Genomic DNA, 69807 nt, shown 5'->3' with positions numbered 1-69807 from the left:
CAGCGCCATCTTTAAACCTTCCCTTTCCCTCCGCTCTTCTCCACCTGCCTCTCTCTGCTTCACCTCTGTGGATGGCGGCTGCTCCTCTCATTCAGCCTGTGTTGTTGGAGGACGCTGCTTATATATAAACATGTTATGAGCTGATCTGAATGAAGTTGTTTGGCTCAAACTGTGATCGTGTTTTTTCCCAGAGGTCAGTGTGTTTGATAAAAAGTCCGAATCAAAGTCCTTGAAGGCAAAATAAAGCACAGACGAAGGTGTGACGGCTGCAGCGTGCTTTGCTTTGTAGCACGCTCGTCTTTACGTGCGACGGAGAACAAACACGCTCCTAAAGCCCTTTATTTCCCTGGTTTGCTGACGCCGGCGGATCACGTCCTATAAAGTGCCGTGACCTTTGACATCCTGTCACACACAGCTCAGGAGAGTCCAGACTGGGAGCTGGACCTGAAGATGCTACACGTGTGTTAAGTTTTCTAACTGCACACAGGTGTGCACGCCGAACCGTCAGCGTCACCACTCCTGTGACTGAATGACCACAGCTTCAGGAAAGCATGAGCTAAAACGAAGGTGCCTCTGGTGTGAGCGAATCAGGGCGCTGAGGTCCTCTCCAAGAAGTGTACAACAACACGAGGCTGCACCCTGTGGAGGAAACCCGAGTCTGAGAGTGGATTACTGCTTTCACCCAGACTGAGGCGCATCTGCAGCCAAACACGCCTGCCGTGATTTCAGTGTGGGCGAAGCATGAAGGTCGACATGCTCACACACTGAAGACAGGAAAGCGCTGCTGGCGTCACTGATCCACGCCGTACCGCTGCGAGGCTCATCGTGCTGCCCCGAGACGCCCGGCAGGAATCCAACCGCCAACCTCTCAGTCAGCATGCGACCTGCAGCGTTATGTAACGGCTAACAAAGAGCAAGAATCCAGCGAACTGCAGGGAAGCTCTCAGAGCTCAATCATGGTCCAGCCAATCAGCACAGGCTCTGCAGAGCGTGCTCCACCTCTGAGGTGGGGGTTTGGAAGAAGGTGCATTTCCTGCTCAAACCTGAGCAGGCGGACGTCCCAGCAGGGGACAGCGAGCTGATGGAGTACCGGTTTCTGTGTCAGGTGGAGACCTGCTCCACAGTCACCAGGGTGGATGAGCTTAGAGGGTGGAGGAGTATTTACCTCCACACATCTAAATAGTGAGCTGTGAGGCTGCCGGAGGCCGGGTGGATTGCTTGCTTTTGTGCATTTTAGACTCTTCTTACATTTTCAACAAGAGAAGAAACATCACAGTGGCGTCCTTTAAAGCCCTTGGCTGCTTCCAGAGAGGTGGAGGAGGAGGAGTCCTCCACTTCCTCCTCTCCGCTCTGTCCTCAGAGAGCTGCAGATTGAATCCTCTCCTCCTCCTGTGCAGTGAAACACTCCCACCAGGCCCTAAAAATGACCTCTTTTAATTAATTTCTCTGCCAATCCATTAATAGCAGCTATAATTAGAGGACCGTGGGAGATCGCTGGGAGATTAAACAGACCACCTGACTGAACTTAAATCTGCACTTGTTACCTTTTTATTCACAGGCGAGCGTATCCAGCTCTTTCACTTCAAAATAAAAGCCCCTGAGCCATACTGTAACGCTGTAATTCCCTCCCTTTATTTGGCGTCTCGCTGTGTGACTGCGAGTCCTGTCCGACTTCATCTCCGTGAAAACGGAGACGAGGCTGACTAACACGCACGCTCCACGTTACTCAGAGCTCAGCCCATCGAAGAGGAAGTCTGACGGCTGGAAACATCCACGTGATGCGTGTCCTCGATGTGTCGCGGGAGGCACAGCGACACGGGGTCGCTGACGAGCCTGATTCACTGTTATTAAAAATACAGCAGCAAGCACTTCCTGTTAAAACCGTCCGACACCTAAATCACATTCAAACATAGCAAAGACAAAAAATCTGTGCAAACCACTTCACTCGCTCTCTGATTGGTTTACATATATATATAAGCCCCTCGGCAGGCTTCCTAAAGCTGGCCAATGAGACGCAAGTGGGCTCAAAGAAGGCGGAGCTACTCCAACGGAGCATAAGAACAAAAGTACAGAAATGAACCCGTGCCTGTCGGTACGCTTCGTCCTCCTATAAAATGTTTTAAATATAACATTACAGAACTGATCTGGGATCAGAATCACTCGGCTGCTGATGCCGAGGCGTCAGAGTCCAACGTCAAACATCAGTCGCTGATCAGAATAAGCCTTCTTTGTATGACCCTCAGTTCATCCTCTGTCTGAAACCAGCTGCTCTGGATCCTCCCACTTTAAAGGCTACTTGACTTAGATGACCATATTAGGGGTCTCTCTGTGACATCACAGACATCGGAGAGTAGTGTGTGTACAGGAAATGGACAACGCCCACTTTAAGCATGTGACAACAGTATTTCCTGTCTAATAAGGCTCACAGGTGTCAGCTGCCGCACACACAAATGACACGAGCTTCCTGCGCCGCTCCTCCTCGCTTCACCTGCTCTCAGACTGTGGAGGAGACTCTGAGAGCAGAACAGGTTCACCGAGCAAAAACACATTCAAGGATGGAAACCTTCAAACCTTTACCCGAACCTGTAACAGCATGTGAAGCAGAAAAGTACAAAGAGACGCTGGTTTTGACTCGTCAGCCCTCATCGAGATTAAATGAACATTTTGATCCAACCTGCTGAAACTCTGCTGGAGAATTTTTCTACCAATCACGTTTATTTAAAACTGACAGAAGAAAACGATGAAACTGCATCGGCTGAGTTTCGCTATCGTTTCTGAGCTCGGCGCTGCTGCTTTACATGTTGAAAACCACAAGAAACAGTCAAATTGTGAAGGAACTCTGGCAGCAGAGTCTTTACTTCGAGCCGCCGCGTGACGCCTCACTTCCTGTGCAGAGGCGTGAACAGCAGCAGGTTAGAAGCTCTTAATGAATCGACACTCATTTCTCTAATCTGTGAATCATCACGCCGTCTGAAAGCCCGCAGCCACATCTGGACGAGCGCCACGGTCCGCCACCGCTGCCATGGCGAAAACCACAAAAACAGAGAAAATACGAAGGGACTCTGGAGTGGGACTGCAGACGATTCGCACTATTTTCCACCGAGAATCTGAGTTACATGCTATGTTTATAAATCCATATTTACAGCCTGCAGCTGTTACTGATCTGCTTTTATTTTAACACCTCCCCCTCCAGCATCATCACATTTCCATCAAACGTGACCACAAACGGCCCGAAACCCCAAAACTTTGGACTCTGGCTGATTTGGTTCAGCCCACAGAGAGCACGCCGTTCACACCAGAAACCATTAAAACCCGTAAATCCAGACATTTAAGACTGTTTTTCATTTAGTCTGGTAATAAGGCCAGCGTCAGGAGCTGGCTTTTATTTTGAAAGGACTCTTCTTGGTCATTTGAACCCACTTTGTCACATCAGGTGAGCGTCACGGCCATCGCCGGGAGTCTGCAGACGTGAAACCGTGGAAGCGAGGCCTCGCCGATACGAACAGCGGCTCCTTCAGCTCAGAGTTCATCTGTCCAGCTGAGAACATCTGGATGAGCTCTGAATGAATGAGAGCTGAGGGAAACAGCACGCCGTGGACATCGCTGATGGGATTTTGCGTGTTTTCGTGCACCTACGTCGCTTTCAGTACTGAAGTGAATACGTGTGGAAATCTCTGAGGGAGGTGTTCTCCAGATTTCCCTCGGTTCACTGCACTTCACTCAAACTTCAGACGTCTGAGAATCTCGATGAACGAACTCAAACATCCAGCAATGAACGGTTTTGAAAACTGCTCAGATATGAAGGGACGTTTGTCCTGAATCAGTGCTGAAAGGTTTTATATAACACAAGAAAAACAAAGTGTTGTCAGCCGCGTTTAATCCAACACGCTCGCTTTAATCACACACGAGCATTTCTAACTGAGACCTTATGATTTAAGAAGAAGCTGCAGAGTAATCGACTAATCTGTGGTTTCCTCCGTTATAAATGCTGATCTGGATCAGATGTGTCAGCGTGGGAGCAAAAGACGAAACCTGAAAAGCAAAGACGAGCCGGAGAATCCCGGCTCCGGCGTCAGTCGGCATGAGTGGAAGCGTCGGGGGTCAAAGTGCAGGCTTTCTGCTGACCGATTGACCTTTGCGTTTGTGTCGAACGCTTAGACACGCGATCTGCGAGCGATCGTGACACCCAGCCGCACACAGGGTCATAAAAAGCTGCGTTACCACCATCAGTTTACTCTGTCCGTGCGCTCTGATTGGCTCCCCGTGTGTCACCGATAAAAAGTTTGACTGTTTAAAAGAAAACTTGCTGCTGACCCGGAGACGTACGCGTGGAGCAGCGGGAGGAGACACTCACCTCCTCCTGCAGAAGATCCTCAGACCCGTGAAGGTCCTGCTGTTGTGCTGGCAGGTGGGAGCCGGGGTCGCCCGGGGGAGCTCTGCGTTGGAGGCTGAAGACGTGGAGGTGGACTCCTCTCCTCCATCCTGTAGCGGAGCACGCTCCTCCTCCTCCTCCTGCGGCGGCGGCGGCTGCTCCTCCATGCTCGTGCTCAGTGCTGCTCTGGGATCAGCTCTGAGCTGCCGCCGGCCATCGCCACAGCCGCTTAACTTTCCACGCGCAACTTTCCACCCTCACAAACACAGGAAGTGCTTCAGCTGCAGACCTCCGCGCGTCTCCTCTCAGCAGCAGGAAGCAAAGATCGACGCTTCTCTTTGTGACAGGAGGAGGGAGGTGGAGGAGGTGGGGGCAGCTTCACTCTAAACTGGCTTCCTTCCTCCTCCTAACCCTCTCAGCCAGAGGAAGCCTGTCTGCGCTCCTCTGAGCACAGCTCCATTTCCAGGAAGTTTAACAGAGAAACAAACGCTTCAGTGTGGAAGGAGCTCCTCCTTTCCTCCTCCCTTGTCTCCTTCTCCTCCCTCTCTGCCGAGCAGCTGCTGCTCCCGTTCCTCTCCTCGGAGTCGCGTCTCTGCTCTCTTCTCTTTACTTTTTATCTCAGCTCTGTGGTTCTCCCTCTCCTTTTCTTTTGTCCCACCCACTCCCCAGCTGCCTGCCTCTGATTGGCTGAGGGCAGAGAGGTGAGTGCTTTTGCCACCTGCTGGCGCTTCAGCCACTGTACAGCTGTTTAAAAGAGAGAGAGAGGAAATGAACTCATTTTCTCCTCTCCAGCAGCAGCAGCTGAGGCTCGGGCTCACTCCTCCTCCTCCTCCTCCTTCAGTTGTAGCTGAAACAGAGAGAGGTCCGAGAAGCAGCCGGCAGGTCTGAGGAGTCCAACACCAACACGGTGCGATCAGCTTTTGCTGCCTCTCACTTGGATCACATGTCTGCAGCTGCTCTCGGCAGCGCTGCCCTCCCACATATAGGTTTTACATAAAGATTGCAAAGCAGCCCACACCGAGAGGAGAGGCGCGAGCGAGAGCGAACCGCAGTGAAGCGGAGGTCGCGCGGCCACGGCGAGGCCCACGCACAGATCTTCGCTACGTGCACGCGGCGGCTTCGTCCCCTGGGTTCCCGCTCCGAGGTGGAACTGCAGGATGAGCCGGGTTATTTTTGACAGGCAATTAAAGCGGAGGTGCAGCGGCCAGGAGGACGGCTGCCGAGAGTAAAAAAAGATCTCATCAGACGCTTGAAGACAAATAGCATCCCCCCAGCTCTGCACGCTGCCTCACTTTCAGAAATCTGTTTGAGCTTTGCTCACTAAAAGTTGTTTTCAGGTCTCCATCTTCACTGAAGGAGGCGCAGCTGCCAATAACAGCACGCAGACATAACCTCGTCGCCGCTTCTGTTCGCTTCGTTTGTGAAATTCCATCATATAAACGTGTCAGGTTCATCCAAAGAAAACCAAAGACTCTGCAGAGATCAGAGCGAACTCTCCACGTTCAGGGAGGAAGACGTGATGAAGACCACCTGCTGAAGTTCAAACTGAGGACTGTGATCGTGGCACGGTTGTTGTTCTGAGTGTTTCAGAAACTGATGATATGCTGGGACCATCTCTGAGTTTACACAGAAGGTTTGAACAAATCCAGCTCTCACAGAAAATACCCCGTTAGGGTCAAAGGTCAGAGGAGAAGAGACAGTGCAGAAGAGCATCTCTGAACCTCGAAGCAGATGAGCTACAGCGGCAGAAGAGCCTCCGTCAGAAACCTGTGAAATACTAACATAGAAGTAATCAGATTTCCTTTACTGTGGCGTATGAAGCTCAGTGTGCCCACAGTGGACACGATTAGTGTCAGTCTAAGAGTTTTGTTCCAAACCAAACAAACTCTGGAAGTTTAACTTTTGTTAAACATGTTCTATAATAATATTAATACATAGTAATACATTATTTTATATTATAAAGTATTATAAGACTACAAAAAGGAGTGTGGCAAACACAAACAGGTTTCCTGCGACTGCTTTGAACGTTTCATTTAATTAATATCGATAATGACGGTCGTCAGTTTCATGGTGACGCTGCGTAACGACGGTTCAGGGTTTCTAATGAATCCAGCAGCTCCTGAATGTTTCACGTCTAATAAAGTACATTTGAATGATTATGTCTTGCAGGGACGCACAGAGTAAAGCAGGAAGTAACTAAAAGGAGACACCTGTACAGAAGTTGAGCGTAAATCAGGATTGAGGAATCAGAACTGAGACTAGAAGAGAAAACCACTGACCAAAGTAAAACAGGAAGTGAACGTGGATGTAGCTGAAAGACGGAATATGAGCATCAAAGTACTTCACATGAATGAACCGACACAAAGGAGCAACACACAGGGAAAAATCCGAGACTCACAAATCAAATCCTAAACAAACGCAGAACAGCATCTGAAGACCTGCAGGCCTCACTCAGCTCAGTAAAGGTCAGAGGTCAACAATAACAAAGAGGCGGGGCCAAAATGGACTCCATAGGAGAGTCCAAGGAGCAAAAACATCCCAGCATACAGACGACTCGCTGCAACTGACAGAACCGCGACCTGAAAACCCTGAAGGAGGATGTCCGCCCATCAGGCCGTGCCCTGAAGCTCAAGAGCACTCGGGCAGCAGGACAATGATCAGAAACACAGCAGCACGCCCACCTCTGATTGGCTCGCACACTGATTCTTGGAGTGGCCAGAATCAGTGTGACCTTAAACAGGCGTTCATGCTGGAAAACCCTTCAGCACGTCCGAATTCAAACGCTCCTGAAAATTCCTCCACAGTGACGTGAACGACCCACTGAAGGCATCACAAACACGTGACCGCGGGTTGAACAGCCAGTCATCAGGTTTAGGGGCAGTTACTTTTGCACAGAGGGCAGGCAGGTTTGCTCTGAGTTCACTCTGGTGATCTAATATTAAAATTGCAGAAGGGAAACAAAAGTAAAAGTTTCAGTACTGAGTCGACTTCTTCAAACAGAGTTGCGGCCCTGAAATGTACTCGCTGAACCACTCCGCCTGTTATTGGAGAAGGTAACTGAACCTTGTGCTGTGTTAATATAATAACAACAACAGCAATAACAATAATAACAATAATAATAGCACATAAGAATACAAATGTTACTTGAATCTAAATTCTAATTCTAATGAATGCACTCAGCTTGAATCTGTCTTGTCGGACACGTGACCCTTACAGAATAACCTGTTGCCTACCTGGTGGAGGGACGCTGCCTCCACTAGTGTTGGGATTTCCGGCTCTTTTGGCTCCGAACCGGCTCTTCAGGTTGTTTTGTTGCTTTAATTAATTTATTATTAACAATAATATAAAATTATGCACAAAAGGAATTACTAATGGTAAACAAAAAACTGGTTTTATTTATATATGTTTATATATAAATATATACGGTGGCCCCTAGAGACAAAACATGTACAAACTCCAAAACACATTTCTAGCGTTAACTGAACTTCAAAACAGAGCTACCTACATCACTTAAATTACACAATTGAAAGCACATGTGTATTAATACACATATGCTTTCAATTGTGTAATTTAAGTGATAAATACACAAGCACTCATATATATATTCAAATAATTTAAAAAGAAGTACCTGTTACTACCACACACCAAATCCGGTCGTTAGTACTTGCTGGCTTGTGTAGCCAACACTGGGCGTAGCATCCTGGAGCACTGCTGTTGTGTTCTGTACGTGTTTTGGAGTTTTTACGTGTTTTGGAGTTTGTACGTGTTTTGGAGTTTTTATGTGTTTTGGCGTTTGTACGTGTTTTGGAGTTTGTATGTGTTTTGGCGTTTGTACGTGTTTTGGAGTTTTTATGTGTTTTGGAGTTTGTACGTGTTTTGGAGTTTTTATGTGTTTTGGCGTTTGTACGTGTTTTGGAGTTTGTACGTGTTTTGGAGTTTTTATGTGTTTTGGAGTTTGTACGTGTTTTGGAGTTTTTACGTGTTTTGGAGTTTGTACGTGTTTTGGAGTTTTTATGTGTTTTGGAGTTTTTACGTGTTTTGGAGTTTTTACGTGTTTTGGAGTTTGTACGTGTTTTGGAGTTTTTACGTGTTTTGGAGTTTTTATGTGTTTTGGCGTTTGTACGTGTTTTGGAGTTTGTACGTGTTTTGGAGTTTTTATGTGTTTTGGAGTTTGTACGTTTTTTGGAGTTTGTACGTGTTTTGGAGTTTTTACGTGTTTTGGAGTTTGTACGTGTTTTGAAGTTTTTACGTGTTTTGGAGTTTTTATGTGTTTTGGAGTTTGTACGTGTTTTGGAGTTTGTACGTGTTTTGGAGTTTTTACGTGTTTTGGCGTTTGTACGTGTTTTGGAGTTTGTACGTGTTTTGGAGTTTTTACGTGTTTTGGAGTTTTTACGTGTTTTGGAGTTTTTATGTGTTTTGGAGTTTCTACGTGTTTTGGAGTTTCTACGTGTTTTGGAGTTTGTACGTGTTTTGGAGTTTTTACGTGTTTTGGAGTTTGTACGTGCTTTGGAGTTTGTACGTGCTTTGTCTGTAGGGGCCACCATAAATATACTTTTATTTATTCACTCCACATAAAATGTAATAAATAAATCATATAATACAAAAACCAACTATTCACATTTCAACTTTTAACTATTTAAATTTTCAGCTTTTTCCTTTTTTTTTCTTTTTTTTTTCTTTCTTTATTCAAATCAGGCAACAAAATATATATCTCATTTACATTGACAGTTTTTTTTCTTTTTTCCCCTTTCCCCTTCCCCTCCCCTCTTTTTCCCCTTCCCTTCCTTCCTCTCCCCATCCTTTTTACATAAAATATAATTACCATTATATAAACAATCATATCTATGTCTATACATACACATTTATTATCCTAAATAAGTATATTCAAAGGAGGGAGAGAGGGGGAAAAAACAACAATCCCAAAACAAACGAACCCCCCCCCTCCCAAAAAAAAAAGAAAGAAAGAAAAAAAAAAAAGAAAAAAAAAGAAAAAACACCTGCGTAGACCCATATATATAATCTTGGGGCAGATATGGGAGGAGGCCATACCTCCCAGTTTTACTTATTAAAGTAATCTATAAAGGGTTGCCAAATTAGGTAAAGCTGTTTAACATTATCTCTTAATGAAAATTTAAATTTCTCCAACTGTAAATGATACATTGTGTCTCTTAATAAAGCAGAATGAGTTGGGGGGGCTTTATTTTTCCAATTTAGAAGTATAAGGCGTCTTGCAAGCAATGTTATAAAACTCAGAGCACGAATTTGTTTATTATTTAAGTTTTTAACTGTAGCTACACCGAATAGTGCCATTACTGGGTCTGGGGGGAGCTGTTTTTTAAAATATCAGACAAAGTTTTAAATATTTTAGACCAGTAGGTAGCGATATAAGGACATGTCCAAAACATATGTGACAATGAGGCAGAATTCTGGCCACATCGATCACATCTTGAGTCAGCCCCTAGCTTTTTTCTTTTAAACAAATTTAAAGTGAAACAACACAAAACACTGCAAACCACAACACAATTAAATATAAATTAAAATATGAAAACAAAAAGAACATGCATATTCTCTGTCATATGGACCTGCATGAATAAACTTTCTGAATCCTTTATCATCTGCAACTGAAAATAGTTGTGGATGATTACTATACCTTTCTAATGTGACGTTGTTGTCCCTGGCTCTCTCTCTCTCTCCCTCCCGCTCTGTTCCTGAGCGTAACTACCGCCCTCCCCCCTCTGCCCAGCGTAAAGCACAAGGCTCACGTGCAGAGTGAAGCGGGAAAAAGTGGAGAGAGAGGGTGAGAGAAGGAAAAACCACGGCTCGCGATAAGGAGCCGGCTCGCGTCGTTCACAGCAAAGACCCAGCTCTAAGAGCCATTTCGTTCGCGAATTACACATCACTACTCCACACCTGAGCACGGTCGGGGGTTACAGAGGATTCAGCAGGTGGAGGATCCATAGTGGCTCAGCGTGGGGAAAACACTTCAGTACAGGCTGCGATCAGCTGATCTTTATGGATTGACACGTTTCACGTCACTACACTAGTGATACTGCACAGTACACGGCTGATATAAAGGTGGAAATCAGTGACTGAGTCTTTAATGACGAAGCCCACGGCCACGTTCACACACTGAGCTGCAAACTAACCTGTTTATCCTGCACTACTCGCTGTTTTCATGCAACATTTCAATAACACAAAGTTAGCACGGCTTAGCTTGTTTAGCAGGACGTTTCCCAAAGATGAAACACAAGAATTTATGTAAACAATCATGATCAGATCACATGTGTGATTTAGAAACACGAGGACTTCCATGTGAGCTTTAAATGAGCGTCCTTCCTTTAACTCTGAGCTGCTCCTTCTTTCTTATCTGTCTCCATCTCTGAGTGAACTTAGCTGTCTGTGTTTCCCTCCCTATCAGATACACCAGCTGGGCCTTTAGCTGCAACACACTGTGACACACACAGTTTGCGTGTTTGCTGATGTTTGTCGAGCTGAAAGAAACGCTGCATTTCAGATGAGCTGACAAAATCCTTACTCCCGCTATGCTAGCTCCTCTTCTGTAGTGCTAGCTAGATGCTAAGGTTGTCACGATCCCGGGTTTCCTGTTTGATATCTTCAGTGTGAGTCTGTTGTAGTTTTCAGTTTGGACACAGGTGATGTGTTTCCTGTCCTCCTGTGTCCCCCGTGTCCTCCTGTGTCCCCCGTGTCCGTGTTTCGTCGGTTTTGTCTGGCTTTACTTTGGCCCGTTAGCTCAGCGGTCCTTGTCTCTGTCTCAGTGTCTCGATCCATGTTCAGTCATCCAGGTAAGTCAAACGTGTCAGTGTTAGCCTCCTGTTTTATTTTGATAGTTTCTCATCCTGTGTGTTGTGTTCAAATTTGAGGTTTTAAAAACTCAATTTAGATTTAGATTTCCTCCCAGTTTTTATAAGCATAATAAAAAACATACGAGGTTTATGAGAACTAGAAGTTAGTGGTGATGACACTAACACGTAAACACATGAGCACAGGAAAGACGCTCTCATGTTGAACGCCATCATAACGGCAGGAAGACGACACCAAAGTTCAGCTGAAGGATGATCCAACCACAGCTCGAGGTTAACACCACGCTGTGTGGTTTGGACACTCGCTGTGAAAACATCCACATCCTGAGCTTCAGGAGCGTCACCACCCACGGCTGCACTTACACCAGGAGATTTTAAAAACTGATTAAAGCTGCAGAGGAATCGTTTTATACAGATTTCTGTGTAATTTCAAAATACGCCTCAGCTGACCTGGGGTCAGAACTTTATCCGTCCCGCGTCAGGAAGCTCCACAAGGCAGGTGTGCACACTGCAGACTGATAGGGTTTCTATGTCACGCTGCTTTCTTATTATATGTTTTTTTAATTTTGAAAACAGAGTCTGCAGCCTGGGTAAAGACACCCATCTGAGAGGCAGAAGTGCTCACCTGTACTCCAGATGTTAACATCAGCTCTGTGGCTGCAGGATGAATCTGACCAAGTGCTGTAGATAACTGAGTTATCATTACTGCCTTAATACATCAGCATCCCTCTAATGCTGCTGCTGGAACAGGTGGGTGGATTTAAATGGAAGTACTTTGTAATTGAGTTATCATGTTTTACTGCTGCTGAGGCAGCAGGTCAGACGCAGGGAAGAAGCTGGTTTCACCACTTAAAAATAAAGAAGTCAATAAAGTATGTCAGACTAACGAGAGCGGCTCTGCATGGAGGACGAGACGCTAACGATGACTCTCGCCGTTTCACAGCCAGGACTTCCTGTTACTTCTGACTTTGTATGAATTGTGAGAATTTTTCTCATATTGAAAAGATTTGAATGTAAAATGACGCCTCACAAATATCTCAGAATCGTTCGTTATCTCGTAACTCTGATTTCTACTATAGTTTATTTTGTTTGCAGTTTTGTTTTGTCTGCATCATTTTTCATCATTCCCCACGTGTTGGGATGTGAGTTGTAGCTTTGCTCTTTTATTAGATGTTAAACTTTTTTAAATCCTGATGGACGTTTCCCGTGATCCCTCACTCATTCCTGCTGACGTTTTGGGTCATTTCAGTTCAAAACTTTTAAGAAAGCACCATCCACCTTCGGATCATTCGCTGTGGTTTGAGTGGAGCTGTGATCCTCGGGGCTGCTCCTCTTCCTCGCCCGAAGCTCTCACTGAGAGCTGCACTTATCTAACTGTGGAGGCCGCGCTCTCAGCTCAGCGCTCGAGTGAACGTTAGCGATGCCAACGTCGAGCCTGAAATTATTTTTATTTCTTCAGAGAAACTGTGTTCACAGGGCTGCAGGCTAAAAACGAACTTCGGCCTCGACCCTCTTAAATGTGAGTATCAGAGAGAAACGATGGCAAGTTTGGCTAAAAATAATCTGGATTTGAAAAAAGAAAAAAGAAGAACTGGAACGACGGTTGCATGTTCGTGACATCGTCCACAAACGGGTGTTTGTCGAGCCTGCAGGATCTTCTACAAGCTGCTTTAATAGGTTTTAGACAAATAAATTAATTAACAGGTGCTGCAAACCAATCATCAACACACCAAATACTGCAGTTCCTCTAACGTCCTCTAGAGGCTCCATAGACTCCCATGTTAAAATGCAATGGCACCCTGATAGTCCCAGAAACCTTTTGGAAAAATGTGACTGATTTACGTTTTATCCATGTGGAGGAACGTCCCAGTCGTGGGACACTGAACCAGATCTTTACCCTCTCAAGGATACTTGAGCGTGCTCTATGTAACCTGGTCATCCTTGATGGTGTCTGCTCTGTCCACCTTCAGCAGGAAGTGTCTTGGATCATTGCAAACACTGGTTTGTTGGAGGTCGATGGATTCGCTCCTTTGTATGTGTTAAATCGTCAGCGCTCACTGTCGGACGTGCTTGTCTCATTGTGAGCACGATACTGATGGAATCTGAATTCAGTTAAGTTTGGTTGGTGTCATGTGGATTCACAGGTGCTTTTATAGTGTAAGGTAAAGACCCTGCACTCACTCAGAGCTAAAGCATCTTTTAAAAACAGTGAGATTTTCAAGTTTTATAATTAGAAAAACTTCAGTGTCCACATTAGTGGAAACTGTTTTCAGTTCATAACATAAATACTGGAACAATAAACACACATTTATAAGACATACATCACTGCATGGTGTTGTTTAGTAAACTAATTGCATTTGGCACAGATGATCCTGTATACACACACCATCCTGTTCTCCTCCTGTATACATCTTATTTTGCAAATCACAGGCTTTTATTTTAAAAAACAAAATTTAAAGCATACTGACCTTCCATCATTCATCCAAAACAACAACAACAAAGTAAGTGTTTGAAAGAAATACGAGCAGGCTTTGCACAACCTCGCCGTCACTGTGTGCTTCAGTGTTTCCATAGTCTGGGAGGAGTTATGTGCAAAAGTTTTGGACCTTCGTTACAACCACATGTCGTGGGACTGTTCGCCTTTACGAAACCCTGTGCAGGTTTTCATGAAAAGATTTTACAGCAAGCAAAGTCGACGGCTACATCTGGCCCAGCCTCTCGATGAGACACGAATAGAAGAATGACTGCTGTCAGCTGTGTGCACGGTCAGCACGTCTGTTTGTGGAGTTTCTCTTTAAACGTTAGATTTAAAGACCGTGCAGAGCTCGTAACCGCAAAATGAAAAAGAAAACGTGTGATCTCGTCGCCTTTGAGGACAGCAGTCAGCTTCAGATTAAACGGCTCCAGTCGCTGCTGGATAGGCTGAAACTAGCAGTGACGTAGTTTCTGCACGACGGCAACTTAACCACAAAGCGACACAGGCATTGAGCGACGATGTTTCAGAGAGGTCTAGCTGGCTCAGATTCATTGCCACAATCTGTCTGCTTTCACAAATTCGGCCGTGTTTGTCCATAAGCTTTAGCCGTCTGTCTGAGAGGCGGACCGCGACTGGTCTGAGGCCGGTTGCCCCTCACCAGGTGACCTGTGTGGTCCCAGAGTTGGAGGATGTCGTTGCACTTCACTCAGCGGTAACAGCACTTCCTGTTAATCAAACAGAGAGCTTTAAAACGCTCTCTGAAAATAAAGGTTAATAAAAAATGCTGATTAAAAATCAAAGGAGCGCAGACCAGCGTCAAAGATCACCTTGTGCTTCCACAGTTGGTCCACAGTGATGGGTCCTCCATGGACAAATGAATCCTACCTGGCGACTGTGACAGTAAACATGTGTTGGAGGACGCAGGCTGGCCTCGCTCTCCGTAATCACATCAGCCTGCTGCTGAGGGCCTGATGGCCTCGCTGCTCGGACGGCTGCTGGGCCTCAGCGGCTATAATCACCGGCCTGGAGCGACTCTCCCCGCACGCACACACGAGGTGGACGTCACTGTAATCTCATTACTCCTCCCAGTAACACGCATCATAACCAGCTACTCTTAGATCTTCACTGATGTCATTACAGAGACTGAGCTGCTGAAAACGTGCAAGAAAAACATTTTCAAAGAGTTCATTAACCTCCTAGGACTTGGCATCCACATATGTGGACATCACATTTTGGGTTATTTAGACCAAAATACTCAATTTTCCTCTACATGGGCCTGATATCCACTTACGAGGACGTTATACTGCCACTGTTCTATCAACATGTTAAACAAATATCCTCATATGTGGCTCTCATTTGTCTTAAAAGCAAAAATCTGGTAATTCTTTGTTTTTACATTCATCGGGCCCCAATCAGCCCAAATATCAAAGAGAAATTAAAAATGCTGCTGTGGAAGAGTTCAGGTCTCAGGAGGTTAAAAAGGAGTCGGCGTCTTTTTCATCTCGTGCAGGTAAAGCAAATACTCCACTGCAGCTTCAGCTTGGAGTTAAACATTAATGGTTCCTGCTTCAGCTCAAATATAGAAGAACCGCTGATGTGAAACGACCCGGGAACTACACTGGGCATTACTGTGGTGTGGAGCAGGAAACGGGTTGGGATGTATGCTGTGAAAACCATGTTCATTAGTACTGAAGAGGAACAGATTACAGCATTTTTAACAAGAGTTTTAAAAAATACAAGAAAATATGAACATTTGTCACATGAGCTTAGGCGTGGGAACCATGAGAAACAACAAAGTCGGCAGTTTGTTTTCTCGCAGTTTAGTTTGGAACCAAATTGTTAATAACTCCGGCACGTTATCACTGCAAAGTGGGACGAGCTTATGTTGGAGGCCTGTGGGACAAAGTGGGACATCGTTACAGCAGCTTTTGAACTGCTGGAGAACAACCACAGAGCGGACAGCTTTACGAACTTCAGATTTTCTGTCTCTGTATGATCCTTTCCGGATTTATTTCGGTTCCTTTTGTGACACCTTCTTGTTTATTCTGGACATTTTTTCATGTCTTCTTGGTCACTTTGTTGTCCCACTTTGGCATTTTGGAGAAATATTGCTTCACTTTAAATGAGTTTTGGCATTTGTGGCCATTTTTCGGACATTTCTTTTTTCCTTTTGTGATATTTTTGTGTCTCTGATCGTTTAGGGGTGTAGCTTGATGCTCGCGTCACGTGTCTTTGTGAGCTTCTTGTTGTCTCATTTCATCATCTTTCAGAAACTTTGCTTTGTTTTATGAGTTTTTTTACATTTGTGATCCTTTTTGAATATTTTGCATTTCCTTGGGGACATTTTGGTCTCTGTTCTTGTCACTGTTTAGTTCTCCCTTTGCTGTTAGAAGCTCAGCTCCTGCTGTTGTATTTTGCTCGTCCTGGGTCGGTTTGAATTCTGACAGAAGCTGAGGTTTCTTGCACTGGGAGCTGAAGCTGCTGGCGTACTACAGGAAGTAATAATAATAATAATAATAATAATGGAGTGGATTTATATAGCGCTTTTCAAGGCACCCAAAGTGCTTTACAATGCCACTATTCATTCACTCTCACATTCACACACTGGTGGAGGCAGCTACAGTTGTAGCCACAGCTGCCCTGGGGCAGATTGACAGAGGCGAGGCTGCCATATCACGCCATCGGCCCCTCTGGCCAACGCCAGTAGGCGGTAGGGTAAAGTGTCTTGCCCGAGGACACAACGACCAGGACAGAGAGCCCAGGGATCGAACCGGCGACCTTCCAGTTACAGATACGCTTCCCAACCTCCTGAGCCACGGTTGTGAGTGTAGCTGTGATATAAATGAACTTCTCATCCCGAGGCCATTGCCGAATCGCGTCCGACGGGTGGAGGAGAAGGTGTGTGGATGTTCAGGAGATGTGGAGTGGAGCTGGAGGCAGGTGTAGAGGCTTCACGTCCACCCCCGAACCGCTGCTGAACCTCCCTTACATAAAGAGTGTTATGAAAGCTAGTCAACAATCTGCTTTGATTCACACGAGCCCGGTCATGAGTCACTTCCACACGGCTGAAAAAGTAAGAGAGGAGCTGCGGTTATGTCATCATAGTGTCATCACAGTGCAGCATCAGCAGCACTGTGGGCTGATCTGAGTGCACTTCACTGTTGCTCTACACCAACGTGCCTGCATTTCACTTCTTCATGTATCCTTTCAGGTCGAGTAGACACATCGTTAGGTTGTACCTGTCACACCTGCGCTGCTTTCCACACTGAAGTCAGACTCGTGTGTGTTTGTGTAGATGTGAACGAGGTCACTGCACTGGGATGCTCTGGAGGAGGCGTGTCGGTCCAAACTCTAGTTTGCCAGGTGTGGTCGGGTATGTTGCAGTTGTTGTTCCCGCCCTCAGACACATCTGGCCAGTCAGCAGACAGGATGGTGTCATGCAGCTTGTAGCGGCTTTCGTTGGCGCTTCCTCTGTGTGAAAAGAAACCAAACCGCGAGAGAAAGCTTCAGGTTTACAAACTCAGCAGCTGATTCCCAGCAGACGTTTGTTCAGTTTGATTTCTGTGAACAGTAAGCCCCTCCCACGCCTGGCTGGCCGGCCTCTAGTGGACATTTCAGGCTCCACTCTCTACATCAGGGGTCGGCAACCCTGGGCACGCGTGCCAAGGGTTAACTGATGACACGACCATAGCTGGATTGGCCATCGGGCATTTGCCTGATGGGCCGGAAAGGGGGGGCAGAAGGAGCAGAGACCCGAGGCGGCCGCCGGTCCGAGTGTCAGGTGAACTGAACTTCAGGTAAGAAGTTATGACCTGCAGTCTATCTGGGTCAGATATGAACCAAGTTTAGGTGGAGTTTATTTTTGTTATTCTGACTTTTTACAGTCAGTTACAATAACTCGTACTGCGTGAGCTAGCATGACAGAGTTTCTATACAGCTGGGTGGTGCTATGATGTTACTGATGTTGAACTTTATTTATAAGGTTAATTATTAGAGTTTCCAACCGTCCTGTAAAAAACGTAATCGTCCCGCATTCAGAGAAAATATTACGTTTCTTATTGAGGTGAAAAGGAACAGTTTGTCCCGGACTTTAGCTAGAATGAAAAAGACAAAGCTGGAGTTATTCTGTGTCTTTGCTGCACAGCTGCCTCTTCTTCTCTCATCCTCCCCCCTCCCTCTCCTGTTTCTACTTCAATCATGAAAACTGATCAGTGATCAGCTGATCGTCTCTCTTGTTTATTTATCGCCCACTTTGCGCCAGAAAGAGGAAACCAGCGGATGTCGCGCTAAACAACAGCAGCAGGTTTAAGCTTGATCAGCTGTTGTTAGAATTTATTTAATATTAATTTCTAGTATCAGCTGATGTTTGCTGGAGCCACAGCTGTAAAGCTGCTGGTCATGATGTCGGTTTGGTTATCTGGTGAGAGGGAAACATGAAGATGAAACCAGGAGATGTCCTTACTGGATCATCAGAGCTGAACAGGTGATGGAGAAACAGGTTTACCTTTTAGGTGACATGAATGAGTTGAAGTTATGAACTGTTTCTGAGACACAAATAACACCAGGATCCTTTTCTAAGTAGCTGACAGCTGGTAACTGTGCAGGGGCGGGTCTAGCAAAGTGTTGCCAGGGGGGCAGGTAGGGCATTAACAGGGAGAGGGGGGCACAAAGAAATACTTTTCTTTGTTATTCTCATTTAAAATGTCTCGCTTTTAAAAAATAATTATCTGAATCTTACAACCAAAGTTTTAATCTGATGTCAAATGTATAGAAATCATAAATATACCAACAAGACTGTACATCACTGTCACAACAGCATTTGTTTTCATGGTTGTGAGGAGACCATAAATAGCATTTGTATTTTCTGTTGTACAGTCCATTTGCTGTTATGGATAAAAAGTCTTTTTTTGTGTCTGATAACTATTCGCTGCCAACATCTGCGAACAAATGTAATCCTATAAAGTTGTTATATTAAGTGTGTAACTGTTCATATAGAGCGTTATTACATTTATTGCTAATGCAGTCATACGGCACACTGACTTCTGAGGAGATTTTAGATGCACTCATCATCAGAAAGGTTGCCGACCCCTGCTCTACATAAAGGAATAATATTTTTACCACCCATCACATGTTAACCCAGCGTTGTTTTTGTGTTTATTTGAGGTTGTTTTACGTCTCTGCTGACATTTTTGAGGTCATTGTTTTGTTTTGTGTCTCTTTCCCTTCTATTGGTGGTCATTTGAAACGCTCACCTCAACGTTCATCGGTGTCTTTGCTAACCCAGAGATGAGCGTCACAGCCCTGTAATGTCACCCACTGGCGTCCCGGATATTTTCAGGTAACCCTGTTTGGATTGTGAGCCAAAGCTTGGTCGTCGGTCTGCATCCACACACACAGATACATGCTCCTCAGGTATCCAAATATAATCCTAGAATTTCATCACTTTGGTGGTCTGTTAGCACAGTGACCTCACAGCACACATGTCTTGGGTCACATGAAGGCTCCAACAGCACAAGCACGGTTCAAGCAAAGCTAGCAGCCACAGCCGTTAGCATGGAAGTCTGACTCAGGTTTGGAGCCAGCTTCTAGTGGACATCAGAGGAACTGCAGGCTCACCATTCACTCCATGTTTCAGCGCTGAGTGTGAAGCAGCAGTCTGACGGGATGCTGATCAGGAGCAGATTTACTGGGATTCAGTGTTAAATAATTGTGCTGCCACACAGTCATGGAAACCTGCTGTCATCAGGAAAAGAGCAGAAGATGATGTTCGCTCTGTAAAAGCTCAGTTTGCTCTGCTATAGCTTTGCTTTGCTCTTTACTGCAGCAGTCATAATTACAGTTATTAAAGAATGGGTGGCACACACTCTGAACACACTTTTAACTGTGTGATAAGTGCTCTGAAACCAAGAAAACATCCCAATGAGGACCTGTGTGCACGCTGACAGAGATCCAAACCAGATCTGGTGTCCCGGCCTCCCAATTGTTTTTTTTAACACGTTTACACTCAGATCTGAAGTTTCATCTGAGGAGAGCAGAAACAGCTAGAGCTGCTTTTCAAAGCAGAGCAGGCGCTTAGGAAAACTAATCGACACACAGCGCGGAGACAATAATGCAGTTAGCAGCATCTAATGAGGCCAGGAAGTCATTACCCAGCAGATGATGGATCTGCTGCTCTCTGATTGGGTTAGTGTCAGTCACAGCACCGAGCCATCTGATTGGTCCGGGCCCAGTCGGCGGTGGAGGACAGAGGTCTTCCTGGATGTCTGCGTCTGAGTATCACGGCGATGTTCTCACCTTGGTCCTGACAGGTTCGAGTCTCTTTGTGGTTTTAGCTCGGTGGGGTTTTCTGGAGTCTTACTCGAGGTTCGAGTCACAGTCCCATCCACCCTGACCTCCATCCTACCTACCTCCTTCTACTACACGTGATCCAGGATACAAACTTTTAGCATAGTGAACGTGAGTCCTAATTCGGACTCGTGTTGCAAAGTGAAATTCTTCCAGTTTTAAGGAGTGAAGGATTAAATCTGGCTGAGGCTGGAGAGGTGGCGAGGACGCAAAAGAGCAGCTTCTCAGTCGTTTCCAAGCCTTCAGAATAAAGTAGAGTTAGTGAGGATACCTGCTCTTTGATATGAAAAGGAAATAAAGTGCAGAACACCTGAGTTACGTCTCTGCTTCCTCACCTGTGCACGCAGGGCTGATGATGTTTTCCAGAAAAATACCTGCACGTGTTAAACGGAGCGTCACAGTTTTATGTTTTACAGTCCGACTGCTCCCGGGTTTCATGTTTTCCTGCACACGGTTTTAGCAGCAAAGGCAGCTGCCTGGTCTCTGCTGTTCACAAATGAAGTGCAATCGTGGCGAGATGTGCTGTGCTGCTGTTTAACATCCTTCAGCCTGCTTCACTTTGTCACACAGCTTCTGTTTAACTGATTTATAATCAGCAGGTCTGAAACAGAAAAAAAAGAGGTTAATCACAGTGAATGTGTGATTTCACGGGGGGGTAAGGACTTTTTCACACAGAGCAGGTAGGTTAGTCAGCACTACAGAAAAAAACAACACGTGATAAAGGTGTTTAAAAATATAGACTTTTTTCAACCACCACTAGAGGGCGCTGCTCCGTGAACATGAACAGAGGTTTTGTTCTCCTGTGTGTAAATACTTTTAGAGAAAACTTCAAAACAGACCAGTTTCGCTTTTTATGATTTTTTTAGGTCTTGTTATTGTTGTAACTTTAATATGTTTGTCAGAAACACGTCTAACCCTTCCTGTATAAATAAAGGTTACATAAAAAAATCTGACTGCTGTGTGTGTGTGTGTGTGTGTGTGTGTGTGTACAATAATCATTTCCTATACATGTCTGTTTTTGATAGATGGAAGAAAATGAGTGATGGAGGTCAGACTAAACAGTTCACAGGTGCTTCACCCTGCGTGACCAGCAGGTGGGGCTGCTGTGCCGCTGCTGCAGAGGAAAATGTGAGACAGCCAGTTCCTGCGCCCAGGAAGTATGTTTACTGAGAAACACAGAGAGTATGATGTGAAAAGCCCTGACTGAAGAAACATTATGAAATAATATCCTCACAGGAAACAGATGCAAACATTAAAGAGAAATAAACTGCGCAGAACAAAACAAAGAGTAAACATCCTGGTAATAAAACTTCATTAAAACCTTGAGATAATGCTCATCAGACATGAGAGAAAAAAAGACTTTCATATTCTAGGGAAATAGAAACTGATACTGTGCTGGAGGGCCTTTTCTGGTCCACGGGTCGGTGTTTGGACCCCAGCAGACGAGCAGGAAGTCAGGAACAGTCTGATGTGTTTGACTGTGTCACATCCCCCTCTAGTGGCTGTTTTTTAGTCAATGCATCCACTTACAGAGCTAAAAGTAGAAACAATAGAAACACATTGAAACAGACGAGTTTGGAATACAGAAAACAGCAGAACTCCGAGTCCTCCGGCCTCCAGCTGTGAGACGGCGACAGCTGCTTTTCTATCAGTCTATCGATAGATCAATCAGTCTATTAATCGAGCCATCTCTCTAAAGTAAGGTTACAGTTGGCTGTAACGACCCTGAACAGAAATATCAAACTGGCCCCGTCTCAAACCAGGAACACACATCAAATATAGAAATGCAATAGGTTCCTCAGTTTTGTTGATGGACCACTTCCTGTGGGTGGTGGAGGCCACAAGTCCCGCCCCCAGGATCAAATGGGTCTCCAACACCTGGCTCCTGGGGTCACTCGGGGCTGACGGTGCAGAGGCCAGGCTTGTTTCACTTTTTGTGTCGCCCCGTCTTCATTCATCACCCTCATGTTTCCTTTTTTCACTTCCTGTTTCCTCTCTTTCTTCCCTCCTCACCTATGCAGTCTCCACCCGTGTCTGTGTCCCTCCTTTCGGTCATGGGTACAGCTGTCCACCACTTTTCTGGGATTGCTGACCTCTCAGATCCTCGTCTGCCTCGCAGTCACCTACCGTCAGTGTCCCTCATGAACCCGGACAGATGATGTAGCTGTTGTTAATCTCTGTGTGGAAACTGCAGATTCACACAGACTACAAACACGTGAAGGAGAAAGAAAGAAAAAGCGAGGAACACGAACGAACAGATTATAAGCTGTGTTTGTTTCAGGAGCTAGTGTGAGACCGTGCTGGAAGTTTCCTGTGTGTAATAACAACTTATTGCTACCAGGCTAAGACCTATAACAGACCTATAACAGCTACGGGTGCTTTCTAAGGTTACATAGAGCCCCTGTAACATTTTACTTAGACATTACCCAGGCACTGATGAAACTCTGCCCCCTGCTGCTGAAAGTTTTAATTACAATTTGCGGGGTAATTACAAAAAGGGGCTTTAACAGCTGAGGCCAAGGGCAGGAAAATATGAAAGCCTGAACAATAACTGTGCATGACGACATCATAAAATGAAGAAGCACCTCAGGTTTGTTTCCCGTTTGGCTTCTGTGAGTTTATTCTGTGGTCACATTCCTCCACGGAGTTATTTATTCGTTTCTCTGGAAGCAGGAGAAAAGGGGCCTCCTCCTCCTTTTCCTCCACAAAGTGCAACAGTCCGGCGGGTCCAGCAGCGAGCAGCCGAACGTGGAGGCTGAAGGGCGGCGTGCTGCGCGGAGCTGGTCGGTAACACAACAACACAACAAAGTGCTCCGCTCCGCCGCCGAGTTTCACGGTGTGTGTGTGTGTGACTTTCTCTCCATAGAGTTTCACTGAGTTTACATCCGGGTTTTTTCCCTAGGCAATGGGAGTCGCAGCACCGCCGTTCCTTAGGCAAAGTGAAATAAATTCGCCGCACCGACACAAAAAGTAGTCCGCTTCCCGAACACATCCCCCCCGCGCCTCGGCTCGCTCATCGGCCCGATTTAACGAACTTTAACGGCCATAAGGACCGACATCGACCGCTCCCCGGCGGATAAGCGAGCTCCCGCCGGAGCCGCGAGGAGTTTTTGTGCCCCTTCGTCCAGCTCCGCGGCGCAGGGATCTGTGATGTGCTGAGGCTGAGCTGAATGAGATTGAAGAAGAGTTCTTCTTGTTTTGTAGCTTCAGTTTCTCTCTTTTTACACAATTTCCACTAAAAGTCACCCCGAAACACGACAGCTGGGTCCAGCCCCGCGGGGAGGAGGCGGCCGGGCTGTGTGTGCGCCTCTGTTTCACCGCGGATCGGCTTCTTACACACATATATATTTAATTAATCCAGAGGAGGACTGCTGCTGAGTAAGTGCACATTGGGCTTTTTAATTTCATAACTTTAATTTTCCCTGCTGTCAAACTTTACGCGTCTCCTGCGGCCGCCCGTGGTCGATTGTCTGCGGCTGTTTGCGGGCAGGTGTGCGGGGCTGTCGGCCGGTGTGTGTCCGCTGTGTTCCCGTGTGTTTCTGTGTGTTTAGCTGCTCTGTTTCTTATTCTAGGAGTTGATATTCTGGAGGACAAGGGGCCGATGTAACTTGGACCCACCGACGCCTGCTCGCTGTCAGGGCTTTTTTTCTTGACTCTTGTAAAAAGATGGCGTCTTTCGGGACTGTTGGAGCCCGATTCGAGCCGTGCCCCCGGCCCCTGCCGCCCCTCGGCCGCCGTGTTTTTTTTTTAATCTTTGATGGAAGTTGTTATCAGCGTGGCTGCTGGCTGCGTTAGCTCCGCGCGGCTAACAGGATGGTTAGCATTAGCGGCTACGGCTAACGTTATCCACTTGTTCTCAGCCTCAGACGGAGCAATGTCGGACGGTTTTTTTCACACCGAAACACCGAAAAACAGCCCGTAAACCGCGACGGTTCTCCCAAACAGGCGGCCGGGGGGCTCTCCGAGGGGGGACCGAGCGTCCACAGGGCCGCAGAGGCTTAATAACACGGTTATAAAACATTAATTTGTCTGCCCGAAACAAAAACCCACTTTTCAGTGTTTGAACTCCCGCAGCAGAAGAAGAAGAAGCACTTGGCGGCTTTCATCTTGAAACCCTCCATTTTAGCTTCATTTCTTCCCTTTTTGGGCCCTCTGCGGAGGCACGCGGGGCTGCTCGGGGAAGTTTATCCCGACAACTTGGCGTCCCACCCGGGGAGCAATTACTCCAATTAACCGGCGGCCTCCACAGCCCGCTAACAGCCGCCGAGCACCTCCGCTCAGGTGCTGCACGTATGGACGCTTCTCAGGTGGACCGGGACCCCCCACCCCAACACTACAGGTCCCAGTACTCAGGGCCCCCAGCTCGCGCTGCAGGCTGGAGCACAAAGTACTTTTACTCATCGCTTATGCTGTACTACTGTACCTCGGGGTGGGATAGAAGTACTCGAGTATTTTTGCTTTCTGTTGCTTTAAATCTGTCCTGCAGTAAATTTAGACGTGTACTAACTAAAAACACCAAACAGTAAGTCACAGTACTTTGTTTCAGGATGTAACAGTTACTTTTTTATTAATAAGTAATGCACTACTGCTGTAAGTAAGGGCTGTTTAAAGTACTCGGTTAATAGAAGTATTCAAGTGTTTCTGTTTTCACTCCGTGTGTACTAACGAAGCCTTTTTAACAATGTACTACAGTAAATCAGAGTACTTTGTTTCATATTCCAGACTGGTGAAGTACTACTTTATTCATTAGTTATGCAGCACTACAAAGTGCAGTTTAAAGTACTTTGAAAGTGAAAGTATACACACATTTTTATTTTCACTCTAGTAAAGTTCAGACGGAAGTACTGCAGTAATGAAGCTTTTTTTAAACAAAGTACTTCAGTAGGATCTAATTCAAAGTACTTTTTTAATAATTAGTAATACAGTAGTATAGTTTTGGACTTGGAAAACTGTTGTACTACACTTCAGAGGGACACACTGCAGTAATGAAACGTGTACAACACAGACCCTCGTCCTGTGGTACACGGTGCTCTTTAAAGTACTTTTAACAGAGTACTACTGAACTTAAATACGTGTTTGAGCTGCTCAGAAACTGGAAGTACTTCAGTTTTATTCTCTTAGTACTACTAAAGCTTTTCAGTGACGGTTGTATAATGCAGTACTTTCCCCTGTTTTTAGTTTTCAAGTACTTGAAAAGTAGATTCCTCGAATACTAATACTGTATAGAGATACTTTACTCCAGTAGGAAGTACATGCACCTGAATGTTTTAGACACAAATCAGAGTAATACTTTAAACTACAGCACAGAAAATCACAGTACTTCATGACTCAGGTGTTGAGTTTTGGACACGAAGTACTTTCTACTAAATTAGTAAGACGGCACTACTGCATCTTGTGTAGTATTGAAGTACTTGGAAAACAGGTCTAGTGGTTAAATCGTGTACTTTTAAAAACAACAAACCGGAGTACTGCGAGCCACTTACAGTACGCTCGATTCAGCAGTACTACATGTATTTAGTTTATATGTTTATGTACACGTCTGTCTGTGCTTTACAGTAATGACGTAGTATTTTTTTCTAGGTTAATAATAATATGTACTTCAAAATAGTTAAGTACTATAGTTATGGTACTTTTTCCCTCTGAATGAGTTTACGTGTAGTATGTACTAATGCAGTACTTCGTAGTATTAATGGAGTTGGTTAAACTTGAAGGAAAGTCAAAGTACTTTTTGTTTCACTGCACAGTTTTTGTGTAATTACAGTTTTTAAAGTACAACACAGGAAATCAAAGTACTACTAAGGAAAAGTACTTCACGCCACAGCCTGAAACTCAGTACACGAAGCTAAAATACTTTGTTTATTCTTTTAAAAGTACTTTTTACTGCACTAGTTTCAGCTTTCAGTCTTTCAACCATAAATCTGAGGATTTGAAAACAGGAAGTACTTGAATAGTTTTTCTCACATAGTAGTACTACTACAGCATCACTGCAGTTTTGAGGTACTTTACTACTTATTTTTCACTACTTGATACTATGTTTCAGATTAGGGCTGTGCCGATATAAGACATCTGTCGTCCCGGTAACGATATAAATCAAAAATGTAACATTTTCTGTAAAGTCTGTGAATCTCGGGCAGCTCGACCTGCGTGAAGTGTTTCCAGCTGTGCGTCGTGTAGCTGGAGTCGAGCGTTTAACCGATGCATGAAACGACACATTTTTAGACATAAGTTGTAACGGCGCCGTTTCTTTGTGAGTATTTATTACACGGCGTGCTGCGGGGAGAAGCCTGTTCTAATGTTTGAGTCTAAGGTTTATTTTTTAGCACCTGGCGTCTTTTTTACTTCTCATCTGTAAATAATCTGCTCTTTCACGTGATTCAGTTTATTTTGAAGTCTCAACAGGATCTTGAGCTTTATTGTGAAAGGTTTATGTGGAACATAAACAAGCGGACACACGATGGTGTTACCATCAACAGGCGCCTGTGCGTCCGTAGTGTGGTGATATTAAATATAAGAGAAAGAGAGAACTTTAAGAATACAGCCACTACAGTGACATCCAAACATGAACAAATATTACCGTAAACAGTTTATTTTGCGACACCACGAAACAAACAACAGCGTAAAATGAAACAACAGATGTTTTTATATCGTCGTCCGACACACATCGTTATATCGAACAGCCCTACTTCAGAGGATTATGTAGTACTAATTAAGCTTACAAAATACCCAACAATCACTCAAAGTACTTTGAGGTGCAAGCTGGAGCCTATAATACTTGTGTGTACTTACAGTGAAAGTACTTGTGCACTTCTTTCTTTTCTTTTTATTCTAATGAAACTTCAAAAATGTAAAAATGAAGCAGTCTTTGTGTTTTATGCACTTTATTTTGTAGCTTTTACAGTTTTTATGAGTACTTCGGTACTTCATTTGTCTGCAGGTTACGGGCTGGGGTGTGAAGTACTCGAGTATTTCCATTTCTTTGTACTCCTTGTGAAGTAGTCAGACTCGAACGTTGTCACACTCCTGAGTACTTTTTCCTGATGTGCTGCTCACGTTAACCCCAAACAGCATTCAGAGACATGATGCGGATGTTTTTCCTTAACTTCTTCCGTGGATTCGTCATAAATAATAGATCATCTCAGGACCCTGGGTGTATTTCTGGCGACACTTTGAAGGGCCCTGACCCTTATGTTAGTTCCTGTTTCTGGTGTTTTTAGTTTAAAGAATGTTTTTTGTCTCACTGATGCAAAGACATGTAAATGTTGGCATCCACACAGCAGGGGGCGCTGCAGGGGCAGGGATGAGCTAACAGGCTGGTGATGCAACACATTATTATGATGATGATCTCCTCTGAATGATTTTCTTTGTGTTTTTGAGAAAAATGTGTCGGTTTATTCCTTTGTTTCCTCTCCAGCAGAGAAACACGAGCGAGTACTGCACAGGGCTCGTTCTTAATGCTCCTCTTTGGTGTGTCACATGACCTCTGAATCACTGTGGGCAGTGTGACCTGATCAGGTTTGGCTCACATGTGAAAGTTTTATGGAGCAAAGAAAAACAAACCCAAACTGTCAAATAATAAAAAGAATCCTCTTAAAACGTGAACAGCAAACAAACTGAAAGCTTCAGAAAACATCAGCAGATGGTAGAAAGGTGAGGACGTACAAATCGAGTCCACAAACGTGTGTTTTATTTTGAAGGTGTGTGCCGCTGCACGCCTGCTGAGTTGTGCTGGCTCAGGACTGATCCCTGTTAGAATAAAGACGTCTTTCATTTAAAGTCTCCTGAACACACTGGGCCTGTAACGTGTGCGTTTGCTGTGTGTTGCAGGGCAGCACAGAGGGGTGGAGTCCGGTCCCACAGCCAGGTGGTGAGTGCTGTTATGCTGGAGTGTGAGGCTCATTAATGCTGATGTGAATGAAGTGTTTGATGTTTGGGCGCGATGAAGCTCGGAGCCTGTTTGTGTGTAATGAACAGCTTCAGGTGAGGTCACCTGCCCTGTAGTCATCCGTGTGTCTGTGCCTCGTTTCCTCTGCAGCACCACTTTAATGCTTCAGTTGGATGGTTTTCCTACTGGAGACAGTGTTCAGGTGAGAGCTCACACACACAGGTGTGGTAAGTGTAGCCCTGAAACACCAGCGTCTCACCTTTCTGTGTGTGTGCGCGCAGGCTGATCGATCGGCTGGCAGACTGACTGGATCCATGATGGAATTACAGACGTTACAGGAGGCCCTGAAGGTGGAGATCCAGATCCATCAGGTACGCTGTGGGCTCAGCTGTTTCCTGTCTTGGCCGCTCGCTCTTCTTTTTCAAAGTTCAGCGTCTGCATGAACGCACTGAGGCAGGACACTGAGTAACGCTGCATAACACAGCCTGCTCCCTTTACTACAAATACATGCGGATCGAATCAGGAGGCAACAGGTGGGGTTTTTACAGCAGCCTGAGGAATAATTCTACTGTGAGTTTAAGTAGTTTCACAGGAAAAACAATGTTTCCACGGTACATCGTTAGTTCATGTAAGCAGATTATGAAGTGGATTCATTGTTATTTAATATTCATTATGTTGATGTTCAGTCAGTCCTTTCTTTACCACCATAAATGTGACACCGTAACGTCGGAGCACAGTCGCACTTTTTGGGCGGAGTAAACCACTCTGAAAACTGCAGCACGCTTACAGTGTAGGTGCTAGAAATATTGTTTTTTCCACAAGATAAACAAGAAATAACACAATACTAATAATATACTAATATTACTGTAATAACTACCTGAAGTTACGCATCGCTTAAATTCATCTACAGTCTAATTATTTCTTTGTTTCCTGGGAAAACCTGACCTGTTACCTCCTAGTGTAGCTGACGTGTGGAGGTACATATAAGTGCATTATAATCCCAGTAAAATAAAGTGCAGGGGAGTAAGGGGTGAAGCCACATTCAGTCTGCAGACTGTGAGGCCTGCAGTGGGCTGTGTTTTAATGGAGCCTAAATCTGGTTTTCACCCTGAAAACGTGGATGTGTGCTGTACTAAACAAAGTGATGAACAAGCTGAAAATGTTCATAGTGTGATGGTAAAACAGGAAAAAAGAAATCAGGGTCAGGTGTGGTCTCTTTTTCTGTTTTCATTTGTTTATTTAGTTTATATATGATCCTTATCAAAGGACGCGCGTCCGTCAGAGCGAGCGCTGCTCTGTTTCGGGTGCAGTTCCCTGTGATGACCAGCAGGTGTCAGCGTGATCTGTGTTTTCTCTCTTCTTTCTGCAGAAACTGGTTGCTCAGATGAAGCAGGACCCTCAGGTAAGGTCCAAGCTCTTATTTCTTATCAGCACCTCTGAAGCTTCAAACTTTTCAGACGTTTTTTTCATGGCATTTGTTTTTTGTTAGAACGCAGATCTGAAGAAGCAGCTCCACGAACTTCAAGCAAAGATCACAGCGCTCAGCGAGAAGCAGGTATTCAGCTTTGTGCTAACGAGCTCGTGTCCGTGGGCTCGTTTAAAGCGTGACCTTCTGTGATATTAGAGGCTGAGTTCACCGAGCTGTCGTTTCAAACAAAGAAACGTGAGCTCGGAGCGCTTCAGCTTCACAGCGGTAGGAGTGACACGCTCCGAGGCCAAAGCTCAGCGCAGTGGTACAGTCTCACCTCATGAGCTTACGTCATTCTGATATCAAACATTATTAATGAACGACACAGAACAGCCAGCAGTGGCAGAGACAGCGGTGCACGTTTGTGTCTTTGACTTGTTTTGCATCATTGTCACTGTGTGACTGGGTCGCTCTCTTTCATGAGCTTCGGTGGTCGTTCGTTTCTTCCTCGTGGCTGTTTGACTCTGTGTGTTTGGGGTCTTTCTCTATGGCTTTGTTTGGTGTCTGGCGTTCATAATAGTCCCTGTGATATATGGATCAGATGAGCGTGTTACGTCACGTCTGTAGTCTCTTTGTCTTCTGTTATTTTTGAACACTTTCATTGTGCCTCCTATTTTTATCTGCTCCCTGCGTGTTTCTCGCTGTGTTTGTTCTGCGTGTGAAACATTTTGTGCTCGCTGCTTCGACATCGTGCAGAATTAAAGAAGACGTTGTTGGATAAGAGTTTGTGCAGACTGAAGTGTGCTGAGATGATGTCGGAGTCGGGATTAGCTCAGATTATTGTGGGGAAACAGAAAGCCATGCGCGTATTTGTGCAGGCGGGCATCTTGCGTAACCACAGATGACTAAAGTCGGTTTCAGAGAGTCGGCAGATTAGTCTCGCGCTGAGCTCGGCTCCCACCTGATGATAAACTGCCTCAGTGGGAATATGAGCCGGAGCGTGAGGGGTGGGCTCAGAGTAACAGTCTGAAGGAAGTTCAAAAGAAGAAATGTAGGTGATTTCCTGCTCCTGCTTCTTCTTCTTGTAATTAAACTGGCAGCCGTGCAGCTGCTCTCATGGCCTCTTTGATTCTGGGGAAAAGGAGCGAGATTTTTTTTATTGCACTTTTTCTTTCATTCAGATGTGCTGGGAAAAAGTGCATGACCCTTGACCTTTTTTTAGAGCGTGCGCCTCACCATCACGCGCTGACGTCATCACGCCTGAACCTCCCGAGTCGCAGGCCGAGAAAGACTGAGTTAAACAGGAAGTGTGTGTTTTTAGAATCGGACCTGTGAAAGCAGAAGTCCTGTGAGATTAAACGTCCCTGTGCGGCGGCGGCAGCAGTTGAAGTGCTGCACGTTATTGGCAGAAGGTCAAACAGTTCTCTGAAAGCAGCGCCGCCACTTTCCTCCTCCTCTGTGTTTCTCTGCTTTCTCTCTCGCGGCGTCCTCATTGTGTTTCACTCCATTAAGTTCCTGCTTCTGAGTCGACTGTTGCTAAGCAACAGATGGGCTTTATCCTCCGACTGAGAATTCAGTCGCCAGTGTGTGCGTGACCTCCTGAGCTCCACCCCTTTCTTCTTCTGCTTTTCATTCTTTTTGCTTCTTTCACTTATTTCTCTTTTGCCCCTCCCCCTCCTCCTCAGTCATGCAGAGATGCTTGGGTACTTATTCGTACTTATTTGTACTTATTCGTACTTATTTGTACTTATTTTCACAGTAACTTTTCTAAATTAAATGATGAATGAACAATCACCAGTTAAAAAACACACTTTTTATATGAGTCCGCCCCAAAGTAAAGTTTAAAAAGCTTTTTTCCTCTGAGAGTCGACCCTCTGCCTCCACACCCTTCATTATATCGTTTGTTCCATACTTTGTTTCAATAAAGCTTTTTTGAATGGAGAAGTGGCGCCTGCTGCGGGAATAATGTCCTGTGCTCTCGCCTGCAGAAAAAGGTGGTGGAGCAGCTGAGGAAGGAGCTGCTGGTGAAGCAGGAGCCGGAGGCCAAGCTGCAGCTGCAGGTCCAAACTCCTCCAGGAGGAGGAGACATCAAGCCGGCCAACCCACTGCAGAGCCAGCAGATAGCTGGAGCGCTGCAGCAGGTATGAAAGCCGCGGCGCCGTTTACAGGATGACTTAAAATCCGACTGTCTTTAAATGTGTCGTGGGTTAACTTCTCCCTCCACAGACGCTGACAGTGACGCCGGTCCTCACCACAAAGACGCTGGTGCTGAAAGCTGCCCCCGGCACCGTCCTGCCGCAGCGCCCGCCCACCGTCGCTATGGTAACCACAGCTATCACCAAACCCGACTCGCAGAACGCCCCCATCAACCTCCAGGTGGCCGGCAAGCTGACCAATCAGAGCTCGGAGCCCATGCGGCTGGTGTCCAAGAACGCCATGGTGGTAAGTGTGCTGTCGGTGCGATCTGTTCGAGCTCAGGAGACGCTTCAGACCGCCGCCCGCTGACCCGCCTGCGTGCGCTCTCACACGACTCTGTTTCTCTGAAAGCGCTCGAGCGGGCTGTGGCGGCAACTTCTAGCATCTCCCTCTGGGGGTCAGTTCCCCTCACAGAGGCGCATGATTGCAAAAAGAACACGTCACGACACGACTGAGGGTTTTCCAGGTGGTTTTCCACCGCGGGAACATCTCTGTGCCCGTTCCTGGGCCTCCAGACACAACAAAGTACCACCTCTGGGCGTGGGTAGGTACTTCCTGGGCGGGCCTCGATGCTGATGGGGTAAACTGATCACAGCGAGGGCCATCTTTAAAAACATGTCAGGTGAAGAAGAGCAGAGCAAAGGGAAAAAAGCTTAAAAGTCAGAAACGCAGCGATCGAAATGACGAATCGTAACACAGCAGGTCGTTTTTAAATTGTTCTGCAGCCGTCGTTCTCTGAAACACTTCTGCAGCTTTGCCTTACCTTTAAACATACACTAGTTTTAGCAGCGTGGACAGGATGTAACAGCACGACCACCTGAGGTCTGCTAACCACCGTGATTAAAATACTGCACAGAAGACAGAAACGAGCGCAGCTGTCGAACAGCGCTGACGTGAACAGAGTTCAAACTTGGAGGTGAGGCTCGTGTTTCAGGTTTCAGAGCAGGGCAGGGTCCGGTTTGCTTCAAGTGTTGGCCTCTGCTTTGGATGCGGGAACTGACAGAGGTCACAGTGTTCTGCACACGGTTCAGTGTTCCATCTGAAGGACTCTGAACTTTTCCTCCCAGGAATCTTTTCAAGGAAAAGACTGGAGACAGCTCGCTGACACAAACACCTGGATGTTACAAAGTATCAATGTTCCTCTGGATGTAGCGACGTCGCTACATCCAGAGGAACATTGATACTTTGTAATAGTTTTTGAGAAACATTTAGCCAATAAGAGTAAATGTATGTTTACAGTACGGTGCTGGGATGGGGCATGACGCCATGAGCTCTAAAAAGTAGATCTGGGTTTGTACCAACCCCGAAGTTTATGAGCGTTTCACTGGCGAACAGCACCGGACCGATTTTGGTCCCTGGAGGGTTCCTCGTTCCTGCGGTGCAAAAGCAGCTGCTCTGTGCCAGTTCTCCATCCTGCTCCCTCGGCAGAGCCCACAGGTGTGTGATCTACCTGCTTTAAAGCCCGCGTGTTCTCAGAGTTACTTACTCCCACGCTCTGCTGTCAACGCTTGGCGACGCGTCCCGAACCGAGCGCAGCAGACGTGTCGGTCAGATGTCAGCAGCACAGATCCACAATCTGCTGTGGTTTTGTCTCAGGTGCAGGCCGCCGCCCAGCCAATCAAAGTTCCTCAGTTTGTCCCGCCTCCTAGACTGACGCCTCGACCCGCCTTTCAGCCACAGGTGCGTCACTGTGAGACCCGCCTCTGAACCCTAACCCCCTCAGATCAGTGTGTGTGGCCCACCCGACGTGGCGTGCTCACTCTCCAGCAGAGGGCGGGAGCGCGCCGAAGCAAACGCTCATGCCTTGCTCCGTGGCACTAAAACATTGTTTTCTGTGTGCTGCCTCTTACTCATCACTTCTCCTCTCGTTGTGCTTCTTTTAATTTCCGACTGACCTGTGAGCAGGTGTTTTTGGAGGTTTCCTGCCTGTGTACCAGTGTCTTTTACCTTTCTTTGGTCAGAGCTTGTTTCCTGCAGCTTCTTGGTATTTTTGTGTTTCTGGCTGTCGGTGTGTTTTAACCCTTCCACTGGAGGAACGTGGGCGGTGTTTGTGCTGAGTAACGCCACCGGGAGCTCGGGCTCAAACATCAGAGTTAGGCCTCAGAAGTCGTCCTACCACGAGCAGCGTTTGTCTGTTAGCTCAGAACAAATACTCGAGTACTTCTGTATGAAGTTTGAAGGGTTGGGCTTATAAAACTATTAAATATTGTTAACAATATTACGTTTTGTTTTTTTTCCCTCCACCAATCACGTTTGACCTTATTGGTGATTTTTTTATCTAATGTGTTTTTGCATTTTTAATAAGTCTAAACGATTCGTGTCCTTTCTGTCCTGCCAGCACATCGTTACATGTGTACAGTGTATCTTATACTGTTAGAGTTTAATGACAAAATGCTTTATAAAACATTAAAGCTTTGCAGTGCCTGTACCTCTGAAGCCCCGCCCCCTGTCTCACTCTGAAGGGCTCATCTCACCTTATTCCCTGAGAGTGAGCTGTAGGTGTGGTTAAAGACTGGGACTTTGGAGGCGGGGCTTGTGTGGTAGCAGAGCTGGCACTGCTGTATGATGTGGTGTATCTGTCTTTTTTGATTTAATACATAAAAATAAATGAGCTAATGTTTGTAACATTCCTCTGCTTCAGCAGTAGCAGTAAAGGTAGGCTCAGTCAGGCTGAGGTAGAGCTCCACAGTGGCGTTACCTGGCAGTATCAGGTCATTTCTGTGCCGATTTGTGATTGGCTGTGTGTCGTTATCAGGTCCGGCCAAAGCTGACCACGCCCACCAATGTCCCTATTGCACCGGCCCCTCCCCCACCCATGATGGCGGCCCCCCAGTTGCTGCAGCGGCCCGTCATGTTGGCCACTAAGCTCTCGTCCTCGCTGTCGTCATCGGCGCCCATCCACCAGGTCCGCATCGTCAACGGCCAGCCCTGCAGCAAGACCGGTGCCGCCCCGCTGACGGGCATCGTCATCACCACGCCAGTCTCCGCTGCACCCACCCGCCTCGCCAGCCCCGCCCAGGTGCCCCTGCCCACCCCCGTCCCCACTCAGACTCCGGTCCAGCCGATCCAGATCAGCAGCCTGACCACTGAGCCCAAGGTAAGGTCTTGCGTTAGTACTGCACTGCACAGCAGGATCTGAAATATTTTAATCGTGGTCTTAGATTTTACTTTCAGAAACCTTTGGATAGTTTTGTAGTTCTGATGTTTAAACAATAAGGCGATGACCTTAAAGATTTAAAGGTGGCGCTCGTGTGCCGCTGCTCCTCCGACACGCTGTAAAGGGCTGTGTCCAGCGCTGAAAGGTTGGATATCAGTTTTAGTTCATTTACAGGTTAGGGTTATGTGCCAGTATAGCACCCCCCTGTGGTGATTCAGGTAACTACAGCACTGAAACGAACAGGCCTCTCAGACTTCAGCAGGGTCTGTTTTTGCCTCTAAAAGTACTGAAGTGGTTTATAAAGCTGGTGTCTGTATAGACGAGGAGAACCTCAGTAATGATCTGCTTTTACTCGTGGATCCGGCCCGCACGTTTAAATTCTGCTGCTGTGACGGTTAAATCTCTGCGCTGCTTTCCCGACAGCGGTGATCAGAGGAAACGTACCTGCTCTCCGGCTGGAGCATCGGGCAGCTGGACGCTCACAGCTTGTTTGGGTATCGTTAGTATGTTAGAATTGATGATTAGTCAGAGCTGCGTGCGGGGCGTCGTCTGCTCGTGTCTTACTGTCACACCCTCTGAAGGTCCCGTGTTTGCAGCTGATGGGTTCTTACTGGAGTTTGGACGCCTGTTCGACCCTCGGGTCTTTGAACGATGGCGCTGTGTCACATTGGTCCGTGTTATTGAAGGAGGCCGTGTGGAGGCCTCTGCTTCTTTCTTCAATGAAAAACAGAAAATAGAAATAATGAAAATATAAAGGAATGTTCTCTTCTGTGACTTAAGCTTGCCGTCTTCGTCTCGTCTTCTCTCAGCAGACTGTTAAACCGGGAGGAACAGAGCAGCACGCCGTCGTCAGCCTCCCGTCCTCCTCCTCAACCGCTCCTGTGTCTCCTCCTCCCAGGCCCCCCAAGAAAGAGGAGAACCCAGAGGTATGACCCACAGAGGGACACACAAGTCGTGTATTTTCTAGCACAAATCACTGAACCGTTTCTCTGTCGTCACACGTTTCACCTGCAAATTCTAGATATTAATATCTTTAAGTAAATGTTATTGTTATTAAAACATATTGTTAGTATATTGTAGTTCAAACGTACTCACACAGGCTGATGTTATGAAAGGAGATAAAGGCGCACGATGTTCCCAATGATCCAAAACCCCAGAAAAAGCTGTTTACCAAACTTTTATTTATGCAGCAGGCGCCTCAAGGTGTTTTATATTATTAGACCCTAAAATAACCCAGAGAAACCCAACAATCATATGACCCTATGAGCAGCTCTTTGGCGACAGTGGGAAGGAAAAACTCCCTTTTAACAGGAAGAAACCTCTGGCAGAACCAGGCCCAGGGAGGGGCAGGGCCATCTGTGGGTGGGGCTTCATTGCGTGCCTGGGTGGGGTTTGAGAGCGAGAAAAGAGGCATGAGAGGAGCTGCTTTACTGCATCGATATAAAATACTTTCATTCTGCATCTCATTTGAAAATGTATCATTTTAAAAAGATGGATTTATGTGTCAGGACGTTCTCCTGCAGATGTTTACGTTGATGCTTGGAGCACGTTTTGCTACCGCACAACTTTGTTGTTGTACCAAACCTGCCAGCGTGATGATTCACCTGCTGTGTCTCCTTTAGAAACTGGCCTTCATGGTGTCCTTGGGCCTGGTAACACACGACCACCTGGAAGGTGAGCGATGCTTTCAGTCTTGGTGTCGTGAAGCTGCTGCGTGAGCAAACATCTGCAGGAAACGCTGATGTGTTTTTATTTGCAGAAATTCAGAGCAAAAGACAGGAGCGTAAGAGGAGAACGACGGCCAACCCGGTGTACAGCGGCGCCGTGTTTGAACCCGAGGTACGTCCCAGACTCCCGTTTACGTTTGTGAATTTAGAGTCAAGCAAAGTGCGATGACATGTTTACGAGTTTGGGTTGATTAAAGTAGTTTTCACCAATATTTTGCCTGCTGAGCGACTTAACGACGTTTTTCTCTTTTGTTTCAGAGGAAAAAGAGTGCAGTGAGTTACCTGAACAGCCCTCTGCACCAGGGGACCAGGAAGAGAGGTCTGTATGAAAAACAGACCAAAGATGATGGAAATGACAGTAGAAACCAGTAGAGACTGAACGATGCATGACAATAGAATCAAGCAGAGCTACAGTAGAGACGATAATCAGCTGAGAGTCGTGGCAGAGCTGCAGAGAGGAGTGTGTGTGTGTGTGTGTGTGTGTGTGTGTGTGTGTGTGTGTGTGTGTGTGCGTGTGTGTGTGTGTGTGTGTGCTTCATTGAGTGGAAGAAGAGTAGAAACAGTAGATCAGTGTCTGATCTGATGCTCGGTGCTAATAACGTGCTGTGAAACTTTTCTCCTGCTTCTGCTTCCTGTCTTTGTCGCTTCAGTCGGGTTTCCGTCTAAAGCCGGATTCATGCTCACTCGTCCTCGAGGCTCTGAAGCTTCAAACGGGCTGAAACGCGCCCGCGTGTCACGTCATTTAGTGCCGATGATGTCAGGTTTCATTCGCAGACTAAACGCAGACATGTACCCTCTGAAACGATGCTGAGGTTGGTGATCAGAGCTGTGGAGCCTCCGATGAAGGAGGATGAATCCGGTTAGACCCTCTGTTTTCTCTGGGAAGAGCTGAAATGCATTCTGGGAATTGTAGGAACACCCTGACTCCCAGTTAACGCCCATGATGTTTGTTTGCTGGGAGCCACGCCGCCGGTAACACGACTAACGGTGTTTCTGATTCGATAACATCACACTTTCCGACAGTCGAGCTGCAGACGTCGTAACGCTAGACGCTAACCTCACGCGCAACTCGTGGTGTCAGATTTTAACACGCCCTGAAAGAGGCGGAGGAAGTCTGCGTCAGTGTCTGCACTGATGTCGGACTGTTCCTTCGCCCTCCAAACGCTGGCCTCGGGTTTCCACTTCGCTGCAGCCGCTCTCTTATTCATCTCTTGCTGTTTGTCTTTTAACTTCGGGTCTTTGTTAAGCCAGTAACGGGCTCGCAGGTCGGCCCGACTGAGCGCCCAACCCACGGCGTGCCTGTCGGGTCCATGCATCTCATACCCGTATTAAGCCGTTTTATGACTTTTAAGTGGCAACAGGCTGAGCCGCTCGTGCCGAAGAGGCCCGGAAGTCGAAAGACAAAAAGGCGAGGTGGGAACGCGAGGTCGGCACCCGGGGTGTTGACTTCTGACACGAGTCCACGGGCAGCTTTGTACTAGAGCTTGGCGTCAGCTCGCTCGGAGCACTAACCCTGCTGTCTGTGCTTCTGACTCCTCCTCTTCCTCCTCTTCCTCTCTCACCCTGACTCATGCTAGCCAACGAAGACTCCCTTTCCAAGGTATGTCATACAGACTGTTTGTTTTTGTTTTCTCCCCCCTCTCCATCTTTCTTTTTTTCTTTGTTTTCCGTCTTTGTCGTCTGTCTCATTTCACCCAGGTCGTCCACCCAAATACAGCAGCGTCCCGGACCTGGTCAGCCTCACCCCGACCTCCCCCTCCAGCCCCGTCCATCCCCTCCCCCTGCCCAGCCCCAGCTCTGGGGATGTAAGTAACGATGGGGGAGACGGACAGCTCAGAGGGTTGGACGCCCCGTCACACACGGTCCTTTTGGCCCAGTAGCTCTGTCACCATTTGCACTCCTCCATTAGTTTGTCGTCTCCATGACACTCATCCGCACTCATCACTTGATTTTACTTTGACTCAGCCTTACAAAGTGAACAGAGTCCTGTAGCGTCATTGATAACTACTGCAGAGCACATTCTAACTCCCCTGTGTGGGCTCAGTCGATTAACACAACACACCATGTCATTAGAACAAGCCCAGACTGTAAACTAAACCAGATCACGGCGCCCCCGCCTTGCCTCTGCGCTGATGGTTGGTGGGGAAACTGATTGGTCCAATTCTTCCTCACAGGGAGACATCCATGAGGACTTCTGCACTGTGTGCAGACGCAGTGGCCAGTTGCTCATGTGCGACACGTGTTCTCGTGTTTATCACCTGGACTGCCTGGATCCACCCCTGAAAACCATTCCTAAAGGCATGTGGATCTGTCCAAAATGCCAAGATCAGGTAACCGCAGCAGACTGATCCTGAGTCAGGGGGAAGGGGGTACTGCAGTCCAGACTGTGCAATGTGCTTCCGGCGGGCCTTCTGCCACGCTGGCCTGAACTTTAGGACTGTTCGATCCTTTGTAAGCAGAAACGTGATGCAGTATTGTTCTTTTGTGCTTCTGTCTCATTCATTGTGTAAAGATCTGCATCTCACATCCATCCACCCCATTGCTCGTCCCCGTATCGGCCCCACCGCAGGGTGGTGGCTAAATTTGTCTCCCTGAACTCTTTTCCGAGCTTCCGCCTCTGTGAAAACTCCCAGCTTCTCTCTCCAGATCCTGAAGAAAGAAGAAGCCATTCCCTGGCCCGGCACCCTGGCTATCGTTCATTCCTACATCGCTTACAAAGAAGGTGACGGCAGCTTTTGCTCTTCTCGTGTGTCGCGTCTGCCGGGACCGGCGAGCTCTGACCGACTCTCCCGTCTTTGTCTTGCAGCTAAAGAAGAGGAGAAGCAGAAGCTGATGAAGTGGAGCTCAGAGCTGAAACTGGAGCGAGAGCAGCTGGAACAGAGAGTCAAGCAGCTCAGCAACTCCATAACAGTGAGCTCAGCGCACACGTTTATGCCTCGGTCCAGTCTCCAGTCCCTCGTTCATAATCTGTGCAGCGCTAAAGTTATCAAAAGTTTTGGCTGTGAGCTGGCTCAGCAGGGGGAAGACTGTCAGCTGCTGTGATGGCCATGTTTTTTGTGTTTGGATGTTGGATAAAGCACCGCGATGCTGCATTGTGAGAGAAAGTTTGTATAATTACCTGTCAGGTCCTGAGCGATCTGCCTCAGGGATGCGGAGTCGGGCTGGTAAGCGATGAAAAGAAGACAGGACAGCTCGTCGTGCTGTAACTGTATTGTTTTAGAGCTATTCTCCGGCTTCACGTTAAATTCCAGCATCAGCAGCGACGAGCGGGACTGTGTGCCGTAAACGAGCACAGCTCCAGGACAGACGCTCGTCCTCACGGCCGTCACAGTCACAGGGTTTTTACCGTTGTTGCAGTTAAATGCCTGCCGCCAACTTCAGCTTCTGTGAATTGTCACTGCTCTCTTTATTTGAGGAGATGAAACTAAAACCTGTTTTCATTTTTTCAGAAATGCATGGAGACCAAAAACACCATCCTGGCCCGCCAGAAGGAGATGCAGCTCTCCCTGGACAAAGTCAAACACCTGATTCGCCTCATCCAAGCCTTCAACTTCAACCAGGCTCTGGCAGAGACGGAGGGCAAAGACATGAGAGTCCCGGACAGGGCTGAGGCCGCGGTCAGCTCTGAAGCTCCGCCCAAAGTCAACTCGGCGGAGAAGGTGAAGGCGGGGAGCTCCTTGGCCAGCGTCATCACCGAAGGGAGCAAGCCCGAGGAGCACGGAGCCGCGGGGAGCCACCAGACGGGCGGAGACACCTCGGGCCAGCCCGACAGCACGGTCCTAACGGCAGATAGCGGCACCGGCGTGGGGGCGGACGGAAAGGCGGGGCCGGGGGGAGGGGCTAACACGGGGACTGGTCTCCAGGCGGAGATCGTAGCCAAGCCTGAGACTGAGGTAGCCGCGGCAACTAATGTTCCCGCTTCTTCGGCCGTTGCCACCACCAACGGCACAGCCGAGCTAGCCCGTCCCGATCAGAGCCCCGGCGGAGGACACGCCGCCAACGCCGCCACCGGCTCTGAAAACAAGACAGCTGCCGTCAACCCCCCAGAGACGCCGGCAGAGAAGAAACAGGAGGAGATCACCGGAAGCGATGGCAGCAACACCAACAACAGCAAAACCTCAGAACCCTCCCAGCATTCTTTGCCAGCTCTCGTCAGCAGTTTGGACAATAAAAAGTAACGCGGCGTCTCTTCAGTCGGGGAATTCAAACATATATATTAAAAAAAAAGACTCTTGCTTGCACCGTGTGGTGCCCTGAAGTTGCCAATCTGTATAAATGTTGTTTGTTTGCATTGTATTGTCAGACTGTGTCAATGGTAGATATACAGCCCAAGTCACGTGACTCTGGGAAGACGTAGGCCGTTCCACCCACTGAGCTGGGGTACAGGAAGGCGTGCGCACCAGTGTCATCATGCCAATTAGTGATAGACGTCATGGTGGGAATGCTCAAAGGGAGATTTAACTCATCATCACACCAGTGTGTGCCTGTTACAGTGGCCCCTGTTCCCTGCGAGGTGGGGAGACGGTTCACATGGGCACGAAGAACGCCGAGAACGTGGAGCCAAACATCTGTCAGGGGTTACTGGTCTAAAGCAGTGTTGTGATAAATGAACCTGTTCGTGCCCTCGTCCCAACGAACTTAATGTGAACGACCATGAACCTTAACCATCCGTCCCGACCTTCCCGATCGTCCGATCCTCGCCCGGCCGGCCTCCGGATCTCTTCGGTGGAGAGAAACCCGTGCGTCCCTTCACCCCTTCACTGTGAAAAGGCTTCAGTTTGCTTCAAACACAGAGTGGTGCCAACCACAGGCGCTGCAGATGCAAACAGTCCTAGAAATCTGGATCATGTCGCATCTGGGTGTTTTTGATCGGAAGTCAAACGTAGTGGTCTGTGAATTACGGTGAACTTTGCAGAGAAAATGATGCGTTAGCCAACACCGCTCACGCTGAGCGGCCTAACTTACCTTAACCCAGGTACCCGACAGCTGGGTACAAACAACTGTTGAAGGGAGCGAAAGATAAAAGGCTGAAAATGGGATTTTCAGTCCGTCCTGATTACCGCTAACAGCTCTGAAAATCATACCTTAGACTGATAACCTTCGATATCAGCCAGAGACCTCCTCAGACATCGTCTTTTTAAAGACGGCGGTTGGCGCTTTGAAGCACGCGGCTGCCTTGAAGGTGACGGGTCTGACTTTCCAGATGAGACTGATTGGCAGCATGTCGGCTCATCAAACCACACGTGCACCTGGTGGTGTAAACCCGGGCTCACCTGCCCAGGTCCGAGAACAATACACAACATTATTGCAGAAACCTTAAAGGCCTCGGCATCGTCGCTCTCTTGAAGCACACTGACGCCTTTGGAAAGACTTCCCGAGCGATCCATAATCCCTACATTATTCCCACTCGCAGTCACCTGGTAACCAAACGGCCCATCCTCTCCCCATCTCCTCCCACCTGAGCTCAGGCAGCAAAGACGCCGAGCGGCGCGTTCGACAGGTACAAAGGACGAGGTCGAACAGGCTCGGTAGCCGAACAGATGTTTTCAGTGGTGTCGGTCAAGTGTAGTGATTGAGTTTTCATTCGTGAGTCAAGTGTGTCAACTGTGAGCACTAAATGTGAAATTGCAATACTGCAATGTCAACACACACAAACTATATCTGGGCTGTGTTTCTTTTTTATAGGAAAAGATATTCAGGTCTTCCTAGTCTTCTTCAGAATAAGTGCTTTCTGTTCCTGAACCTGCTGGACTGGCATTATCCACACACAAAGGAGTCCTCTTTTTGAAGCGGTCGTCTTTGCATCGTGTGCGTTTCTGTTGAATCCTGAACTGCCAAAACGACATACCCAAATTCAGCAGGGACAAGTCCACTTACTGTATCGAAAGATCAAATCACCGGCGTTGTAAGATATTTAGATGCTACCATTTCAGAAATTGGAAGTCCCCAGATTGAGACAGGAGAGCTTACTAAACAATAACATTAAAGGAACTTTTTTCCTTCAAACGGTTTGTCGTACGAAGCTGCTCCTTCCGACGGATCTCAAAGGACGATAATCCTGAGATTAAAGCACAAGCTTGCTGCATTACAAAGAAGTGCTGAAGAGCTTTTTGTATGTTAATATGGAATTAAACAGAGTATGCATCTCTTTGTTGTGATGTGACTTATCCCCCACATTGCCAATATTTTTCTCGGAGGACACACAAACCTCTGTCTGACGTGCGTAGTTCCTGTTTTTGGGAGGAGCGGCCCGAGAAGCGCCTTCGTCCCCTCGCGGTCAGACACGTGCATCTCTTTTCTTTCGGTGTGGCCGAAGCACGACGCTGTCATTTGTGGCTGTCGGTTCAGGTGGGTCTGCTGAGCCGATCACTGTTGGGAGCGAGGCAACGACGGCGCCTCTGGTTGTGCTGGAATTTCTGTCGCTTTCTTTCTTCGAGCTGTTTTGGAGCATCGTTGCCCAGGTTTCAGTCGCCCGGCGGCGTCTTCACCCCTGAGTGCCGACGCCGTTTGTTTTCTGTGATCGTGCACGTTCGCTGGGACTAGAGCTCTGCTGTGTGAGTGGCTGTGATACCCTGTAGGTGTGGGGTAGGCCCAGCAGCAGAGGAGGACGAGGAACACGTGAAGGTGGCCGCGTGTTTCAGCCTGTGTTGCTTACTGATGAAACATCAGTAGTTGGACTTTCCTGCTAACACCTGTACGGTCTCTGGAGTGCTGATAGAAGGCGTTTAGCGACGTGCACGTGGCGCTGACCGCAGAGGTGAACACGCTGCAGGGCGACTGCGGGTGACCGTTAACTTCATATCACTACGACCAAGTCGGCATATCTGACACCCGGTGTTCTCGTATACAGACTGCCTTCATTCAGAAGATCCCACAGAAACGTTTCCATGCGTTCGGCCGCCGTGTCGCGTTTTATGCCGTCGGTCTGACGAGCTCGGCCATTCGAACACAGATGGGAAAGAAGAGCCAGAAAAAAGAAAAGAAAAAAGGCAACTAAGGTGTCCCCGGGTCCCTCTGAGTATCATTCGTTGTGTGTTTCGTTGTTCGTCGGCGTTCTTCACCACGCGAGGCTGTGTTCACTCATGGGTAGAGCAGAGTAGTCATCGAGTCTCAACAAGGTTTTCTTTCAAAGAGCCCGAACTTGTGTTCCAGTCAGACTGGACCTCTCCCTCTGTACAGTAGGTACCTCGAGTGCCTTTCTTCAAACAGCAGATAATATTTGTCTCTTGACTTGCACTGTGACTTGTAGAACCTTACTAACCCCTCCGTATGACCCTCCGGTCCCCCGTCCCAGGAGCTCCCCCCAAACTCCGGAGCACAAACTCGGTCCCTCCACCTCAGGCTGCCAGTAGTCAATGCAAGTTAAATCTACATTTCATATATGATGCCGTTTGAAATCGACCGCATAGTGTTTTGTTGATGTTTAATAGAGGAGTTGCCTTAAATGTGTTTTGTTTTCGTTTTTTTCTGTGATTAACTTTTCCATTCGGAGAAAAAAAAACACCTGTGCAGACGCGAAGGTCAGAGGTCGTCTGGTGAGAAGCAGTTGGGGTTTTCCCGGCGATGATGATGATGATGATGACCTGCTCGGAGCTGTGTTGTGATGCACTTTTTGATTTGACCAGTATTATCGGACCGGGATCGGTCAGCAACGCAGAGCGCAGGTGTGAATCCCGGTTCCCCGGATTTCCTGGCTGGACTCGCGTTCGTTTTATTTTGAAAGGTCCATCGTTGCTTCTGCACTGTTCTGGTTCTTCTTTGGCTTCAGATAACGCCCGAGTTTGCTAAATCAGGTCACATGAGGCGTCTGGCATGATCAAACTTTGACCCGATTAAGAGCATCTGTCAGTGCAGCGGCGGCAGCGGAGTGCATGACTTTTTATGCAAACTTTGATAATAGACGTGTCGAAACGTTTTTTTTGATATGCATCTGCTTTTATTTTTACGTTTTCATGTGAAACTCGAGTCACTTTCTTTTCTTTGGGCGTTCTGGCAGACACGGATGCCAGAGCGCGCCGTTTAGGTGTTAAACGTTGCAGCGACCATCTGCGTTCAAAGGGTTTCTTCAGAATCAGAAGGTTTTTCCATGGATGTATGAAGAAGAACTGGACACCTGTTCTCCACTGACACGCTGCCGTTTGTGGGGCGGTCCTACCGCAGAACGCTTACCGGTGATTGGTAGAAGTAGCCTGTGGATTTGGAGTAACGTCACCCCAAGTTCGACCAGCGCTTGGTTCAAACATGAACGCAGTCGACGGATTGTGCCCGCCGCTAGTTTCTTTCTGGGAAGTTACCCAACTTTGACCTCATCAGCACCTTGTCAGTGGAACGCAGGAGGAAGATCATCGAAAAAGTAGCCCTAGCTTTGTCCGGCTCGTGGGTTAACAGAGAGAAATCGCTGCTGTGATTGGTTCTGCTTTGTTCAATGACTGTTTGATTCATGGCTTGGCTGAGGTTTAGGTGATGCCGGGCTACAGAGCAGGAGCTCTGTGGGGGAAAGGAGGCATGCGTTAGGCCTGAGTGTCTGCCCTGCATCAGCTCTCTGGATACATCCATGGGTTTAGGTTCTTCGTTGTAGTCTTGATTTGGCTGATGCGGCGTGCCGACTGTTGGGATCCCAGCAGAGCTGCGAAGGTTCGGGGAGGAAGGCTCTCTAAATTGCTTCTCAGTTTCGATTTCGCCGAGCCGTCCGGGTGAACTTATCCAAAGAACACTGAGAGCATACATTTCGTCTCTGCATATCATACGGATGTCGTTTTCCTGCGTTGGCATCGTGCTCGTGGTCACATTAACTGCTCATGCATTCTAAAAAAACAAAAGACTGTGCTGGGGGGTCGTTCCTGCGAGGTAGTTTGCTCCGACTTTTAAGTTGTATCAGTTTTAAAACGATCAAGTCATGATTGTGGCCTTCTAGTATTCTGTCGGTACATGACGTCATTAATCTCTCGTGCCCGCCCGCCCATCTGTCTGGACCCAAACGTACACCTGCAGCTTCTTACCTCATCCACAGCTGATTCCATCGGGGTGTGTTTGAGTGCAAAAAAGAAAAGTTCAAAAAAAGAAAAAACAAAAGTCTTTTTTTATCTTCCATTTGGTGAGATGCATTGTAGCGATATGAATAAAGAAAAAGTTCACCTGGTGTGCTGAATAATGTGTAAATTGGTAATTACACAATCTGAATATTTGTATAATTGTTTGTATTTTTTCATAATGATTTTGGAAAGGAATGTGTTTATTTTTTTGACTTCTGTTCCAGATGTGTCTTCTGTTGGCCTGACATTGTGACTGGTCTGGTGGGATTCTTACCTCTGTATTGAGCCTCTTCTGTGATGAATTCTTTGTATGCAGTGTTTAGGAAATACTGTAGGGAACATGGGGAGGAGTTGATATTAGGAGCATTTGATCAATTTGTATTTATTTATTTTATCATTTTGTTAATAAATTGTGAAAAGCAGACCGTGTGGTGCCTGCCTGTTTATTTTGGTTTTAAGAAAGAAGCCACATTCATTAAGAACAAATGTTTGTATAGTCCCTAACAATAAAACCGCCGGCCCCTGTATTACAAATGAGAATATTTTTCCTTTTTTTAAATCGTTTTTGCCTTTTAATTTGATTCGTTTCGCAGCTTTTGAATTATGTATATTAGATTTTCGTATGTTTTCTTCCAGATATTTGCGGAGTGGTGAGATGAAATGAAGAGAAGGCGTACAGCCTTTATTTCTCCTGTCTCTGTGAAAAATGTCAAAGTAAATTAGCCGATGTGGAGCTGCTGTCTGAGACTCAAACACAGACGCTGTGGATGTGAGAAAAGATAAAAATGTTTTGCTTTTTCTCGTTTCTAATCGGGAGCCTGCTCGGGTATTCTCGCTGGAGATCGGACACAAAGGAAGGTGCTCGTCACACACACTGTAAAAACACGAGAGTTCAGCTCTGACTGAATCCCGAGTCCGCTTTTAAACGACGACGATGACTTCCTGTGGTTAGTCGTCCCGCGGCTCCGTGCCCGTGTGCTTCCCGGACTGAAGCGTGTGGCGAACTGGCCAAACCCTAAAAACTAAACTCCCGCATCTGAAACCCGCCAAAGAAGAGAAGCACCAATCAGATACGAGCGTCGTGGTGTGTGATCTTTATATACAGACCCGCGAGGCCTCTCCCACGAGCAGCAGAGTGGCGCAGCGGAAGCGTGCTGGGCCCATAACCCAGAGGTCGATGGATCGAAACCATCCTCTGCTATGGATTTGCTTTTTTTTCACTGAGCTCCGCAGACATTTACCCCGAGCCTCGTGGACGCGGCGGAACAAACTGCTGAAAACACGATCGAACTTTTTCCATATCAGGCTGAACAAACCGGCAAATGTTCGCCCGAATGTGTAACTGCACTAAAAGATGAGACGTGGCGCCCCCTGTCGGAGGTGGGGGGTTAATGCCGCTGGAGGTGTTGAAGACCTGAGGAGCCAACCCGCCTGACCGGGGCATCAAAACACCAACAAGCCTCCATCCATCAGACGCTTAGAGAAGCTCAGGAGGAGCTGCTCTGTGTCTCTGTGGATCCAGAGAAAGCATAAGAAAGGACAGCTGGAAGGTGGAGGTCAACCATCCACAGGCAGGTGAAGAAGGGAGTGCAGGCAGGGTGGAGACCAGTGTCAGCCATGAATGGTTTGCAGACGGTGGAGGTCAGCATGTGCAGGGGGAGACTGGATTTATTAGACAAAGGATGATGAAGATGGAGAAGAGGAGGGCCTCGGAGGAGGCTCATGGATGTGGTGAAGGAGGACGTGCAGAGGGTTGGAGTGACTGAGGAGGGGGTGGAGGCCAGTGGTGGAGATGGACATTTTTCTAATGTCTGTAAATAAATGAAGGAAACCTCAGCATCTTTCATCCCAGCTGGAACGTACCAAGTGTCACTTATGGGGAGGGCCGATGGAGATGATGAACCATGAGTCGGCCTTGTTTCTGTAAGCTGATCAGTTTTGTCATCAGTGTGTCTCACAGCTGATCAGCTGTATCGATCCTTCCACGAGACAGAAATGTCCCAGTGACGGAGGCGGTGAAGTTGCATTTAAAAAAATGTGTTTGTCCTTCGCTTAAGAAAGGGAATTGTGTGTGTGTGTGTGTGTGTGTGTGTGTGTGGTGGGGGGGTGACCCGGTGAGCCCGGGATCCTCGGCGGGTCTGCAGCCTGCAGCTGGCCGGGGATGAGCGCTGACAGGCGGACTGAGCTGCACCCAAAGCCGCCTGCCCGCCTCCTCTCCCGGCCTCCAGCCTCCGCAGGCATTCGGTGAACTTTAATTTTTGCGCACTTGCTTTCTTCCGTTTTTCCATGTCATTTCCTGTGATAAAAAATGGTGGTCACAGCTCGGGGGAGGCGACTGAGTCGGTGCAAAAATTAACGCCAAACTTGTGATCTGCGGGCAGCGGCGGAGCCAGCGGACGGGGGAGGGGGCAGAGAGCGCGGTTCATCCCGGGGAGAGGCTCCCAGTCCCCGCTGCGTGTCTGCACGAAGGTGGGTCCGTGTCGGTGGCCACTGTGGCCAGTGAAAATGGCTTCCGAAAACTGCAGGCAGATTGCCAGCTGCCTGCAGATTGAAGCGGAGAAAGCGTGGCGCAGATCCGAGCCCGAACGCGCTGGGTTACCGCAGACCTGCGCAAAGTTAAAGGCAACTTTAGTCTGCGGCGTTCACGTGTCCATGGACCTCGCAGCGTACGTTCAGAGTTTCTTTGTCGGAGCTTCGTGAAGCCACGGAGGGGCAGATCCGTCCGAGACCCACACACTGATCCCCGGCATCTGTCCCTGTTCGATGCCGTAGGTCAATACTTGATCACACCCACAGCTGCTTTGTATTTCAGTCAGATAATCCCGTGTTCTTATCACGCAGGTGATTGACTGTTATCTTTCCAGGTAGAGTGTGGCTGTAGCAGGGTTATTATGGGATGCATGAAGCAGCAGCAGGACCCTTCAGAGTGTTTACTGCAGGCTCTGCAGCTTTGCATGATTCACTGTTCAGAATAATCCTTCTTTTTATGTTACACTGGCCCTGCTCCTGTATTCTCTGACAGAACGCTTTCGTCTGATTGGCCAGTTTCTGTAAGCTTCTGTTTGTTTTGTGACAGTATAACCGGGATGTGTAGGTGCATCAGCAGCGCTCAGGCTAAAAAATAAATCAGCCGCTGGGTCGGAGATGTTGGGAAAATTTGCTGAAAATCATTATTGGGTTCCATGTTTGAACAATACCGTTACATAGAGAATATTCCCAGCAGTCCACATATGCAAACGTCTTTCAGGTTAGTCTTGAGAAGTCAAGCACACCCAGTTTTTTCTTTTTTTAAATTTATTCTCAAAAATGCACATTTTCCCCTGAGCTTTACCCCAGTCACCAGGACGATGCCTCAGAGGTCAAGTCTGAGGCACACGCTGTTCGTCCAGCTTAAGTTTCTGCTTTTTTCTCTTATTATTAGAAAACGATTCCAGGAAATGAGCTTTTGTTTTGGTATGAAACGAACATTTGGATCCAGAATGATTCCCGCGCTCGATGACGGAGCGGCGGCGCGTGGGACTCCCGCAGCACTTTGATGACACGTAGCTGGTGTGGAGAAATGTGAACGATACAAAGAAACGCTTAAACCACGTTTCAGTCTGAGAGCTCATACCTGTGACCTTCACCTGTCCCCGATTCTGAAAAACGGAGCTTCAGTTTGTGAAGAGAAACACGAGTACGAATATCTGATAAACTGAACGTGCTGCGGGAGCAACGAGCGCCTCCTGTGACGCTCTAACGACTGTGTTTATTTTCCACAGACGGGTGTGAAGTGGACGACGGACCGGATTTCACCATCATGGTTCCACCATGAGCGAGAACTCGCTGGACCTCTGGTGTAAGCTTCACGTCTGCTCCCTGATTTGTCCCTAGAGCTTGATGTGGCTGATTGAATAATGAATATTTGAATGTTTCCGTGCTCGCGCTCTGAGCCCTAACATGTCGTCATTATCACGCTGACACGTGGAGCTGCTCGTGCGTTTCCTGCACACGTGTATTTGTTCAGTGGTCTGATTCTATCAGAACATGTTAGAAAAGCCTCTGATTGTGCTGCCAGCCACAAACGTTTTACCTCAAACACTCAAAGATGTGGTAAAAACTTTCTGTCCTCTCGTGACGGACGTGAGTGTCAGGATCATTTTGGGCTTTCAATCATTTCTTTGAACAGTTTCTTTGGATTGTACAGCTTTAAAGACTTTAAAGAACAAGTTTCTCTGGTCCAAAGTTCACGTATAGGCTCAAATATATATACAGACCCTATGTAATGTTTGGTCATTTAGCAAGTTGCGATCAGACACCTTCAGCAGTCTTCTGACGTAATCCTGTCTGGATAAAACAGCCCAGAGCGTGATGCTGCCACCGCCATGCGTCACAGCTGCAGTGTTCTCAGGGTTGAAAGCCTCACCTTTGCTCCTCCAATCAGCTCCATCTTTGTCTCGTCTGACCATCAAACTTTTCTCCAGACGCCGTTTGGCTCGTCCATGTGGGCAGATTTCAGTTGAGCTCGTTGATTTTGGAGCAGGAGCTTCTTTCTTGGTCCATGGAGATGTGAGACTGGCTTCACTGTGGAAGGGACACTGGTGTTCCAGCAGATTCCAGTCCACAGCAGGCTTGATCCTGGGTGTTCCTGAACATCCTAACAGTTTCCTGTCATCTGAGGGCGACAGTCTGGGTCTCTCCCAGACCTCAGTGGAGACAGATCTGAGTCACTTGTGTGATTTTGAACCTTGTTCAGAAACGGCTCAGAGAAACGTGTAAACCAACAGTTCTGCTTTTAGATCTTCACTGAGACGTCTCGATGCGCGCTCAGTCATCCGGGTAAGGAAATCCCAAAAGGCTGATCCTGTTCATCTGGACGTTTTCAGTGGGAGAAACGTTTCGTCATCATCAGGCGACTGCAGGTCTCCACCCTTATAAACAGAACATGTGCATAATAGCTGACACCAGCACCACTGACGAACAGCGTGCTGTCAGGTCGGTTTCATGACCTACGTCCAGATGAACAGAATCAACTTTCTGGGACTTCACTGAGTTTGTTGGATTTTCCCTTTGTCTGCACCTGATTTGATGATGTCATTATTTGCACTCTGGTTCAACAACATCTGAATCTCAGGATTGTCTTCTCAAATCTTCCTAAAGTAATAATCTGTTATTAAAGAAGAAGATTTGGAGATAACCTTTATCTGCTGGGTTTGTCCTTCAGTCTGTGAGGAGTGTCAGGACTATTTCCAGAAGGAGTGTCCGTCTCACGGGCCCCCACTGTTCGTCCGGGACACGCACGCAGCCCCGGGGACGGCCAACAGGGCGGCGCTCACGGTCCCATCGGGTTTAGAGGTGTTCAGCGAGGGAGACGAGGTAGATGTTCGCTGCGTGGACGCGATCTACCCGAAGGGGGCGCTGTTTGGGCCGTATGAGGGAGAGCTGGTGTCCAAGGACAGATCCTCAGGATTCTTTTCATGGATCGTAAGCTCGCCACAGACACCAGTGTACAACCAGTATACAACCAGTATACAACTACTTTCCTTTTGTTCCGGGACGTCTGAATCTGTTTGCTTTCCCGTTTTCAGATTGTTGATGTGCACAACACTTACCAGTCCATCGATGGCAGCGATGAGACCAAAGCCAACTGGATGAGGTGAACTTTAGTCTGAGGTTAACGTCATCCATCACCGCCGGCGTTTGTTTCAGTTGTACCGACGGGTTCTCTTCTACTGAGCCAACAACCTTTCATACATCTCTTTTTTTCTCTTTAATTTCATTTTAAATTTGGATGCTTGGCAACACATTCATCACCTCATTAAAACCACAATACCACAGTAAATCTGATTTGCAGGAGTTACTGAGTTACATCTCAGAGGTCAGACTGATCCATGACGGTCTGTCCTGGAGAAACGACCCTCGGCTTTTCTGTCTCTGACCAGGTACGTGCGGACCTCGTTGGAGGAGAGCGACAGGAACCTCACGGCGTTTCAGCACGGTAAAAACATCTACTTCAGAGTCTGCCGGGCGCTGGCGGCCGGAGAGAAGCTGAGGGTCTGGTACAGCGACGATTACATCAGACGACTTCACTGCGTTTCTCAGCAGAGCATCGACCGCAACCTGGACACAGGTGAGGAGGCAGTCGGGTGAAATATTAGAGCAGGTAACAGGAGACGCAGTCACTGAAAATATATCATGAGTTTTAAAATCTCTTCATACAATTTGGAATTTGGATGAAATCTCCCTTTTGTGCATCATCTATATGTCCCCTCTGTAATATTCTGGATATTTGTAATTAGAGACATTTCTTATATTTTGTAAACTTTGTAATATGTTGCATTATTTAATTAGTTCAGTCTGTTACTGTTGTCGTCTTGGAGCGACTGTGACCCACATAGACTCCTCAGGGATTATTCAGATGTCCTGCTCTTGGCTCTCCAGCAGGCGGCGCTGTTTCGCTGTTGCTCTCCTGGGTGCTAGAGTCTTTCTGTGGATCACTTTGTCACCTGTAGAGCACTTTGAACCCACTTTTAGGGGCTTTAAATACCTCAAAAACGGTTTTCTTTCAGGTCCTGGGAAAGACTTCAAGTCCCCGTGCCTGCAGTCAGCTCTGCAGGGCAAACTGAGCAAACAGCCGAGCGAAGAGTCCGACGGTCAGCCTCCGGCCAAGAGAAAGAAGATCGACCTCATCTTCAAACACGTCCTAGAAGCTTCTTTGGAGGACTCTGGTAAATTCAGGTTCCGGTCTGGCCAAACCAGCGAGTATAAAGTACCAGCCCTGGTTTCGGGGTTTGATTCCTCTGAGAGCGGCTTTGGCGTTCCCAACCTGAAGGTGGAAGAGAAGGAGGAGGAGAACCAGAGCACAGAGAAACCCTCCACCTCCTTCTGCCCCAACTGTGTGAAGCTGAAGAGGAGGATCCTGGAACTGGAGGAGGAGCTGTCCCGTCTCCGAGGAGAACAGGGAGACGCTGCTGCTCCGGCGACGTCCGAACAGACTCAACGTGATCAGGCCCCGCCGCACCCCGAGCAAGGCCCCATCGAGGATTTTCAAGGTATGTGAGAGAGCAGGAGGGCAGATGTTCTCTGCAGCGCAGCGGCGTTACCGCTCTGCAGTGTGGCTGTGTTTGACGTGCAGAGTCTAGCAGGCGTGTTTGTTTCGATCACCATCTGAAGCCACATTCACACAAAAAAGACTCTGAAGGTTCGTTTGGCTGTTTGTTTCCACCACAGTCCCACAAAGATTAGTCACATTAGTTAATACCTGCAGACTTTTGCACACATCAGCCACTTTATTAGGAACACCTTGCAAGTAAAATGCAGTCTAATACAGATCAGTACATCCCGCCCACTGACCTCAGTAATGCATTTAAGTGTACCTAATAAAGTGTCTGGTGAGTGTGAATGAGAGAAAACTCAACCGATGAGCGATGTGTGTCGCTGCAGGAGCCCCCCTGAAGTCCGCCCAAGTTCACCACTGAGAGGAGGAAAAGCTCTCTGTCGGGACAGAAAGTTTTCTAGACCGGGCCGCGAGAGTTGATGCTCGGGTGTGAAATTCACGGTTTTCAGGTTTTTATCGTTATTTTCTTTTAATCGTTTTTATTGTTAACTCGCTTTCCCTGGGTCTTTCCCGTGGGTTATGAATAAATCTTTTTTTGGTACTGGTACTGCTTTTATTTTATTGTATTTATCCGCGACACCTTAAAGGCCAGTCCGTGAAAATATTGTCGGGCATAAACCGGTCCGTGGCGCAGAAAGGGTTGGGGACCTTTGTTCTAGACGGTTCTTGGTTCAGTTCAGTGATTTCATGCAGATTGTGATGCCAGACAGTTTATTCAAACGTGCCAGCACTGCTGCTAGCTGCTGCAGTTTGTCAGCACATTGCGTGGTCGTCACCAGCGATGGGCAGTAACGCGTTCCTTGTAACTGCAGAGAGAGTATGAGCGTGCAGCGTTTAACGTGATGGGAAACTCACAGAGAAACTCGCGGATTCTTCCACTGACCGCGGCACACCTGCACCAGGGTAAACCTCCGCCTACCCCACTCCTGCTTTACAGGTGAAAATAGAGCAACAGGACCGCTGAGTCTTTGATTTTATTTATTTTCTGCTGTGTTTTACTTGCATCTATTTGAAAGACTGAGTGTAAACACAAAAAATATTTTATTTTATGTGCTGGAATGTGCAGAAAATAGGTTTCAATGTTAAACTAATTTATTCAAGTCAGAGAATGTTGCAGATAATTAAATGTTTGCTTGATGCATAAAGTTAAAAGATTAAAACTAATAAAACAAGTTTTAAAAAGAGACTTTTCCATCTGATTACATTTATATGATGGATTATGCAGAAAAAGTAGAATTGGGCTGAAAGATCTATTTATCACCTCTTCAGCTTGTAAATCGTGTTTTTAAAATGTAACTAAGTAACTAATTACTTTTGAAAATAAGTAATCAGTAAAGTAACGGGATTACTTTTGTGGGGAAGTAATCAGTAATTAGTTACTGATTACTTTTTTCAAGTAACTTGACCAGCACTGGTCGTCACAGACCGCTAGCTCAGCTGATGGTCGGTGCCGAGGCCGCCGCCTCTGTCTTCTGTCAGAAATGTGAATGAACACACAGCCGAGTGCCGTCCTGAGGAGCTGGCTGTCCTGTGAGCTGTGGAGTGGTTCTACTATGACGATCATGACAGCAAAGATATCTGCCAAACGCGAGGAGTGCTCTAAGCACGTGTGAATCCTGTCTAATGGTTGTGGAGCGCTCACGTTGATGCTCCCCACTGTGTTTACAGCAGAGCAGTTGAGATGAGCTGTGCAGCCCCAGAAATCTGCTCAGCTGCTTGATAAAGTCATTCACTCTGCATGATATTAGACATTTGATGTGACTTTAATGCTGGTTACTCTCAGAAGTTGAATAAGTTTCTCTTTGCAGGGATGGAGCCCTTGACACCCACTCAGGTGGTTCTGGACGAAGACGAGCAGGACGTGGACTCTGCCGATGAGTCCATCGCTGCAGATCTTGTGATATCTCCCGAGGACTCGTCGAAGCTTTCCTCCGCAGGAGGCAGACGGATTCGACGCTTCAAGCAGGAGTGGCTGAAAAAGTTCTGGTTCCTCCGTTACTCGCCAACCCTGAATGAGATGTGGTGCCACGTGTGCCGCCAGTACACCGTCCAGTCATCCCGCACCTCAGCTTTCATTATCGGCTCCAAGCAATTCAAGATCCACACCATCAAGCTGCACAGCCAGAGCAACCTCCACAAGAAGTGTCTGCAGCTGTACAAGCTGCGCATGCATCCGGAAAAGACCGAGGAAATGTGCAAGAACATGATGCTTCTCTTCAACGCAGCGTACCACCTGGCCCTAGAAGGGCGGCCCTTCTCCGACCTCCGTTCATTGGCAGAGCTCCTGAAGAAGTGCGAGCTCAAAGTGGTAGATCAGTATATGAATGAAGGCGACTGTCAGATCCTAATCCACCACATCGCCCGGGCTGTGAAGGAGGATCTCGCAGAGAAGATGCGTCTGTCTCCCTTCCTGAGCGTCATAATGGACGCCCAAAACGATGACCTTTTCTCCGACATGGTGGCGGTCTACGTCCAGTTCGTTACCAACGAGGGCTCCCCAAACACAGAGTTCCTGTCCTTGCAAAGACTGACCGTGGCCAATGTGGATGGGTATCTCCAGGTCATGGATCGTGCCTTTGGTGTCCTAGGCCTCCGGTTTCAGGACTTGCTGGTGGTCGGTTTGGGGGTGGACGGCACCAACATCTCTTCAGGAATGAGAGCAAACCTTTATATAGCTGTCCAAAAAACCTTTCCCTGGATCCTCTGTCTTCCCATCATGATCCATCGACCACATCTGGAAGTTCTGGATGCCATCAGTGGAAAGGAGCTCTCCTGCCTGGAGGACCTGGAAAACAACCTCAAACAGCTTCTCAGTTTTTACCGCTACTCCCCTCGCATGATGGCCGAACTGCGATCCACTGCGCCAACACTGTCAGAGGAGACGGAGTTCCTAGGAGACATCAGAGCCATACGCTGGATCATAGGAGAGCCCAACGTCCTTAATGCGCTCATCAAGGATTACCTGGAGGTCGTTGCACACCTTAAGGAGATCAGTAGCCAGACACAGAGGGCTGACGCTGCGGCCATCGCGCTCACCCTCCTCCAGTTCCTCATGGACTATCAGTCAGTGAAGCTCATCTACTTCCTGCTCGACATCATAGCTATCCTGTCACGATTGGCCTTCACCTTTCAGGGAGAGTACCTGCTGGTGTCGCAGGTGGAAGCCAAGATAGAGGAGGCCATTCAGGAGATAGGCCAGTTGGTGGACTGCCCCGGAGAATATCTGCAGGAGTTTGAGGAAAATTTCAGAGAAAGTTTTAACGGAGTTGCCTTGAAGAACCTGCGCGTTGCAGAGTCCAAGTTTCAGTCCATCAGAGAAAAGATCTGCAACAGGAGCCAAAGCATCCTGTCTCAGAGGTTGGACCTGCAGAGCTGCTCATTTGCCAAAGCCTGCAAGGTGCTGGACCTGTCCACCTGGCCCAGCAACCACGAGGACCTGCAAGCCTACGGGGACGAGGAAATCAAGATTATATTCAACCACCTGGAATCGATTCCCACCGCAGCCCAGGAGGTCTCCCAGACGGAGGCCAGAGGCAGCCTGGTGGTGGAGTGGAAGGATCTGAAAGCGGACTACTACAGTATGAACGGTTTTAAAGAGGTGATCGGCCACATCTGCAGGTACAAGCAACGCTTCCCGCTGCTGAACCGCATCGTGCAGGTCGTCAGGGTCCTGCCCAGCTCCACGGCCTGCTGCGATAAGGGCCGAGGGTCTCTGCAGAAAATGTGCAAGAACAACCGCTCCCGGCTGACCCTGGAACAGATGAACGATCTGCTGACTGTGGCTGTTAATGGACCGCCCATCGCAAACTTTGACGGGAAGCGAGCATTGGACAGCTGGTTCGAGGAAAAGTCCGGCAGCAGCTACTCGCTCTCGGCTGAGGTGTTGAACAGGATGTCGGCGGCTGATCAGAAATGCGTGCTGCACAGCGTTGACGTCAACGCAGAATTCTACCCTGATGTGTAACATGCAGATCCTGTGCTGCTGAAAGATGTGGTGTGCAGCCAAACAAGGGTAGACGCTGAATTCAGAAAAGCCGTGACGTCACAATTACTGCCACCAAATTCAGCTGGAAGAACAAAAGCAGCCAATCGGTGTGAAGAGGCAGAAAATCAAACATCCCAAAAATTCCACTAAAAACTCAAGAAAACCCAAACGAGCCATGTGAGCGCGTCTTGACCTTCAGTGGGCTTTGGCTCGTTCAGTCATCAGGTTCTGGGAACACTTTCTGCACGGCCACCAAAATGTTTGTTGTGAAATTTTAGCTTCATATATCAAAAATGTTTCAACATATAGGATTTTAAAAATGGCTCTGTAGACTTACTTCCAGCAGCTTTTATCTTTTTTTGCAGTTTGAAATCTGAGGCCATGTTTGAATATGAGTATCTCCAAAACTGTTAAATGTTAAACATACAAGTAGTGGGACTCTCCAACATTTGCTCTCAGAGGTGAAACGTCTGGAAACCTGGAGGCCAGTCGCTTTTCTTTGCGAGCTCCTTAGACGACCGTGACCTGGTGAGAACCTTCACAGACATAATGATATAAAACTTTTCATATGAGAAATAAACTTAGCAAAGCAATTAAGACTTGTGAAAAGGGGATTTCTAGCTCATTTCCCATGATTGGCAGTCGGATACAAGACAAACATGACCTCATAGTGGGTGAAAATAAATATTTAACATATTAAGCTAAAGTTTCACAGCAATCCTTTTACATGTCCAAACTTTTGATCGTGAGACCTTTGGACAAATCGAAGGTGGTCGAGCCGAGAGCCCACGGCGACTGAGATAGACTGAAGAAGCGTTTCTCCACAGAGCTTCAGCCTGCAGTCTGCTCGTTCTGCTCGTGAATGTGCGAAAGCTCATCATCAGCTGCATTTAAAGGAGCTACAGAAACACACATTATGAAGATGAAGGCCTCTGCAGACCAGAGAAAATGTCACATGACCTTTTAACATCCACCAGCTCAACTGGAAATCTTACTAAGACGAACTCCGAGTCAGACTCTCTGTAAAAGGCCTGATCTGACTGCTATGGTATTCTGGTCTCTGTGTGAATGGGTTGCAACCTAATCTCGACCCAAGTGAACAAAAATGACCGCAAAGTGCTTCAAAACGTCCCAAATCGATGCAAAACGACGTCCAAAAGGCTCCGAGAGACCCACGACCTCCACGGAGACACAGACTCACCACCAAGAAACAAACGTCCACAGGGAGGTGGCGAAACAAGAAGCACAAAAACAAGCGACGGAAGACGAGCTGAGCGTGTGCCGTTGTGTTGCTTTCACGTGTCCGTGCTCGGCTGGGAGCCTCCCGCTCCAAGCTGCGCTTGTTCCATGTGATAATGAAGCGCTTGTTGCCACGATAACAGACAGTTTCACATCGGGAACAATCGTTGCTCTCTGCTTTAGCTCATCTGCCAGCAGCTTATTCAGTGTTGTGCCTGACAGGAATGAAAAGCTGGAGTGTGAGGATGTATAAAGGCTTTATATTTCTATTAGAAATGCCCTGCTGCACACGGTCTATACTGTGGTGACTGTACATACTGTAAATGCTGCCGAGCCTGTTTTTAAAGGACAGTGTTTTTCTCTTGAATTGGATGATTGTGCCAAAATGATCGAATGCGAAGAAAAAGGTGCTATCCTGCGACGCCACGCTGTACTTTTGCCATATTTGTTCAGTCTTTAGTGCAGCCAATGATCTATTTTATGTTCCTGATGCCATTTTCCACTGATGTTCTGCAGGAGCAGTTCAGCTTCGGCCAAAGCTTCAGAGGCGTTGTAACAGCTGCATGATCGACTGCTGCTTTCAGCTCCTTCCTAAGCCTGTGTTTTATAATTATTATAAAGGTTTTTTTGCTCATGTTTAATGCAGAAATAAATATGCCATGATGGGAATGATCAGCCTGACTTTATTTTTTATATTTGTCTGAATTTAAATTCATATTTTTGAGAAATTTGTCATTTTTAAAAATTATTTTGCTTCATAAATATGAGCAGCTGATCTTCAGTCCTCCATAGTTTGAGTAGTTTTTCTCAGACTGTAGTTAAAAGATGGATGCAGCTGTTAGTTCTACAGAGAAGCCAACAGGGGGCGACTCTTGTGGTCTGATTGTATAGAATTATATTTGATATATATTTTCATGAATATTGTTCATATTTTCATACAATATTAGTTACACCATTTAAAAAATGTTTTTCGTAAATTTTTCAGAAAACATTTAATTACATATTCTGATAATTCATGAATTTGAGATTTAAGCAGATGACCCCGCCCCTCTCTGGTTCTGCCGGAGGTTTCTTCCTGTTTTTCCTTCACACTGTCGTCAAAACGCTGGCTCATTATTATTGTAGGGTCTTTACCTGAGAATATAAAATGCTTGTGATTTGGTGCAATACAAATAAAATTGAATGAATTAATATTTTTGGTCATATAATTGGTCAATAACAGTCAGCTTTATCTTTTAGTAATTAAAATAAATAAATCTTTGGACATGTTTTTCTGATCTGTGTAAGAATGTTATTTGAATATTTGAGGGGAAATTTATTACTATTCATTAAATGTTTATTTTCACCAGTAAAATTTTAAAAATAATTTTTTTTATTTAATTCTTTTTTCTGTGTTTTTCTAATATTTTCTAAATTACAAAGCGAGTTAGTAAATTACTTTATTGCAAATTATTATTTAATGCTCGCAGTTGCAGTTGCAATCTGAGTTAAATACTCATCTACGGAGCCCCGCAAGGGACAGTGGAGGAAAAAAGATGAAGATGAGTCATCTTCATCTTTTTTCCTCCACCGTCCCTTGCGGGGCTCCGTACTCATCTTATACTTCATAATAACATTTAATTAGCAGACGTTGGGTCTTATTGATCCTGGGATGTTACTTTTGCACATGGACGATGTTATACATTATTCGGTGTATTAGATGCTTCTTTTTAATACTCAGCTTCCAGCTTTTAAAACAATGTTCCTAATACTGTAGGTGATTATTATTGTTTGGATGAACTGATCAGATGATGGCGTTAGCTGAAGTTTTCCGTAATTAGTTTAAAATAAATATTTATAAACTAGTAAAAAGAGCAAATGAAGCAAAGACGACGCATCTTCTTTATTTGTTTGTTTAAAGCCACAAAAATAAGAAAAACCTTTTTCAGTGTTGTAATTACCCGGAACTGCATTTCCCATAATGCCGCGGGGCTGTGAACCGTTAGGAGGACTGACTGCACAATGATGTCATTTTACTCGCTGACGACCGTTATACTGCGGACAGATCTGCGTCGCGAGCGCTCGGCTAATTATCGTGTGCGCACTCAGACAACTGCCACTACGTCACTGCAAGCTGCTGAAACGTCATCGGGATCTACAGGTGAGCATTTTACGTGAACTCAGTGTGTGAGTCTCCGTGTTTACATATCTTTGTGGGGACCAAACATTGGAAGTTTATGGGGACCAACAGTTCCGTCCCCACGAGCCGTCTTTCACACTCAAACTGCAGTTTCAGTGTCAGGGTCAGAGTTCAAGCTGAGGGCCAGGCACTGGTTTTGGATGGTTGGGCAATCAGCTAGGGAAGGGTTATGTCAAAAAGATGTCGTCACTAAGATATGAAAATGTGTGTGTGCGCGTGGGTGCGTGCGTGTGTGTGTTTTCCGGTTTGTCGGTGAGCCACAGCTCACCTCTGCTTCCTGCACTCAGCTGCGGCAGTTGAATAAAATAAAAATACAAGTGAATTGCACATTTCAAGTATTGAGTCTATTGCACTGTTGACTATTTACAAAAGTATTGCACAAGGTATTGCACAGTGAGGTGCAGAGGCACTACAGCTTAGTTGTTCCCCCCTCCTTTGTCCTCCTGTTTCCCCTCCCTCTCCCCTCCAGAGAGGAGTTAAACAGTCTGATGGCGTGTGGGACAAAGGAGTTTTTAAGTCTGTTAGTTCTTGTCTTGGGGAGAAGCAACCTGTCACTGAACAGACTCTTCTGGTTGTTTATGGCCGTGTGCAGAGGATGCCCAGCATTGTTCATAATGTCCAGCAGTTTCTTTAGTGTCCTTTTCTCTGCCACTGTCACCAGAGTGTCCAGCTTCATGCCGACCACAGAGCTAGCCTTCCTGATCAGTTTCTCCAGCCTGCATGAGTCCTTCTTTGCTGTGCTGCTCCCCCAGCACACCACAGCATAGAAAAGTACTCCAGCAACCACCGACTGGTAAAACATCCTCAGGAGCTTCCTGCAGATGTTAAAAGACCTCAGCCTCCTGAGGAAGTACAGTCGGCTTTGGGCTTTTTTATACAGGTGCTCTGTGTTGCATGACCAGTCCAGTTTATTGTCCACCCACAGCCCGAGGTACTTGTACTTGTTGACCACCTCCACCTCCTCCCCCTCTATCTGAACCGGCAGTGGACCTTCTCTGGACCTCCCGAAGTCCACAACCAGTTCCTTAGTCTTTGAGGTGTTGAGTTGGTTTGTGTGACTCCATGCGACAAAGTTCCTCACCAGACTTCTGTACTCCTCTTCCTGATCATCCCAGATACACCCCATGATGGCCGTGTCATCTGCAAACTTCTGAATGTGGCATAATTCAGAGTTGTAGCAGAAGTCAGAGGTGTACAGGGTGAAGAGAAGAGGGGACAGCACAGTTCCCTGTGGTGCTCCTGTGCTGCTGACCACTGTGTCAGACGTGATGTCCTTCAGCCTGACGTACTGTGGTCTGTCGGTGAGGTAGTCGGAGATCCAAGCCACCAGGCAGGGGTCCACCTCCATCCTGTTCAGTTTTTCCTGAAGCAGACGGGACTGGATGGTATTAAAGGCACTCCTGAAGCATGACTTCTAAATAAAAGCCAACTTCCAGTAAATTAAGAGCACATTCACAAATATCAGTTAGTCTTGTTTGAACACTCTAATGCTGGATACAAATGACATACCCTACTATTCTAGTAGCAACATGTCAATATTAAAGCCATCTCCTTTTGGATTTCAAAGTAAAAGCCCTCTGAATGTTTATTTTTGAACTACTCTTTCAATTAATTCAGAATGGAAAATTCACGTTTCCACAGACTAGTCGCAGTCTATATTGACATTATACAACCCCATAGTGATACCATGTCAATCCGGTTGTTCAGTGATGACACGACGAATCCTACTTCCGGGTCTAAAGTAGTCTGCGTTTAATATGGCTTTTGTGTTGTTAACATGTTTATGTATTTTCTTCTATTTGATCTCAAAAAGCTCCTAAAACAGTCAGTGATCCCTGTTGACCTCCCTCGGCTTTTATTACCGCTAATCATTTATTTAAGCTCAGTTTTTAAAACCTTAGGATGTAACTACAGCCCAGCCCATGCAGCAGTATATGAATGACTAACCTCGTATTGTGGATGGATTATCTCAGTTGTTCTCCTGGCTGAAGTTTGGTCCTTTTACAGCATCCTGCCATGCGATTACATTTGTTCCTGACCACCGAGAACACTCACGGTAACTTTTATCGAGTGGAAAAAAAGTTAGCTTGTTTATATTATGCTAACATAGCTGTGTCGCTAGCGATCACGTAGCACATCATTATATACCAGCTAGCCCAACTTCAGTAACCCTACAAACATCACTGCTGTTTAGTTTTCTGTCTTCATTTATGTTGGAAGTGATAACAGAGCTGTACGTTTTAATTTGTTTCCAAAACCCCGCAGTCAGGACATGCTATATTGTATTTAGATAGAAGCTAGCGAGCTAACTCCCTGCTAACGTCTAACTCCGTTAAATGTCATAAATTCCGTTTTCATGGATGCCTGGATGTTAAACTCAATTGTTACACCTGGTAGAGCAGAACGCTGATCATTTTATTAAAGATGAAAGACTTTAGACAGTTTTTAACTCTCAGTAATGCCACAGTGATCGTTTGATATATGGACCTGCAGCGGAGTTTAGACCCAGACACGGCTAGTGACGTCAGACTGAACAACCGGATATCAATCATTCTTATTTTGCCTTTCAAAATAAGAGCCCTTTCAAATTGCCCACACGGGAAATAATCTTTCAATGAATTCTGATTTCTCTAAAAAGACAAATTCTTGTTTACACTGCATAATTTCCATCTGGGTCAAGAGTAAGCAAACCCACAGTGATACCATATCAATATCAAATCAGTCAGATTTTGCCTTTCAAAATAAAAGCCTTTTCAAATTGCCCATTTAAGACCTAACTGTCATGGTCCTGAGTCTGCCGACTCAGTGTTTTGTTTCTTTATGCTTTTGTTTATTCTGATTATGTACTCCGTTATGATTTGCCATTTGTTAGGTTTCCCTGGTCCCACTTCTGTGGCGTCACACTGTCTGCTTGTGAATCTGTCTGTTTAGTTCAGTGTCTTGTCTGGTTCTCTGTGTCTGAGCTTCCTGTTTTATTCTGAAGGTCCCCGTCTCATGTGAGTGTGTTCAGTTTCCGTTTCCTCCGTCCCGTCAGCGCTGACTTCTTCCAGCTGTGTTGCCCTCCTGTCTCTCATCCCCTGATCACTGCTGTGTGTATTTAAGCCCTGTGTGTTCTCCTGCCTGTTGCCGGTTCGTCTGTGTTTCACGGTGTCCTGTTCCTCGTCTGCGGCTCTCCGGTATCATCTCAGGTTTGTTATTTAGTTTATCCAGTTTAGGTTTCTTTAGTTCCCTCTCATCCCTCGCTGCCTGTTTGCCACTACACCACCCTGTAAATAAACATCACTCGAATCATCATTCATCACCTGCATTTTGGGGCCTCCTTTCCTCCAACACCACACGGCTCGCCTCGGCAGCTTTGACACTAACTTTCAGTGATTTCAGAATGCTCTAAAAATGAAAATTGGTGTTTCCACAGGGTAATTCCACTTTAGATCAACAGTATCCAACCCCACAGTGACACCATGTCAATATCAAGTTAGTCTGATGTTGCTTTCCAAAATAAAAGCCTTTTCAAATTGCCCATATATGACTTACTCTTTTAATGATTTCAAAATGCTCTTAAATTGAAATTTGCTGTTTCCACAGGATGAATCCATGTTAGATCAACAGTATCCAACCCGACAGTAAAACCATGTAAATTTCAAGTTGCTCTGATTTTGCCTTTCAAATTAATGGCCCGTCGAATTTGCCCATATGTGATATAGTCTTTCAATTATTTCAGAATGTTTTAAAAATAAATTGCTGTTTCCACGGGATAATTTCCCTCTAGATCAACAGTGTACACTATCACGGGGATATCAAGTCAATTTCAAGTCGCCTTGATTTTGCCTTTCAAAGTAATGGCCCGTTGAAATTGCCCATGTATGACCCACTCTTTCACTGACTTCAGAATCCCATTAAAAGCAAAGTTAAGCATCTTTGTTCTCTGTGAAAGAAAAAAACTACAGAGACTTCCATCTTTAATATACAGCACCCAGCAGGAGGTGAAGGGTCAGAGCACTGAGTTTCTGTCCTGGATTTTTTGGATTATTTCTCCGTCTCCTGGAAACAGAGAAAGCAGCTTTCCTGCCGAGCTGTCCGGCCGCTCCCGGGCGGGCAGGAAGCGACCGGACGCTGCCAGCGCTTCCACGTCAGAGGAGCCAGAGCCGCTGCTGTCAGCCAGTCAGAGAGCGACTGGACGCCGGCTCACTGTGACGTCTTTGTCAGCGAATGAAGCGCGCTTTGTCTGCAGCTGCTGACATCACCTGCAGTCAGACACCAGAGGGGAGCTAAATGTAGACTGTACTTAAACGATGGACGCCTGACACCACTGCAGGTATTTATTACACAGATTCTGACGCAGAGTCCTGGGAGCGCCGCTTTTCTTCAGCTGCAGCTCAATGCATGACTCCAACCTCTGCTGGAAACAGCGGCGCGGACGCTATCGTGTAAGGCAGCTCGGGAGGGTTGGGGGTCGTGGCACACGGCGCGGCACCGCTCTTAGAGGGGCGACTGTGCGACGTCCAGCTGCCGCCTGAAGCTGCACACACGCCTTTGTCCAAACACTCGTTTTGACTGAAGCCACTCGAAGCTGCCAGCCGAGGATTGGTGTGAGGAGGACTAAAGATGGACACCCACACCATAATGGAGCCTCTGTGTGTCCCCAGGCCCAGCCAACAGGACGCTCTCTGTTCTGTGAAGTAACGATTGAGCACATAAACTGATCACACTCCTGTGACCTCTGACCCCTTTAAGGCTGTCAAACAGGTCAGAAACCGGACTTTCTGTCTAAGGTAACCTGTGTAAAAGTGGCAGCCATGTTTCTTTTACGTCTATTGTGACGTCAGAACGGCGCACAGGAACTTTGGGTCCTTTCACTTATTTCCTGCTTTTCTGCAGTGAAACGGATGCAGACCTGGATGCTGGACGCTGCAGCCCGGCCACGTCTTTAGAAACAAAACCAGATCACATGATCCTTCACCGCTTTTCTTCTTCTTTTTAGATTATTTCATCTCAGTCAAAAATCTACTTATTCATTTACCATTTCTTCCTGTGGAGAGCCTCTTCTGGCTTCACATCCCATCGCTTCCTTTCTTGCAGGTTTCTCTCTCTCCTCATCATCACTGCTTTCACAGAGAGGAAGGGGGCGGGGCTGAGTGCAGGCAGCACACGCTGCTGGTTCCCAACGACTCTGATTTACAAACGCACACCTTCTATACATTTAAGTCATTATTATATTGAATAAACTCATTTTTCTGTTTGCACGTCGACATCAGTAAACGAGGCGCGGTGTGCAGTTCGTCCCCATGTTAACCCGATTCTTTTGTCCCCGTGACAGAACAGAGGAAACCGACTCTTAGTGTTAAAACATTTATATTTCTTTGTCTTCAATCATCTTCCGGAGAGACCCCTGCACAGCTCAAACGCCAGCTCCAACATTTTTAGCTCCACGTGTCTTATATGATGTTATTTCTGTACTTCAGACGTCACAGTTTCAAACGTTGCTTATATTGTGTCTTATCTGTTAATACACCTGTGCACTAAGACTTCCTGTTCTTCCGTCTGCTGAGCACCTTGTGAGTCAACAGTGGCCTTGCTCTACAAGCCGTCATTATTAAAGTACATAAAACAATCTGATAGGAAAATAAGGATACTGAGGATATTGATTTCATGACAGGCCTCAGTCTTATTGGTGGACGTCTCCCGCTGAGTCCAAACCGTCGTTAAAGAGGGTCAAACACGGATTGGCTCCCTCACATGTGCTTCCTGAGCTCGATCTCTCTCCGCTTGTAGCTCGTTCTTTGCTTCCACACTTTTTAAAAGCTGTCCTGCGTCGGGGTGCTCGCAGGGTTGAAAAGTGGCCTTGTGTTAAAGGTTGGGATGCGGTGACTCGGTCGGCGCGAGCCTCTGGTGCCTCCGAGGCGTCTGCAGCTACAAACAGACTCGCATGCCAAACCAACACCGCTTCCTCCCACGGCCCGGCGGGGAGGACGGGCTGTAGACGGAGTGACTGCGGCTCACACGGGGATCCATTTGAATCATCGTCTCACTTCCTGCTTGCTGACTGGACACGCGAAGGTCGTGTAATTTGAAGCCGTCCTCTCCTGCAGCATCCTGACTCTGTACAGAGGGAGCACTGCGACCTGACATCATCAGGGTGAAGCTTTCAGGTCACACTCGTTACCTTTGACCTTTGTGCTTTCTACTTTTGCTTTCAGTGTGACTCAGTTCAGGCACGATAGGTGCTTCACAGGGTTCAGGGGAAGATGATGAGCCGTCCGGGTGTGGCACGTCCACCGAGCGCAGAGCTTCAGCAGAGGAGGACGTTTCAGACACATCTGTGGATGAAATAAAAGCAGAAGGAGCGCCTGTGGTGCTCTCAGATGTTTGCAGGTTATAACACAGGAGTAATTTAGATTTCACTGGGGGGACGGCGTACACACATCCATGATGAGACTCAGAGGGAGGCGGAGGCTGGAGGCTGTCGGAGGGGGGGAGGCAGACAGCGAGTCTTTGTGGTCCGCTGGACAAAGAGTGTTTCTCAGTTTGGGTTGGCGGAGGAACAGATCGGACTCGGGCGCCGCTTTGACTTCAGCTCTGCTTCTCGTTTGCAGGGAGAAGACGACATGAAGCTGCTGCTGCTGCTGCTCTGCTTCGGGACGCTTCGCGTGGGTGAGTCCGAGTTCCTCCTCGCCGTAAACCAGCCAGAAGGATTCATAGCGGTTAGAAAGAGTGTGAAGCCACGATCGCTGTAAGACACCTGCTGATCCATTCAGAGGCTGACGGTCACCTCCCAGATCACTTCCTGCTGTAAACGATTAAAGTAAAAACTCTGGGGCTGAATTCTGCTTTTCCATGTTTCAAATATTTTTTCTTTAACTAGATTTAATCGTTTTTACCAGAGGAGAAAAAGTCAGTACTGGACCTGAGTATGAATGAAGTGAATCTGCCGGTGTTGATCCTGCTCTCATGTGGAGGATAATTCCAAATGTTCTGCTGAGAATATCAGTGATTCAAGAAAGCTTTGTTGTCATTCTCATGTTTACATGAGGTGAGACGAAGCTACGTACCCACGGTCCCGGTTTCCCATTAAAGCAACAGAAATAATGAAATAATACAAACAAGTGAAGTGCAACAACCTGGGAAACTGTGGAGCAGGTATACAAGTGTAGACTGGATATATGTGATATATATATGAGTACAGCTTCAGCGTTTTCTTTAAATAATAAAGGGGGACACGTAAAGGTGTCAGAAACACTGCTGTGTTCGATCATTATGGACAAAGCTCTGATAGGCCGACAGCGTGAGCTGGGATCACGTCAGCCTGCGACCGTGTCGCTCACAGGACGAGCGCTGCCTCAATAAATGGTTTTCTTTATAAGTCAGAAACGCTGTGCGCCCGGCTGCAGGGTCGGGAGTGTTTCAGTGTTGTGTATCTGTGTATGCAGATCACATCTGTCCTGCACGTCATCAGGGCGTCGAGGCTGCTTTTGGTTTTAAATTGTTTTATTTGTTCAGTTTTGTGAGTCTGGAATGAGTAAAGGTCGATTTTAAGGACATTTCGGCTCTGAGAGCTCAGACTCGTGGATTCAGGTACTAGGTGGCGGTGCTCTGCCCGTCGTGGTGCTACCACACCTCCACATAAGCAGGTCAGTAGATCGCTTCGCCATCGCTGTCAGAGGTGGCACAGACTCCACAACACTATAAACTCTTAACCATAAAAACACACTGACTCGACCTTTCTCTCACACTTGTGTCCAAACACACTTCTAGGCGCCGCCCCCTGCTGGACATTAGAAGTAATGCAGGCTTCACTTGTCAGCCCTAGAAGCTTTGTCCATCTTTATATACAGTCTGTGGGATTTTCTCTTTGGAAGATGTTTTAGGGGATTTCAGTCAAATGATGATTTGTGTATTTATTCAATATATTTCATATATAATTAATGAATTGGTGAATAAATAGGTAGTAAGAACATGAAAACCTGACGTGTTGTTTCCAAAACGATAAATCTCGCTCCTCCTTCTCCTCGTTCTCCTTCAGGTTCTGGGCTTCGCTGCTATAAGTGCCAGGATTACACCGGACGCTGCCAGGACGTCCAGGAGTGCACGTATGAGGACTCGTGCATCTCTCTGAGTGAGAGAGGTCAGTTTAACCCAGAGTTGACCACTTCCTGTTAGCTTCGTGGTTCAGAGACTGGCCAGATTAGCTCAGAGCTATGACTCCTGTGTTATTAGTGCTGAGTCGGCTCATTTTACTTTGATGCTAAATCTTAAAAATGAAGGACGCACTTTTCTTTTTCAGCTCCACTCAGAATTTTCTCTGTCAGCCAATCAGATATCTGTGCGTGTGTTTGGTTTTCCAGGTGGGAAGACCATCCGTCAGTGCATCAGGTACACGGACTGCGATAACTCCCGCCTCAGCCAGATGTTCCCGGCCATCTCCGCCTTCACGTACCGATGCTGCAGCAGCAACCTGTGCAACTCTGGCACCGCTTGCACCGCGGTCACGCCCCTGGTGGCTCTGCTGGGGTCTCTGCTGAGTGTCTGGTGGTGCTGGATGTGAAGCAGCATGTCAGTGTTTCAGCCACAGATTGTATAAAGTCGATGGATGTCTGAACAGCTAAAGTCCTTCAACCTGCTCTTTCTAATGACCAGCAGGGGGCGCCTCCTCTGGTCCGGAGAAAATGAGCGTCCTGCTCAGCCGATCTCAGCTCAGTAAACTCGCTAATGGTCTCTGTCGCAGGCTCAGGTCTAAAACTTTCTAAAATAAAACACGAACTTGGTCCTGTTAGAGTCGCAGAGGAGCAGGAGGAGCAGGAGGAGTTTCTGTGACTGAACCGTCACAAACAGGCCCTCACTAACCAGCAGGTGACGTCACTCCAGCGACATCCATCTTTTATATACAGCCTATGATTTCATCTTTCAAAGCTAACACGAACTAAAGCAAATGTAAAAAAATAAAAACAGCTTTTTCACCTTGTCAGCTGATTTCTCACTTCTTATTCTGCAAATTGAACAATAAATACGAGAGAAAAAAATATTTAAAAAACTGTGTTGCTTCTTTTTTTTAAAGAACAAACAAAAACACATAGATTCATCCGCCAGTTACATAGTCCCTCTGTGGAGGGAGATTATTCTCATGATCCACAAGCATAAACTCTGATTTATAGATGAGCTCCGTGATGTGTTGAATGTGCGCTGCACTGGTGATGACTTCAAACACTCTTAATAACAGCATTCAAACTGCAATAACTTTTGATAACGATGACCAGCTGTTTATTAGTCATCGAGCTTATATAAACAGTATGTCACAAAGGTGAGTACACGCCACACATTTTTGTAGATATTTTGTTTTATCTTTTCATGGGACAACACTGAAGATATACGGAGTCAGTCTATAGGGGTTCAGGCCCATGCAGAACAGCAGTGGGGACAGAGCATCTCCTTGGTAGATCTCACATTTGATGCTGACTTATGCTATGGGCTTGAAGTTGGCCTCTAGTGTTGTCCGCCACATCCCCATTGAGTTCCTGATGAAGGCTCTTGGGTCCTGCTGGTTTGTATAGTTCCAGGCTGTCCAGGATCCAGGTGTGGGGCATTGAGTCATAGGCCTTCTTGTAATCCAGGCAGTGCACAGGTTGGTCAGCCTAGTCTTGCAGTCTTGGGTGAGTGCTCTCTCTACCAGTAGTTGATGATTCGCTCCACTGGTATTCCTGCCAATTCCTTTCTGTGCCCCACTTGTGTATTAAGCCATTATTATCAGGAAGTCCTAAAAACTCGCTGAAAAGCCTTCAGCTGATCCAAAATGCTGCAGCAAGAGTCCTGACAGGGACTAGAAAGAGAGAGCAGATTTCTCCTGTTTTGGCTTCCTGTTAAATCCAGAATTCAAAATCCTGCTCCTCACATACAAGGT

General features: G+C 46.9%; 3 protein-coding genes across 6 annotated transcripts; all 3 read left to right on the top strand.

The window, feature by feature from the left end:
• Positions 1-24282: 24282 nt before the first annotated feature.
• On the top strand, positions 24283-45838 carry phf21ab (PHD finger protein 21Ab). Its single transcript, XM_085465021.1, is given in 21 exon segments — positions 24283-24401; positions 27839-27878; positions 28047-28098; positions 28178-28267; positions 29266-29298; positions 29386-29451; positions 31293-31445; positions 31531-31746; positions 33097-33180; positions 34256-34597; positions 35467-35583; positions 36280-36331; positions 36417-36496; positions 36643-36703; positions 37962-38021; positions 38024-38067; positions 38070-38189; positions 38559-38714; positions 39031-39106; positions 39191-39294; positions 39834-45838. Coding segments are annotated over 19 exon segments (2625 nt in total). The 5' UTR covers positions 24283-24401; positions 27839-27878; positions 28047-28056; the 3' UTR covers positions 40563-45838.
• Positions 45839-46680: 842 nt separating this feature from the next.
• On the top strand, positions 46681-58995 carry prdm11 (PR domain containing 11). Of its 2 annotated transcripts, none has more exons than XM_085465020.1 (7): positions 46681-47339; positions 49178-49254; positions 50620-50879; positions 50984-51051; positions 51338-51525; positions 51965-52447; positions 54321-58995. In XM_085465020.1, the coding sequence occupies exons 2-7, from the start codon at positions 49227-49229 to the stop codon at positions 56474-56476; spliced, it is 3183 nt and encodes a 1060-aa protein (XP_085321146.1). In that variant the 5' UTR covers positions 46681-47339; positions 49178-49226; the 3' UTR covers positions 56477-58995. The 2 variants fall into 2 exon arrangements, with proteins under 2 accessions (XP_085321146.1, XP_085321145.1); XM_085465019.1 differs by lacking the exon at positions 46681-47339 and adding an exon at positions 47355-47885.
• Positions 58996-59739: 744 nt separating this feature from the next.
• On the top strand, positions 59740-68703 carry cd59b (CD59 molecule (CD59 blood group) b). 3 transcript variants are annotated; one of them, XM_085465017.1, is made up of 5 exons: positions 59740-59876; positions 62899-63103; positions 66509-66566; positions 67936-68037; positions 68258-68703. In XM_085465017.1, exons 3-5 carry the CDS (start codon positions 66521-66523, stop codon positions 68455-68457), a joined length of 348 nt encoding a protein of 115 aa, XP_085321143.1. In that variant the 5' UTR covers positions 59740-59876; positions 62899-63103; positions 66509-66520; the 3' UTR covers positions 68458-68703. The 3 variants fall into 3 exon arrangements, with proteins under 3 accessions (XP_085321143.1, XP_085321142.1, XP_085321141.1); XM_085465016.1 differs by lacking the exon at positions 62899-63103; XM_085465015.1 differs by lacking the exons at positions 59740-59876; positions 62899-63103 and having other exon boundaries at positions 66386-66566.
• The last annotated feature ends 1104 nt before the right edge of the window (positions 68704-69807 follow it).

The sequence above is a fragment of the Copadichromis virginalis genome, linkage group LG7, assembly GCF_057382275.1.
Source record: "Copadichromis virginalis isolate Kocher_CV1m ecotype Utaka linkage group LG7, C_Virginalis_male_GT1.1, whole genome shotgun sequence".
Classification (NCBI taxonomy): Eukaryota; Metazoa; Chordata; class Actinopteri; order Cichliformes; family Cichlidae; genus Copadichromis; species Copadichromis virginalis.
The sequence above is the reverse complement of the archived record's forward strand: the minus strand, read 5'-3'. Positions and strand labels throughout refer to the sequence as shown.

What these genes read in the sequence shown, in the direction of transcription:
- prdm11 (XM_085465020.1), top strand. Translation starts at nt 49,227, where the DNA reads ATGAGCGAGAACTCGCTGGACCTCTGGT. An exon ending in ACCAAAGCCAACTGGATGAG is followed by an intron (nt 51,052 to 51,337) that starts GTGAACTTTAGT and finishes GTCTCTGACCAG; the next exon opens with GTACGTGCGGACCTCGTTGG. An exon ending in CGACCGCAACCTGGACACAG is followed by an intron (nt 51,526 to 51,964) that starts GTGAGGAGGCAG and finishes GTTTTCTTTCAG; the next exon opens with GTCCTGGGAAAGACTTCAAG.
- cd59b (XM_085465016.1), top strand. Translation starts at nt 66,521, where the DNA reads ATGAAGCTGCTGCTGCTGCTGCTCTGCTTCGGGACGCTTCGCGTGG. An exon ending in CTTCGGGACGCTTCGCGTGG is followed by an intron (nt 66,567 to 67,935) that starts GTGAGTCCGAGT and finishes GTTCTCCTTCAG; the next exon opens with GTTCTGGGCTTCGCTGCTAT. An exon ending in CATCTCTCTGAGTGAGAGAG is followed by an intron (nt 68,038 to 68,257) that starts GTCAGTTTAACC and finishes TTGGTTTTCCAG; the next exon opens with GTGGGAAGACCATCCGTCAG.